We start from the raw sequence: 72,089 nt of genomic DNA, 5'->3' as shown, positions 1-72,089 counted from the left end.
CCCCCAGTATATCGATTAGTGATTGACCTTCGAGAACTCAATAAATGTATCATTCCCCAGTACCCAGTTGTCCCAGATATCTCTTCCCTACTGACAGCCATTGATTCTGAAGCCTCATTTTTTTCAGTCATAGACCTCAAGAACGCGTTTTTCAGTGTCCCCATTCATCCAGATAGCCAGTTTCTTTTCGGATTTTGTTTAAATGGAAGAAGCTATATGTTCACACGCGCTCCTCAAGGTTTCACAGAAAGTCCAAGTATTTACAGTCAAGCACTTAAGAGACAACTAGACAACATTCACATGCCAACTGACACTGCCCTGCTCCAGTATGTCGATGATCTACTGATCACAGCCCGTTCTGAACGTGCTTGCGAGCGAGCATCCCTTACAGTCTTGTATTTCCTTGCCGAGATGGGGCACAAGGTGTCCCCTTCTAAGCTTCAATTCTGTGTCCAGCAAGTGATCTATTTAGGCCACTTACTGTCCAAGAGGGGTAGGCAGTTGACACCTGACCGTATCCAGTTAATAGCGAGTCTTCCTCAGCCCAAGACCCAGAAGGAGGTACGTGCTTTTATTGGCCTCACTTCTTACTGCAGACAATGGATTCCTCAGTATGCATTTCTAGCCAAGCCACTGATACAGTTAACGACACAGGAGGCAGCCGTATCGACTGTCCTCCCTTGGACATCTGAACATACACTTAGTTTCAATGAGTTAAAGAAAACTCTATGCCAAGCTCCAGTTCTAGCTACACCGAACTACAGTAAGCCTTTTACACTTTTCGTCACTGAACGTGAAGGTACAGCATTATCTGTTCTCACACAAGATCAAGCAGGACAGTACAAGCCCTGTGCTTATTTTTCGAGCACATTAGATCCTGTAGCCCAGGCTCTGCCTGCGTGCCTCAAGTCAGTTGCAGCCACAGCACTAGCTATCAGACAAAGTGATTCCATAGTATTAGGACATTCCTTGACAGTACAAGTTCCACACTCCGTGGAAGTTCTTTTAAACCGAACACAGACTCAGCACTTGACAATTGCACGTTTAACAGGTTATGAACTGACACTGTTCCAGCCACACATAGAAATCAGACGCTGCAACGTTTTAAATCCTGCTACACTGTTACCGTCAGTTACTCCAAATCCTGCCACACATGACTGTGTGGAAGTAGTTAACACTATGACTAAGCCAAGACAAGATCTGACAGATATTCCATTACCAGATCCCGACCTGACACTTTATGTGGATGGTTCATGTATGAGAACAAGTACAGGAGAACTAGTAGCCGCGTATGCAGTGACTCCTGACACTGAAGTTATAGAGACACACCGTATTGACACCTTGTCCGCCCAAGCAGCAGAGCTAGTTGCTCTGACACAAGCCTGCATACATGCCAAGAACCTGAAAGTTAATGTTTACACAGATTCACGTTACGCATTTGGAGTCGTACACGACTTTGGAGTGCTCTGGCAGGAGAGAGGTTTCATGACTTCTCATGGAACCAAGATTCAGCATGGTCTCCTTATTCAAGCTCTGTTAGATGCCATACATTTACCGACATCTATTGCTATTATGAAATGCAAAGCACATACGAAGGTTACTGATACTATTTCTCAGGGTAATGATCTAGCAGATCGAACAGCCAAGCTTACAGCTCAGACACCAGACATTCCAGTTAATAAGACACCGACACACACTCCAGATCCGACTACATGTATGACAGTTAAGGACCCTACTCAAGATGTCATAGATATCCAGTTACATGCTACTCCCGATGAAATCAAGAAATGGTCCGAACAAGGAGGGGTCCAGACAGATCAGGGATGGGTGACGAAGGGAAAAGCCACATGGTTTCTCCCCGACTCTATGGTTCAAGTCATTATCAATACCACACATAGTCCAGCACATTTAGGAGAAAAAGCTATGTTAGATAGTATCCAGAACATCTGGTTCAACAAGCATTTACGAGCTGCAGCCAAGCAGAAAGTCCGTACCTGTATGATATGTTGCCAGTTTAATCCAGGTAAAAGTGTCCCGGTGGAACAAGGTGGATTCCAGCCCCCTGACCACCCTTTTGAAGTCCTCCAGATGGATTATATTCAGATGGAGCGATGTCGAGGTTTCAAGTATGTCCTTGTAGTTGTATGCGCTTTGTCCAGGTGGACAGAAGCATATCCAGTCCCAGATTACACAGCCGCGACCACTGCCAAGCAGTTGGTTCGTGAATTCTTCCCCCGCTACGGACTCCCTAGGGTCGTGTATTCAGATAACGGCCAGCCATTCTCATCTGAGCTCATGAAACACATTTCCCTTTTGTTAGGGTACCAGTGGAAGTTCCATTGTGTACGCCATCCTGAAGCAGCCGGTCTCGTAGAGAGACATAATCAGACCCTGAAAATTCGAATTGCAAAAGTATGTAAAGAGAAAGGTGTGGACTGGCTAGTAGCTCTGCCAGTCGCTTTGTTTTATATGCGCATGGTCGCACATTCCAGATCAGGTCTGTCCCCGTACGAGGTCGTTTTCGGCCGCCCCCCTAATATGTGGGGTACACCTAGACCCCGAAGTATTACCGATGTTTCAAGTAATATGCTGACAGATTACCTAGCTTCCTTGATGTCTGCCCTACACTCTTGTCGTTCACAGGTTGCCGCCGCATTTCCAGACAATACCGAGGTGGCACCGCATGAAATCGTTCCCGGATGCATGGTTCTTGTGAGGAACTTTGATCGTTCAAGTCCGCTGGAGCCTCGCTGGAAGGAACCCCGACTGGTCCTCCTAACCACCCGTACAGCCGTGAAGTTGGAGGGCAGAAAAGGCTGGGTGCATCTGTCGCATATAAAGAAGTTTTATGGACTGAAACCAGTTTCAGAGAACATTTCCGAGGATTCTAAAAATTGCCAAAGTACTATTCTTAAGGACTGTCCCGCAAAAGACATTGCTACGAACCCTTCCCTGTTAGAGAAAACTCCGCAACAGGAGTATAAGCTTAAACTAAGGTCTAGTAAAATGAGTCAGCCAGTTTGATTGTCTAAGTCCTCCCCTAGGTGAAACGGTTAGACCGGTTTCTGACATGTATATAATAGACCCCCACAGAGAGAGAGTTAGTGAGAACTCTAAAAGTTGCACTATTATTTTATGTTTTCTGCTATATTTTAGCATTATGATTTCCTGCACATGTTATGCATTTTATTTGTGTTTTTCAGTTTCTCATGTAAATAAGTCTGCTAATGTTACAGTAGAGCACATGTTTAGTGATCTGCCTCCTCATGAACTTTCTTATCGTCTTGCTATGCGTAATAACTCCTTTATCCGCATGTTACATTATTCACACCAGACCAGCAATGCCACTAATTGTTGGGTGTGTGGTCGACTCCCCCCTTTCCAGACACCGAAGGGAGTTCTGCCACTCTTTCCTTATCCATTTTCACATAATGGTTCGCGTGGAGCATGGTCCACGTTAACGTCATCCTCAACAGATATGTCTTTTCTGAACAGTACATGTTTCCCAGACAAGCAAGGTCTTCCCCACAGAACAGGGTTAGACCTAGAAAATGAAGTTTATAACTTGGGTAATTATTCTTCGAATTTCATGGTCCTGAATGTTCAGTCTGATTCTACTCCAGACTTACCTGCTATGTCAGTATTACCAGTCAAAGGTGAATTATGTGTCCGAAATAATGGTTCCGTACATGTAGGCCATAGTGATTGTACTACTATTGTCGAGTATAGTGACAGTGGGAAATCTATTTTCAAAGCTTCACGTCATTCTTATTTTGTTTGTGGTCAGACCGCATATGTTCGTCTGCCCCTCGATTGGGAGGGAACCTGTTACATTGCCTTCCTACTGCCACCAGTTTTCCTAGCCCCACCTGACTATCATAGGAATTCCCATCTAGTACATACTAGACACAAGAGAAACCTCCCGATTGTCGATTATACTGAAACTGCTCTAGAACAATACATAGATATCAATAAAGGTGTCTTCCCCTACTTAGGTACTGTTGTAAATAGTAAACTGATACGTAGATTAACCAGAACACTTGAAGCAGTAGTGATTGAGACTACTTCTGCTCTAGGTAACTTAACCGAAGAACAATCCTTTATGAGAATTGTCGTGCTCCAGAATCGTCTCGTCCTTGACGTCATACTGGCCGATAGGGGCGGGGCATGTAGAGTCATCGGATCTAGTTGCTGCATTTTCATTCCTAATAACGCGCCGTCTGTTTATTCAGCTATTACCAGACTCCATAAGATTGCCCATATGTTACACCAAGATCCAGGCACCTGGACATGGTCCGGGTGGTTCTGGAATACAATTTCCGCCTGGGGATGGAAAGTATTGTCATTTCTGGGTATTGCAGTAGCGATCATATTCAGTTGCTGCCTCTGTTTACAATGTGGCCCTGCGATTTGCGGCATTTGTGCTACATCTTGTATTCCTAGTCCCAAGTCCCGTCCTAAATCCCGTTCCAAGACAATTCGAGACGAGCAAATGATACTGTATGAAATGATAGATGGTATCATGAATATTGATGTTTCCTGATGGAAACGTAGTGACAAGGAGGGAATGTGGAAAAGTAAATTTTGCCATGTTCTGTGTCCCTACGTGTCCTCCATCTTATGTTATGTGTGCATGATTAAATATGCATATGTATCCCCCATGTTCGATTAAAGACGCAATTACAGTTGTGTCCATCTCTAGTATGCCAGTTTCCAGTTCTCGTGAATACTACGAATATCAGGCCTATGTAAAGTTGCGTTGCCACGTTTCTCAGTGTGCACGTTATTTCATTGTAAAGTCCCCGTTTCTAGGCCTCAAAAGGGCCCGGACACCAGATTCAGCTTCTGTCTCCTGAGCCCTCGCTGAGGAGCGATACAGCCCCCACCTGTATTCCTGACCCTTCTCTTACTTCCTGCCTCACAGTGCCAGGCTCAGCCTGGCTCTGCCTACGAGTCTGCCAAGAGTATGTTATGATTCTAGTTATCAGTCCAGCCCTCCTTCTCTGCATTCCTAAGCTACTGAATCGCATCAATAGTTTCCGTCATTGTCTAGCCTTTACGTCTCCATGTAAGAGAAATACTGCATTTAATGGTCATTTAATATGCTTCATCACGCACTACATGTAGAATAATGCATGCTCCAGTCTTAGAGTCTGTTAGCCTTTACCCCGATAACTTTTGGATTCTATCAACATGTTCTCTAAACATCAGATACTAGATACTGTTTAAGTACATGTCGCCCTGACTCTCCAGACTTCAGTCTCTACTCCTAGCACAGAGTTCATAGCCCCCAGCTTCTCCTAGTAACACGTCATTGTCAGTTTGCGCGCACCACTAGGTTAGAGGTCCCGGCTCCTTAGGTAGCCCCCTCCATGTTTCCGCCCCATTTATGACATATTCTGTTACGTTTGCATCACATGTCTATGTATACGCCCTGTTACACCCACTTTTATGCCTTATCTTTCGCGACTGCTATTGACCACACCCACTGCTCCGCCTACTGTAATTCGCTGTAATGTAACTGTTTTAGTATATATACTTGTGCACTGTTATTAAATGTTACGCCGATTCCTTTTGTGCTAGCTAGCCATCCCTGATCTTGTCCGTGCAGGTTGTCCTGTTCCTGTCCTTTATGCTGTATTAAACCTGCAAACTCCTACTACCTCGAATCTTGACTCTTATTTATTGAGCTATCTGTTATTGCTATGTCCAGTAAAACCTAGATCCGGTATTATTTATTTATATACCACAGTCCTCAGACCCCATCCACTGAGTGAGAGACCCCTGTGTGGAAGAAATACCCCCTCCGTCCTCAGACCCCCTCCACTGAGTGAGAGACCCCTGTGTGGGAGAAATACCCCCTCCGTCCTCAGACCCCATCCACTGAGTGAGAGACCCCTGTGTGGGTGAAATACCCCCTCCATCCTCAGACCCCATCCACTGAGTGAGAGACCCCTGTGTGGGTGAAATACCCTCTCCGTCCTCAGACCCATCCACTGAGTCAGAGACCCCTGTGTGGGTGAAATACCCCCTCTGTCCTCAGACCCCCTCCACTGAGTGAGAGACCCCTGTGTGGGTGAAATACCGCCTCCATCAGACCCCATCCACTGAGTGAGAGACCCCTGTGTGGGTGAAATACCCCCTCCATCAGACCCCATCCACTGAGTCAGAGACCCCTGTGTGGGTGAAATACCCCCTCCCTCAGACCCCATCCACTGAGTGAGAGACCCCTGTGTGGGTGAAATACCCTCTCCGTCCTCAGACCCCATCCACTGAGTGAGAGACCCCTGTGTGGGTGAAATACCCCCTCCGTCCTCAGACCCCATCCACTGAGTGAGAGACCCCTGTGTGGGTGAAATACCCTCTCCGTCCTCAGACCCCATCCACTGAGTGTGAGACCCCTGTGTGGGTGAAATACCCCCTCCATCCTCAGACCCCATCCACTGAGTGAGAGACCCCTGAGTGGGTGAAATACCCTCTCCATCCTCAGACCCCATCCACTGAGTGAGAGACCCCTGTGTGGGTGAAATACCCTCTCCGTCCTCAGACCCCATCCACTGAGTCAGAGACCCCTGTGTGGGTGAAATACCCCCTCCATCAGACCCTATCCACTGAGTCAGAGACCCCTGTGTGGGTGAAATACCCCCTCTGACCTCAGACCCCATCCTCTGAGTGGGAGACCCCAGTGTGGGCGAAATACCCCCTCCATCAGACCCCATCCAATGAGTGAAAGACCCCAGTGTGGGTGAAATACCCCCTGCATCAGACCCCATCCACTGAGTGAGAGACCCCAGTGTGGGTGAAATACTCCCTCCATCAGACCCCATCCACTGAGTGAGAGATCCCTGTGTGAGTGAAATACGCCCTCCGTCCTCAGACCCATCCACTGAGTCAGAGCCCCCTGTGTGAGTGAAATACCCCCTCCCTCAGACCCCATCCACTGAGTGAGAGACCCCTGTGTGGGTGAAATACCCCCTCCGTCCTCAGACCCCATCCACTGAGTGAGAGACCCCTGTGTGGGTGAAATACCCCCTCCCCATCAGACCCCATCCACTGAGAGAGAGACCCCTGTGTGGGTGAAATACCCCCTCCATCAGACCCCATCCACTGAGTGAGAGACCCCTGTGTGGGTGAAATACCCCCTCCGTCCTCAGACCCCATCCACTGAGTGAGAGACCCCTGTGTGGGTGAAATACCCTCTCCGTCCTCAGACCCCCTCCACTGAGTGAGAGACCCCTGTGTGGGTGAAATACCCTCTCCGTCCTCAGATCCCATCCACTGAGTGAGAGACCCCTGTGAGGGTGAAATACCCCCTCCGTCCTCAGACCCCATCCACTGAGTGAGAGACCCCTGTGTGGGTGAAATACCCCCTCCGTCCTCAGACCCCATCCACTGAGTGAGAGACCCCTGTGTGGGTGAAATACCCCCTCCGTCCTCAGACCCCCTCCACTGAGTGAGAGACCCCTGTGTGGGAGAAATACCCCCTCCGTCCTCAGACCCCATCCACTGAGTGAGAGACCCCTGTGTGGGTGAAATACCCCCTCCATCCTCAGAACCCATCCACTGAGTGAGAGACCCCTGTGTGGGTGAAATACCCTCTCCGTCCTCAGACCCCACCCACTGAGTCAGAGACCCCTGTGTGGGTGAAATACCCCCTCCATCAGACCCCATCCACTGAGTAAGAGACCCCTGTGTGGGTGAAATACCCCCTCCATCAGACCCCATCCACTGAGTCAGAGACCCCTGTGTGGGTGAAATACCCCCTCCCTCAGACCCCATCCACTGAGTGAGAGACCCCTGTGTGGGTGAAATACTCCCTCCATCAGACCCAATCCACTGAGTGAGAGACCCCTGTGTGAGTGAAATACCCCCTCCGTCCTCAGACCCATCCACTGAGTGAGAGACCCCTGTGTGGGTGAAATACCCCCTCACTCAGACCCCATCCACTGAGTGAGAGACCCCTGTGTGGTTGAAATACCCCCTCCGTCCTCAGACCCCATCCACTGAGTGAGAGACCCCTGTGTGGGTGAAATACCCCCTCCATCCTCAGACCCCATCCACTGAGTGAGAGACCCTTGTGTGGATGAAATACCCCCTCCATCAGACACATCCACTGAGTGAGAGACCCCTGTGTGGGTGAAATACCCCCTCCCTCAGACCCCATCCACTGAGTGAGAGACCCCTGTGTGGGTGAAATACCCCCTCCTTTCTTAGACCCCATCCACTGAGAGAGAGACCCCTGTGTGGGTGAAATACCCCCTCCCTCAGACCCCATCCACTGAGTGAGAGACCCCTATGTGGGTGAAAGACCCCCTCCATACTCAGACCCCACCCACAGAGTGATAGACCCCTGTGTGGGTGAAATACCCCCTCCATCCTCAGACCCCGTCCAATGAGTGAGAGACCCCTGTGTGGGTGAAATACCCCCTCCGTCCTCAGACCCATCCACTGAGTGAGAGACCCCTGTGTGGGTGAAATACCCCCTCCATCAGACCCCATCCACTGAGTGAGAGACCCCTGTGTGGGTGAAATACCCCCTCCATCAGACCCCATCCACTGAGTGAGAGACCCCTGTGTGGGTGAAATACCCCCTCCGTCCTCAGACCCCATCCACTGAGTGAGAGACCCCTGTGTGAGTGAAATATCCCCTCCGTCCACAGACCCCATCCACTGAGTGAGAGACCCCTGTGTGGGTGAAATACCCCCTCCCTCAGACCCCATCCACTGAGTGAGAGACCCCTTTGTGGGTGAAATACCCCCTCCGTCCTCAGACCCATCCACTGAGTGAGAGACCCCTGTGTGGGTGAAATACCCCCTCCATCAGACCCCATCCACTGAGTGAGAGACCCCTGTGTGGGTGAAATACCCCCTCCATCAGACCCCATCCACTGAGTGAGAGACCCCTGTGTGGGTGAAATACCCCCTCCGTCCTCAGACTCCCTCCACTGAGTGAGAGACCCTTGTGTGGATGAAATACCCCCTCCATCCTCAGACCCCATCCACTGAGTCAGAGACCCCTGTGTGGGTGAAATACCCCCTCCGTCCTCAGACCCCATCCACTGAGTGAGAGACCCCTGTGTGGGTGAAATACCCCCTCTGTCCTCAGACCCCATCCACTGAGTGAGAGACCCCTGTGTGGGTAAAATACCCCCTCCGTCAGACCCCATCCACTGAGTGAGAGACCCCTGTGTGGGTGAAATACCCCCTCCGTCCTCAGACCCCATCCACTGAGTCAGAGACCCCTGTGTGGGTGAAATACCCCCTCCGTCCTCAGACCCCATCCACTGAGTGAGAGACCCCTGTGTGGATGAAATACCCCCTCCGTCCTCAGACCCCATCCATATGTTGTTTGAGTGCGCAGGACTTTGTGTTAGTGTTGTTGGTAAGGATGCCAGCTCTGATGTTTAAGGCTGTTTCAATTGCTTGAGATAGGTGCCTGATGGCTCGGCTGTTTTGCCATCGGACCCCAGAGTGGTACGAGTCCTTTTGCTGCATCGAGTAATTGTGATGCGGCAGAGTCCGCTTGGTCTGTGTCTTTGGAACGCCTTTCTCGTGGTGTTCTGCAGGTGCTGTGTAGGTTGGAGGCAGAACAAAGGCGATGTAGCATGTGCCCCCCCAGCCTTTTGGGAACCAGGTGTAGGCTTTGGTACCACAGATGAAGTACATGTTGGGTAATGCAACAAATGTGGGGGGCTCGGCAGTGTTCAGAGTTCTTGTTATTTGACATGGTTTGTGACCCATGATCTTTGTCCCGTGGCCTTCAATGTAGACAAGGCCAGAGACGTTTACCACCGATAGGGCCACTGTCAGAGTTGCGGCAGTACTTTTCTTCAGACCCCATCCACTGAGTGAGAGACCCCTGTGTGGGTGATATACCCCCTCCGTCCTCAGGCCCCCTCCACTGAGTGAGAGACCCCTGTGTGGGCGAAATACCCTCTCCGTCAGACCCCATCCACTGAGTGAAAGACCCCTGTGTGGGTGAAATACCCCCTCTGTCACCAGACCCCATCCACTGAGTGAGAGAACCCTGTGTTGGTGAAATACCCCCCTGTCCATCATACCCCATCCACTGAGTGAGAGACCCCTGTGTGGGTGAAATACCCCCTCCATCCTCAGACCCCATCCACTGAGTGAGAGACCCCTGTGTGGGTGAAATACCCCCTCCATCCTCAGACCCCATCCACTGAGTGAGAGACCCCTGTGTGGGTGATATACCCCCTCCGTCCTCATGTGGAAAAGTAAATTTTGCCATGTTCTATGCCCCTACGTGTTCCCCATCCTATGTTATATGTGCATGATTAATATGCATATGTATTCCCCTGTGATTGATTAAAGACGCAATTATAGTTGTGTCCAACTCTAGTATGCCAGTTTCCAGTCCTCGTGAAAGCAACGAGTATTAGGCCTATGTTGCCACGTTTTACAGTGTGCACGTTAATTCATTGAATTGTCCCCGTTTCTAGGCCTCAAAAGGGCCCGGACACCAGATTCAAGCTCCAGTCTCCTGATCCCGCTCCGAGGAGCGATACAGCCCCCACCTGCATCCCTGACCCTTCACTTATTTCCTGCCTCACAGTGCCTGGCCCGGCCTGGCTCTGCCTGCCTGTCTGCCAACAGTATGTTATGCTTCTAGTTATCAGTCCAGCTCCTCGTCCTAAGCTACTGATCCGCATAAACAGTTCCAGCTATGGTCTAGTCTTTATGTCTCCATGTAAGAGAATTACTGTATTAATATTCATAGAATATTCCTAGCACACGCATTTCACGAAGAATATATGCATGCACCAGTCTTAGAGTCAAGTAGCCTTTCCCCTCCTGACTTTTAGTTTCTATCAACATGTACTTCTAAACACAAGATACCAGATATGCCATAGGCACATGTCGTCCTGACACTGCAGACTTTAGTCTCCTCTTCTAGTGCAGAAGTCATAGCCCCCAGTTCTCCCTAGTCCCACGTCATAGCCCGTTTGCGCGCACCACTAGGTTAAAGGTCCCAGCTGCTCAGGTAGCCCCCTCCATGTTTCCGCCTATTTCATGACACTTCTGTGACGTCTACATCACATGTCTATGTATACGCCCTGTACACGCCTTCTTGTTACACCCATTTTGTCCTTATCTTTCGCGACTGCTACGAGTCACGCCTACTGCTACGCCTACTGTATTGAATGTAATGTATTCCTATATATACTGTATACTGTTAATGTGAAGATACCCCACTCCCCATTTTGTTCCTGTCCCCCGGCAGCTGCCATCCATGCCATCCCGTGCTTTCTATTTCAGGCTGTCCCGTTCCTGTCCCCTCCCTTATGCCTGATTAAAGCCTTCAAGACTCAGAATACCTCGAATCCTGTCTCTTATTTATTGAGCTATCTGTGATTGCTAATTCAGTCAAAAATAGTACAGGTAATTAATTATTTATTTACCACATAATGGCGCCCGAACAGGGACTTGCCCTTTCCCCATGCGCCGGCGAAGCCACGCAGGCCCCCTGACCCTCTGCAGCCGTGACGGAACCATACAGTGCACGTTCAGATATTTCTGCTTCAAGTCTCCCTCAGGCCCACGGAGGAGACGGAGACTGCGGTCCAGCATCCAGACGAGGCGGTGAGGAATGCGGCGAGTCCCGACCAGAGCCCAAGCCGAGAGTACAAGGTCCGAGGTATCCGGAGGCCCACCTGTAACTGAAGTCCGAAGTTCGTAGTCCGATGTCGTAGCGGTCCAGTCCAGTCCAGTCCGAGGCCTTCCAGTTCTTGCTGCCCGGTGAGTACCATTGCTGGGGTAGTATCTAGACAGAGTCATTAATTTGTCTCTGGTCCGATGGGTTTGGGTACGCAGATCCAACACGAAGTGTCCACCTAGGTGGATGCGGGTCCTGACGTGTCTCTTTATGGGACCGGTATGTTCTGTACTGTTTTAGCAGTGCATCCAGTAATTCTAGTAAGTCCGTTCTCGAGAAATTCATGTGTCTATGTACCAGGTAGTATTCTGTTCGAACTGTTATTAATGTTATTTGATGTGTTTTCAATGTCGTGGTATGAGTGATTCGTTTTGCTGTTCATTACTGTGTTTATTGTGTATTGTATTGTGTTCAAATTCAAGTCTAGAATGCCTCTGTTTTCAAAATTACGTCAGATAGGAACCCGGAAAGGGTTACTTGAAGAGTCAGTTCCTGTCCCGCCTAGGGACAGTCCAGGACATTTTATGTACCATAAGCATGGCTTAAGTGCCATATTGTACTTAGACTTATGGGTCGACTACACTAAAGATCTAGAAGAGAAATATAGATGGCCTGTATCAGGTACATGGGATGCCGAGTGCATCATGCGAGTAGAAGAAGCATTATGGAAAAAGAAAGCCAGACAGTCCCAGAAAGATGCCATCGAGTTATGGCGCAAAGAATCTCATAGAAGAACCGAAAAAGAAATCAGAAAAAAAGAGTTAAGTAGGGAATCCTCAGAGAGAGCCCAAGAAAGGGAACCTCTAGAAGAAGGTGAACGAGCTAGAGCAGAACAGTCAGACAGACAGAGAAATGCCCTTATTAGGGGCATGTATCCTCTTCTTGCCGAGGGCTTGCCAAAGGCAACCCCGGAAGCATCCAGTAATTTTCCGCCATCATTAGTTCCGACTAAGCTACGTCATAAACCGACCGCAGCTGAAATTTTTCTTTCATCCTATTTGGACGACACTGTCCCCGAATATGCAAATCCTGTTCCGCCTGCTCCCGTTAATAATGTAATTCCTGTTTCTCCAGCTACTGGTCCCGTGGGTCCAGTTAATGTTACAGCACCTGTTACAGCACCCCCGGCCCAGTCCACAGTACATGTACCCGCTACATCAGTCACTCTCCCAGCACGTACAGTACACACCGACGATTCCAGTTTAGGAGCAGCGGGGGGAGATTCTCCTCGTACCCCGCCTCAACACAGACGTATGACGCTACATGAACTAGCGTTACAGCGTACGCCAAAAGTGTCTACATTCGTAGATATCAAGCGAGCACTTACCGAATGTCGTTATGATCCAGTTCCAGGCGATGGTAACCTGGTCATATATTCATTACGTTTAAGACGGGTGACTGACTATTTGGACACCCTGCCCGATATGAGAGAACATCTAGACAGAATATATCGTTTTATCCGTACAGGAATGAATCCAGAAAGTATTCACGAAGCCATGGTTCAAAGAAAAGTCGAGACTCAGCTCATGCTTTTAAAGTTTTTAATTAACTGTTTAATAAGAGAGCAAGATTGTCCGGAAAAAGATCAAGAAGAAATGAAAGTCCTGACTAGGTGGAGTGACAATATAGCTGAGGGAAAACACAAGACACAAAATTGTATAGAGAGTATGTACAAGAAAATCCGTAGAGAAATCATAAAGATACACGAGAAACGTGAAGCAACACAAGCAACCGAGAAAGAGAATGACTCTTCTACTGAAGAGGTAGACAGCGAGAATCCCGACAGAATAGCGTATGTAGGTAGAACTAGACTTTCCGACAGACATTCACGTCTAGACTACAAGAAAAGTTTTCCTTCTCCAGTACCAGAACAGTGTTCCCTCGAACAAATATTCCAAGTTACCGATAAAATTCTGAAATCCCGTATTGGTTATAGTGAACTTAATACTATGCACGAACAAGAACTAGCCCGATCAGCAGTCCGATGGACTACTGATTCTACCACGTTTCCAGATGAAATCGTGGCACAAACGTTTCTGAAACTACCCCCAGCCGAGCAGCGACTGGTGGGTATGTATATGATCCAGCACCTCATCACATTGTATGAGGATCAGCATTCAGATCCAGGTCCGTTACATGATGTATTGAACGAGTTACTCCAGTACAGATGGAAAGGTCTAGGTACCGATTTAATTAGTGTCATTCTAGAACAGCGCCACAAATACCGAACGTTTCTGAATCCGCACTTTGTTCACGTCTCACCCCCAGAAAGTAAATCATTCTACATAGATAGACAGAATCCGTTACGAGAAGTACATCCAGTCAAGAAAGAGGGTGGTGGTCTAGAACGAGTATTTGTTTACACCCCCATTACAAAGATGGAACTCTTAGAGATGAAGAAGTTAATTCCCTGTCATGACAAAGATCCAGCAGGGTTCCACCGTGAATTAAAGGACATGCTCCGTATGGGAGAATACACGTACCCTGATATCATTAAAATGTTAAAGGTCCTGTTGCCTGCGGGCATATATGAAAAACTTAAAGAAAAAGAATGGGAGGTGGGAGAGAAAAAGATAGATTGGTCCGCATTAGAAACCGAAGATAACACACGAGTACCAGGTACCGGTCTTGGGGATAAAGCTAAAGCTTTGCCCGAACTGTTAATACAAGTCTTGCCAAGACTACTAGCAACGAAAAAGGAAGACTGGGATGCCATCTCAGCCTGTAAACAGAAACCGGACGAAGATACTAGTGATTTTTATTCTAGATTTGAAAAATGTTTAATTATTAATAGCGGTCTGAAAACAAGAAGTGAATCGTATCCACATCTTTTTGTTACCAAACTAGTCGAGAATTCCAGTCCACAAGTTAAGAATCGTGTACTGAAAGTCGAGAGTTCTTGGCAAGCTAATACTCCGTCACAAATGCTCCAGATGCTCCAGTACCACCAGAACCGAATCAGGGAAGAGCAGGAACATGAAAGAAGACGTATGAAAGACACGAAAATGAAAGTATTCGTTGCACAATCTGTTCCACAAGACAGTCCGAAAAGGGGTCCGAATCAAGCCAGTCATCTTGCAGTTCCCGTTAAAGGGACATGCAATTATTGTAAACAACCAGGTCATTTTATAAACGAATGTGCAGTTCTGAAACACAACATAGCTACTGGTAAGACTAAAGAGAGACCGCGTCCGCCTAGACAAGAACAAGTCTCACAGATTTCCCAGCCACCGCAGAATGCACAACAGACAGTTACAGCACCGCAGCCTATAGCTGCAACACAGCACGTTACACAGCAAATGTACCAGTATGCACAGACAGAGTATCCAGATTATCAGCCATATTCATGAAACAGCCTAGAGAGGGAGGTAGGCTTGCCTCTCATCGAGATACCTGTAGATCAAGAGGGTCCCTATGTACATAGTCAAGTATTAGGGAAAGACAGAAAGTTTCTGATTGATACAGGGGCAAGTAGGACTACTATTAGTCATGACGAGGTTCCAGGGGCTCCGCTCTCAGGCTCTAGAAATGTTTCCCTTGGATTTTCAGGAAAGCCGATTGTTAATGAAATATCGAAACCAGTTACTCTAGAAGTTGGTCCACTGTCCCGAACTACAGACTTGTTACTCACGAAATCTTGTCCAGAAAATTTGTTAGGCATTAAGACATTGAAAGAATTAGGTGCAATAATTTGCTGTTCCCCGGAAGGGGTACGTCTGTTCCTTCGTGATTTTAAAGGTCATTATGTATTACGTGATTTTGATCCAAGATTATTGAATGTACCACAGCATTTATGGGCGCAAGGTCCAACTGATGTAGGTTGTATGCATATCACACCCCATCGTGTCACTCTGAAACAAGGTGTGGTATTACCACGAATCCGACAGTACAAATTGCCCCCTGAGGCCGTAGCAGCCTTATCCAAAATTATTGACGAGCTCATAGCTCAAGGAGTAGTTGTAGAAACTGACTCCAATGTATGTAATTCTCCTATCATTCCGATTCTGAAACGTACTGATCCAAATGCACCCCCAGTTTATCGATTAGTGATCGACCTTCGAGAACTTAATAAATGTATCATACCCCAGTACCCAGTGGTTCCAGATATTTCTTCCCTATTGACAGCCATTGATTCTGAAGCTACGTTCTTCACTGTTATTGACCTCAAGAACGCATTCTTCAGTGTCCCCATTCATCCAGACAGCCAGTTTCTTTTCGGTTTCTGTTTAAATGGAAGGAGCTATAAATTCACACGAGCTCCTCAAGGTTTCACAGAAAGTCCTAGTATTTACAGTCAAGCACTTAAGACACAACTAGACAATATTCACATGCCAACTGACACTGCCCTACTCCAGTATGTCGATGATCTATTAATCACAGCCCGTTCTGAACGTGACTGCGAACGTGCGTCACTTATAGTCTTGTATTTCCTGGCCGAGATGGGGCACAAGGTGTCCCCTTCGAAGCTTCAGTTCTGTGTCCAGCAAGTGGTCTACTTAGGACACTTACTGTCCAAGAGGGGTAGGCAGTTGACACCTGACCGTATCCAGTTAATAGCGCATCTTCCACAGCCCAAGACCCAGAAGGAGGTGCGAGCTTTTATCGGCCTCACTTCTTACTGTAGACAATGGATTCCTCAGTATGCATTTCTAGCCAAACCACTGATACAGTTAACGACACAAGAGGCAGCCGTATCGACTGTCCTCCCTTGGACCCAAGAACATACACTTGTTTTTAACGAGTTAAAGAAAGCTTTATGCCAAGCACCTGTTCTAGCAACACCGAACTACAGTAAGCCTTTTACACTTTTTGTTACAGAACGTGATGGTACTGCATTATCTGTTCTCACACAAGATCAAGCAGGACAGTACAAGCCCTGTGCTTATTTTTCTAGCACATTAGATCCAGTAGCCCAGGCGCTGCCTGCGTGCCTCAAGTCAGTTGCAGCCACAGCTCTAGCTATCAGACAAAGTGATTCCATAGTGTTAGGACACTCCCTGACAGTACAAGTTCCACACTCCGTGGAAGTTCTTTTAAACCGAACACAGACTCAACACTTGACAATTGCACGTTTAACAGGTTATGAACTGACACTGTTCCAGCCACACATAGAAATCAGACGCTGCAACGTTTTCAATCCCGCAACACTGTTACCCTCTGTTACTTCTAATCCTGCCACACATGACTGTGTGGAAGTCGTTAACACTATGACAAAGCCAAGACAAGACTTGACAGATATTGCATTACCTGATCCCGACCTGACACTTTATGTGGATGGTTCATGTATGAGAACAAGTACAGGAGAACTAGTAGCCGCGTATGCAGTGACTACTGACACTGAAGTTATAGAAACACACCGTATTGATACCCTGTCTGCTCAAGCAGCAGAGCTAGTCGCTCTGACCCAAGCCTGCATACGTGCCAAGAACCTGAAAGTTAACATATACACAGATTCACGTTATGCATTCGGAGTCGTACACGACTTCGGAGTACTCTGGCAGGAACGAGGTTTCATGACTTCTCATGGAACCAAGATTCAGCATGGTCTCCTCATTCAAGCTCTGTTAGATGCAATACATTTACCGACAGCAATTGCCATTATGAAGTGCAAAGCACATACGAAAGTTACTGACATCATTTCCCAGGGTAACGACCTGGCAGATCGTACAGCCAAGCTTACAGCTCAGACTCCAGACATTCCAGTTAACAAGACCCTGACACTCATTCCAGATCAGACAACTTGTATGACAGTTAAGGACCCTACACAAGATGTACTAGATATCCAGTCACATGCTACCTCTGATGAAATCAAGAAATGGTCCGAACAAGGAGGGGTCCAGACAGATCAAGGATGGTTGACGAAGGGAAAAGCCACATGGTTCCTCCCCGACTCAATGGTTCAAGTCATTATTAATACCGCACATAGTCCAGCACACTTAGGAGAAAAAGCCATGCTAGACAGCATCCAGAACATTTGGTTTAACAAGCATTTACGAGTAGCAGCCAAGCAGAAAGTGCGTACCTGCATGATCTGTTGTCAGTTCAATCCAGGTAAAAGTGTCCCGGTGGAACAAGGTGGATTCCAACCTCCTGACCACCCTTTTGAAGTCCTCCAGATGGATTATATTCAGATGGAGCGATGTCGAGGTTTCAAGTATGTCCTTGTAGTTGTATGTGCTTTGTCCAGATGGACAGAAGCATATCCAGTTCCAGATTACACTGCCGCGACCACTGCCAGGCAGTTGGTTCGTGAGTTTTTTCCCCGCTATGGTTTGCCAAGGGTCGTGTATTCAGATAACGGCCAGCCATTCTCCTCCGAACTCATGAAACAAGTTTCCCTTCTGTTAGGGTACCAGTGGAAGTTCCACTGTGTACGACACCCCGAAGCAGCTGGTCTAGTTGAGAGACACAATCAGACATTGAAAATGCGCATTGCTAAAGTATGTACAGAAAAAGGTGTAGATTGGTTAGTAGTTCTGCCAGTTGCCCTATTCTATATGAGAATGGTTGCACACTCCAGATCAGGTCTGTCCCCGTATGAGGTCGTATTCGGCCGCCCTCCTAATATGTGGGGTACACCTATGCCCCGAAAGATCACAGACGTTTCCAGTAATATGCTGACAGATTACCTAGCTTCCTTGATGTCTGCCCTACACTCTTGTCGTTCACAGGTTGCCGCTGCATTTCCGGACAACATCGAGGTGAAACCGCATGAAGTCGTTCCAGGAGAGTTTGTTCTGGTTCGAAATTTTGATCGTTCAAGTCCGTTGGAGCCCCGTTGGAAGGAGCCCCGCCTAGTGTTATTAACAACAAGGACTGCCGTAAAGCTCGAGGGCCGTAAAGGCTGGGTGCATACCAGCCATATCAAGTAATTCCATGGATTACGGCAAAAGACATTTATCAAAGACTGCCCTATTCTTAAGGACTGCCCAGATACAGACTCTAAACTTCCCCTGTTAGAGAAAACTCCGCAGCAGGAGTATAAAGCAAAGCTCCGGTCTAGTAAAATAAGTCAGACAGTTTAATTGTTTAAGTCCCTCTCGGGTGAAGCGGTTAGACAGGTTCCTGACATGTATGAGATAGACCCACATAGTGAGAGAGTTAGTCAAAACTCTAAGAGATGTACCGTTATTCTGTTCTTCCTAGTATTTCTGAGTCTTATGGTTACATGCATAAGTTATGCCTTACATTTATGTTTTCCTATTTCACATGTACATATGTTTTCTAATGTTACAGTAGAGCACACATTTAGTGATCTGCCTCCTCACGAGTTATCCTATCGTCTTGCTATGCGTAATAACACATTTATCAGAATGTTACACTATTCACACCAGACCAGCAATGCCACTAATTGTTGGGTGTGTGGTCGACTCCCCCCTTTCCAGACACCGAAGGGAGTTCTGCCACTTTTTCCCTATCCGTTTTCACATAATGGTTCGTGTGGAGCATGGTCCACATTAACGTCATCCTCGAATGATATGTCCCTTCTGAATAGAACATGTTTCCCAGACAAGCAAGGTTTTCCCCACAGAATAGGTTCTGATCTAGAAAATGAAGTATATGATTTAGGTAATTATTCCTCCAATTTCATGGTTTTGAATGTTCAGTCCGATACTACTCCAGATTTGCCTGCTATTTCAGTCCTACTCGTCAAAGGCCAATTATGTGTCAGAAAGAATGGTTCCGCACATGTAGGTCATAGTGATTGTACTACTATTGTCGAGTATAGTGACAGTGGGAAATCTATTTTCAAAGCCTCACGTCATTCTTATTTTGTGTGTGGTCAGACCACATATATACACCTGCCCCTCGATTGGGATGGAACATGTTACATTGCCTTCCTACTGCCACCTGTTTTTCTAGCCCCATCCGATTATCACAGAAACACACATCTAGTACACGTTAGACATAGAAGGGAGGTCGAGTCCCCAATTGTCGATCAAACTGAAACTGCTCTAGAACAATATCAAGACTTCAATAAAGGTTTCTTTTTCTTCATAGGTCCTGTCCAGAATAGTAAGTTAATACGTAGGTTAACCAGAACCCTTGAAGCAGTAGTGAATGAGACTACTTCCGCTCTAGGTAACTTAACTGAAGAGCAATCTGCTATGAGATTTGTCGTGCTCCAAAATCGTCTCGTTCTTGACGTCATACTGGCCGATAGAGGAGGAGCTTGTAGAGTCATCTGATCTAGTTGCTGCATTTTCATTCCTAATAACGCGTCGTCTGTTTATTCAGCTATAACCAGACTTCATAAAATTGCCCATCAGTTACACCAAGATCCAGGCACCTGGACATGGTCCGGTTGGCTCTGGAGTATCATATCTGCCTGGGGATGGAAAGTATTGTCATTTCTAGGTATAGCAGTAATGATCATATTCAGTTGCTGCCTCTGTTTACAATGTGGCCCTGCGATTTGCGGCATGTGCGCTACATCTTGTATTCCTAGTCCTAAGTCCCGTTCCAAGACAATTCGAGACAAGCAAATGATGCTATATGAACAGATAGATGGTATCATGAATATTGATGTTTCCTGATGGAAACGTAGGGTCAAGGAGGGAATGTGGAAAAGTAAATTTTGCCATGTTCTATGCCCCTACGTGTTCCCCATCCTATGTTATATGTGCATGATTAATATGCATATGTATTCCCCTGTGATTGATTAAAGACGCAATTATAGTTGTGTCCAACTCTAGTATGCCAGTTTCCAGTCCTCGTGAAAGCAACGAGTATTAGGCCTATGTTGCCACGTTTTACAGTGTGCACGTTAATTCATTGAATTGTCCCCGTTTCTAGGCCTCAAAAGGGCCCGGACACCAGATTCAAGCTCCAGTCTCCTGATCCCGCTCCGAGGAGCGATACAGCCCCCACCTGCATCCCTGACCCTTCACTTATTTCCTGCCTCACAGTGCCTGGCCCGGCCTGGCTCTGCCTGCCTGTCTGCCAACAGTATGTTATGCTTCTAGTTATCAGTCCAGCTCCTCGTCTTTGCATTCCTAAGCTACTGATCCGCATAAACAGTTCCAGCTATGGCCTAGTCTTTATGTCTCCATGTAAGAGAATTACTGTATTAATATTCATAGAATATTCCTAGCACACGCATTACACGAAGAATATATGCATGCACCAGTCTTAGAGTCAAGTAGCCTTTCCCCTCCTGACTTTTAGTTTCTATCAACATGTACATCAACACAAGATACCAGATATGCCATAGACACATGTCGTCCTGACACTGCAGACTTTAGTCTCCTCTTCTAGTGCAGAAGTCATAGCCCCCAGTTCTCCCTAGTCCCACGTCATAGCCCGTTTGCGCGCACCACTAGGTTAAAGGTCCCAGCTGCTCAGGTAGCCCCCTCCATGTTTCCGCCTATTTCATGACACTTCTGTGACGTCTACATCACATGTCTATGTATACGCCCTGTACACGCCTTCTTGTTACACCCATTTTGTCCTTATCTTTCGCGACTGCTACGAGTCACGCCTACTGCTACGCCTACTGTATTGAATGTAATGTATTCCTATATATACTGTATACTGTTAATGTGAAGATACCCCACTCCCCATTTTGTTCCTGTCCCCCGGCAGCTGCCATCCATGCCATCCCGTGCTTTCTATTTCAGGCTGTCCCGTTCCTGTCCCCTCCCTTATGCCTGATTAAAGCCTTCAAGACTCAGAATACCTCGAATCCTGTCTCTTATTTATTGAGCTATCTGTCATTGCTAATTCAGTCAAAAATAGTACCGGTAATTAATTATTTATTTACCACACTCACACCCCATCCACTGAGTGAGAGACCCCTGTGTGGGTGAAATACCCCCTCCATCCTCAGACCCCATCCACTGAGTCAGAGATCCTGTGTGGGTGAACAATGTGATAATACACAAAATCGGAAAGAAATCTGTCCAAAGTCGGTTCTTGGAGTTTCATGTGTATCCCCTTTTATTTGGTCAAAAGATCCTTGATAATTCACAGCCAGCCGACACGTGTTTCGTTGTAGGACTGTACACACACAGTTACTACAACTCTTCAGGGCTGGAAAAAATATAAAATGGATGACCTAAGTGACAAGCCTGCTTAAAAAGTTCAAGCGATAGATTTACAAAATGTATACCCAGAAGTGACATTTCTTATTCAGAAACACCTCATCGTGAGGAACCCATAAATTAATTAAGTTCAATGGTGTACTGAGAGTTTGTGAGTGACCAAATCATACTTATATTTCCAAAAAAGGTTGATTACATATATGCGTAGTGGTAGAGAGTGAAAATTGACACCCGTGTCAAATCTAAACACATTAGATGATTGTACATAAAAAACATTATTTTTTTCTCTTGATAATTGTTTCAATACACATTATAACTCAAGGTATTAAAAGTGTGACACAAAACCGCGGGCAGTTCCCATGAACGTGACAAAGCGTAAAGGATTATAAGCTATCTCAATGGCTGAATCCTCAGTAGTTAGGCTAATCATATATGTCAGGTAGAGAAAAAGGAAGAAAAATGGAAAGGTCATGGTATTAGTAATCCATTATTTGATTTTATTGCGGGCTATTAGGGGTTTTACCGCTCGGTCGTTTGTAATCCTCCAAATAGGACGGGTAGAACCAAATTCGGCAATTCGAGACCATACGCGGACTAGTTAGTTGTTGGTCACGCTTACGGACATTAACTCATTGATATTCTCACTTGGTGTTCGCCACATTAAGGGGTAGACTTATGGACTTACTTACGGACAGTTAGACTAATTGGGCATTACACCTTATCGGTTCAGCGGTCTAGACTCTGGACATGCGACCGGTCATCCATTTTATATTTTTTCCAGCCCTGAAGAGTTTTTGAAATCTCCTTACTCTTCCGAACATGGACATTGCGAGCGAGTGACCGTGATTAGAACTATTCTCTAGGCTATCATACAACGGGAACTGCATCTGTCATCGGTTCCAATTATAAGACTCGCTTGCAGTATATTCGAAATATTACCTAAGAAACGTATTGGCCCTCTATCAAGTGGCCTGCCAATTATTCTTTTCAGATTTCAAATAACGGACAAACTTACAGGGAATTCCCTTTTTATAACATAGCCCTGACAAAGTTCCTTGAGAACGAAACGCGTTGGCTGAGGAGTTTGTTTTAATTGGAAATTCACTGGCCTTCAATGCAGACAAGGTCAGAGACGTTTACCACCGATAGGGCCACTGTCAGAGTTGCGGAAGTACTTTTCTTCAGATAGGAAAAGGTAGGTCTCACAAACTCTCAGTAGACCATTGAACTTAAGTAATTTATGGGTTCCTCACGATGAGGTGTTTCTGAATAAGAAATGTCACTTCTGGGTATACATTTTGTAAATCTATCGCTTTAACTTTTTAAGCACGCTTGTCACTTAGGTCATCCATTTTATATTTTTTCCAGCCCTGAAGAGTTGTAGTAACTGTGTGTGTACAGTCCTACAACGAAACACGTGTCGGCTGGCTGTGAATTATCAATGATCTGATGACCAAATAAAAGGGAATACACATGAAACTCCAAGAACCGACTTTGGACAGATTTCTTTCCGATTTTGTGTATTATCACATTGTTGTATATTCATTGTTTGAGTGCGCAGGACTTTGTGTGCATGTTATAGGTGTGATCTGTTTCATACTTAAATTGAGGGGTTCTGTGGGTTTCCCCTCCCTGCTGGCACCATTACTTATGAAAAAAATCTATTACGTTAATATTGCTTGAGCGCCAATATATCCCGAATACTCAAAGCCCTTTTTTCTGGTGTACTTACCAACAACACTGCTGAGCATCAGGCGGTCCGCCTGGTGGCTTTACAGAACCGCATTGTTCTAGATGGGGTACTAGCGGACCGTGGAGGAGCATGCCGCATCATCGGTGCCAGTTGCTGTACTTATGTCCCTGACAACTCACCTTCTGTTTTCAAAGCAATTGAACATCTCCACAGGCTGGTGTCAGAAATCCATCAGGAATCAGAGACTTGGACACTTAGAAGCTGGTTTTGGGGCACTTTGAATGAATGGGGCTGGAAAATAATAATGATCCTCTTGGTTCCAATATTAGCAATATGCGGCTGTTGTTTGGGGATACATTGTATACCACTTTTGTGTTCTCTGTCTAAACTGTTTGCACCCTAAAACTATGGACACTAAACTCACGAAGATGAGAGTAATGAACGATAAAGAGATACAGGACATTATGGACATTGAAATATACTAGCAAGCTGGCTAAGTTATGTTCAAAGGGAGGACTGTAGAAAGTAAAACGACAAACATGACCATTGCCTGCGCCATCTTGTTTAGCGAGAGCCTTTACGTGCACGTAAGCTGGAACCATTTTAGACATCACGGCCATTTCGTACTCTCCTGGTGACCTATGTCTCACTACGACCTCGCTATCATCCCCAGTGCTCTGACCAAGCTTGAACAAATGTACTGGGGTTGGAAAACCTTGTCATCATGACAAAGCCCCGGAGTCACTTCCCGCACCAAACCCGTTTGTCCTTTCATCCTCCATGCTCGGGCAATCCCTTTTGATAACCTCCTTCACCGCACCTGGCTACTCAATCCAAACCCAGGCACTAACCGACCCCTGCGGACATGGTTTATTACCCACACATGGCAGGGCTTGTTTCAGTGACATAGGGGCCTGTTTTAATCAATGACATGAACCCTTAGATCTGAACGATCCCACGTGTTTTTAGATCCTATCGGAATGTCCAGCTGCAAGATAACGAACATTTGTTAGATCTGGGTGGGGGGACGATTGCTGCTGGATTTGTGTGAGAACCTGACTGAGGCGGGGATTCCAAGGATGTTTTACCATGCTAATAAACTGGTGCAATGTGTATAAAAGACCGAACCACGGAGATACAGTTAGAGCACCTCCCGACGACATCCCGGTGTCTGAGTTGATGTGTTCTCCTCTGGAGTAATAAACATGTTTCTTGCCTTCCAGTTGCCAGCGCCGCCTAGTTATTTTGATAAATATCTATAAGGTGAATAAAAGGTGTTTTGCGCCGGGCAGCATCGGTGGTCTCAGAAGATTTGCTGTTTTTCACAATTGGCGGAGGTCAAGTCCAAGGATGAAAAATGCCTTGCCCCCTCAAGAGAATCCAGCATTTTAGTTATGTTGGGTAAAGGGTAATGATCAACAAAAACTGCTTTGTTGAGCTCCCTCGAACCGACACAGAGCCTGGCATCCCCATTTGCTTGCGGGCCATAACAACAGGAGAGACCCACTCCGTTGCTTCAACTTCTTGAATGATGCACTTGGCTAAGAGATTGTCTAATTGAACTTTCATGCTCTCCCTTACTAACAGAGGTGCATTCCTAACCTTAGCTGTTTTTGGAACAGCATTAGATTTGACCTTTATCCGATGTACATAGTTTTTGAGACACACCCAGCTCACCAGCAAAGACCTCAGGGAATTCCTTGATCCAGTCTCGATTAGCATTACTAACAACCCTAACTGGTGGTAATTCTTTTATGCAGACAGATCTCATTGTGATCAAGGCAGTATGTAGATCATGCTGATGGAACCAACTTATGAGCGAATCCCCTTTCATCAGACATAGATTGTACCAGGGATGACTCCCCCTTTGAAGTCAATCGTGCCCCAGAAATAACCCAGCAACTCAATAGTCACCCCACCTTAACCTATCAGTCTAATGTCTTGCTTCAACAGGGTGACTTTGCCCAGCAAATTACACTCATAAAATGTTTTTGGGACTAGAGTTATCTTGGCCCCAGAGTCGAACAGCATGCTCATTGGAGCACCATTGATCAAACCTAGCTCCTGAGGGCCATCACTAGCGTTCCCTATGACTGGGAGAATATTGATTCCTTCCAATTCTTCTTCATAAAGTTCAACTTCCATGACTTTTTTATGCTTGTTGCCCGTTCTGCAGCTTTTTGAGACGTGACCTTTTCTCTCACAAGTTTTTCACATGGCCTTCCAGCCTGGGCGGTCTTTAAAGTTGGCCATATGGCCAGGGTTGCCACACCTGAAGTACTTCACCTTGACATCAATGTTCTCCTTTTTATCACCTAAACTGTCTTTGGGTATAATATCAACACACGCTTTTGAATGCTAGTGACTTTTGGCTATGGTCAGCACTTCTTGAACCGATGGCTTTTCTTTTTGCCACAGGGCGTCTCTCGTTTTGTCGAGGGCGCATCCCAACATGAACTGATATCTTAACTGCTCCTCTAAGCTGCACCAAAATTGCACGTGGAAGCCAATTTGCGCAAGGTAGTGATGTACTGTTTGACTGACTCATCCTGCCTTTGCATCCTTCTCCCAAAAAGATATGGATCAAGGACAGTACTCACTTTAGGGAGGTAGTGCAAGTCCAACTTTTTGATGCAGATCTCGTATTCATTAGTCAGAGTCACTATCAGAGAGTTCAGGAAGGTGTTCAAAGAATTCTTGTCCCTCAGAGCCCAAACAATGCATTAACAATGAGGCTTTCCTCTCTGCGCTTAAGGAAGTGCCACAGACACGAGCATAATGTGTGAAAACCTTCTTCCACTTCAGCCACGAGAGAGGAGGAACTCCTGGAGATGTCCACAAGAAGGGAGGGGCAGTGACATTGTGTATGATGTACGTACTATGTTTTTTTAAAAAAATTCTTTTTATTTTCAAAATAAAGAAAGATTATAATCATCACAGCACAAGCACGTATTAGCATATTATCATTAGCAATAGTATATTTCCAGGAAGACACATGGATAAAATAGTTTGACGTTTCATTAAGCATCATGAAAGTAGGTCCAGTTCATACATTCTTCTATACATTAATCGATTAACTCGTCAACAGTCCTGATCATGGGGGGTTCACAGATGTTGCCTCTGTACTCATTTCATTTAGCCCATACAGCAACCGATTTCCTCGGACAGCCTCTAGACACGTATACCGTCTTTTCCTTCACCATATTCCAGTCCATATCTTTCTGCCAGGCCCCCAGTGTTGGTGGTGTGGCCGCCCCCCATAGTCTTGCGATGTTTCTTTTTGCTATTGCCAGACCCAGCGTGGCCCATATTTTGCCCTTTGCAGGGAGGTCAGAGGGTTCCCAGATGTTAAGGAGGCACCTCTTTGCTTCAGTCTACAATTCCACCCCCACACATCTCTCATACAATCAAGCACCTGTGCCCAGTAAACTTGCACCTCCCGGCATTCCCACAATATGTGTAGAAAGGTTCCCACCTCCCCACACCGTCTTCGGCAGAGTCCGTCATCGCTGCGGCCCATCAGGACCAGCCGGGTACCAGAAATATACACTCTGTGTAGGACTTTTAATTGAATGAGTCGCAACTTGGCTGGTATTGCTATCTCTTTTGGGGACGCTAGCGCCTCGCGCCATTTTTCGTCGTCAATTTCCAGTCTGTCTGCCTCCCACTTCTCTTTAAGGGCCCACAGTGGGTCAGGGGTATTGTTAATGAGTTTTTTGTATTTGAGCGATATGGCCTTTTCTGGGAGGTGGCCATCTAGCAGTCTGTCCTCTAGTGGCGAGGACTCTAGGAGCTGCGTCCCAGGAGGAATATTGGCCTGTAGAGCATGTCGGACTTGCATGTATTGGAACTGTTCTGTCTGAGCCAGATCATATGTTCGTTGAAGGGTGTCAAATGTGAGCACACCCGCGGGGCCCCATAAGTCCTTGACCTGAGAAATGCCTATTAAGTTCCAGTTCCTAAAGCCCTTCGTGTGGCTAAGGGTGCCTAGCCTCTCAGAGGCCCACAGTGGGGTTGCCTGGGTAAGTTTGCCCACCCAGCCCAGTTTCTTCTGAACTATGTGCCACAGCTGGACAGAGTGTTTGGTCGGCCCCGTCAATCGGTACCTTCCCTGTCTGGAGTAAAGAGCCGCCTCGAAGTTCCCCCCTGGAAGGAGCCATTTGTCCATCTCATACCCAGGGTCATTACCTGCACAGTATGTCCCCTGATTGATGGCCGATAGATGCGCCGCCCAGTAATATTTCCTGATGTCAGGTAATGCTATCCCCCCATCAAACCAGCCCAGAGTTAGCTTCTGGAGGGAGATGCGGGGCGTACCCGCCCAGAGAAGGTCCCTTTGGGTTGCCTCAAAGCGGCAAAGTATTTATTCGGGACTAGGTCCGGGTGATTCTGGAGGACATAAAGGAATCTTGGCAGCGCCATCATTTTAAATAGGGCGGCCCGGCCTAGTAGCGATAGTGGGAGGTTCTTCCAGACCGCTACGTCTGTTTGGAGCTGCCGCAGGGGAGGCAAAAGGTTTCGCTCGTACAGTGCAGCACGGTCTTTGGATATGTAAATGCCTAGGTATGTGAACACGTCGCTGGCTATTTGGATCGGGCAATCGGCAGGTGTCTGCGGGGGGGGGGGGTCCACGCAAAACATAAATGAGAGATTTCCCCCAGTTAATAGTGTAACCAGAGTACTCCACAAACCTCTGGAAAATGTCTAGTGCTGCAGCTAGGGACTCTTGTGGCTTTATGAGGTACAGGAGGATGTTGTCCGCGTAAAGCGAGATCCTATCCTCCTAGCCGTCTGCCCATCGTATCCCCTGCAGTGAGGGGGTCTGCCTCACCCACGCTGCCAATGGTTCAAGGGCCAAAGCAAATAGCAGGGGTGAGAGGGGGCATCCCTGCCGTGCCCCCTCCCTAAACTGAAGGCCTCTGAAAGTTTGTTGTTGACCACGACCTGAGCTAACGGATCTGCATAAAGGAGCTGTACCCAGCTAATGAAGCTAGGGCCGAACCCCAACTTTCGAAGTACTGTCATCATGTACGGCCACTCTAGGGTATCGAAATCCATGGCCGCATCTAATGACACCACCACTGCCTCTCTGTGTAGCCGGTGGCAGCAGCCCAGCACCCCATGGAGGCGTCGTAGATTCAACGCTGTATTGCGGTGAGGCATAATGCCCGATTGGTCTGGGTGCACCAGGGTATGGAGGACCAGTCTGATCCTGTTGCCCAAAACCTTGGCCAGGAGTTTTGGTTCCACGTTGAGCAATGATATCGGCCTATAGGAGGCACAGAACTCTTTAGGCTTCCCCACCTTGGGGACTGCCAGGATTGTGGCTATCCGCTGGTCATGGGACAGACTACCTAGCTCCCTACTTTCCTCGAACATCCGCTTGAGGTGCTCACCTAGGCCGTTTTGTTTGAGCTTATAGAGCTCCACAGGTAGCCCATTGGACCCTAGGACCTTCCCAGGGCGAAGTTCATTGATGGCCTTCACTATTTCTTCCACCACCAGGGGTCCTTCTAGAGTCTCTTTTTCGTCCTCGGAGAGGGATGGGAGGCCAATGTCCTCCAAGAAGGCCGCCGAATCGCTTTCGGTCTTTGCGGATCTCCGAGCGTAAACTTGTTGACAGTATGACGCTAACTCCCTGACTATATCTTGTGGGTCCGTTAGAACCGTTCCCGTAGCCATCTGCAACTCAGCGACCAGCTTCTGAGCCTGTTGCTTCCTATCCAACCACGCTATAAGTTTGCCCGCCTTATCACCTTGATCATAGAGCCTCACTTCTATGTCCCTCGCCAATGTCCTGGCTGCGTCTGTAGCAAGGTCCCTGTACTCTGTGGCCTTCAATTGGAGCCGGTGTATCGTGTCTAGGCTCCCAGTGCGTTGCGCAGTGTCCTCAAGGGTATGCAACTCAGACTCCAGAGTCTGCAGTTGTGTCTCACGTTCCTTGCAGCGTCCCGCTATTGCTGAGAGTGCTTCTCCCCTTACCCCCGTATTGAAGGCCTACAAAGACCCCAAGTTTTCATCAAAGTATCGATCGATCACATGGGTAACGTTCTTCTGTATAGCTTCACCCTTCAAATGCCACGCGGCAATGGGAGCGACACAGCTAACCTGCCGGTCGCCTCGCGTAAGATGCGCCAGAGAGGGGAGTGATCCGAGATGCCCCTTGCCAGGTGGGTGACTTCACGTATCGTCATGTCCTTGTGCATTGGTGCCAGGAGGTAATCTAGGCGCGAAAAAGTGTGGTGTGGACCTGACAGGAAAGTGTACTGTTTTTGTGTCGGGTGCAGGAGGCGCCATAGATCGACCAGTCCGAATGCCTCCAGGAGATTGGGGTGCCACCGCTGCCCCACCCGATATCTCTCGCCGGTTGCCTGTCTATCTGCCCGAGACCACCGCGTTGAAGTCACCACCCAGCAGCAGGAGGCCTTCCGGGAGGGACAGTACGGGCTCTCCCAGGTCACTATAGGATTGTGTCTGGAGGCCTGGAGGGATATAGACCGACACTAGGGTGAGTCTACGGTCCTCCCATTTCCCAGAAATAGCCACAAAGCGCCTCATGGGATCCACCTCCACCACCATGGGAAAGGTGCGTCGCACCAAAATACCTACCCCTCGAGACCCCGAAGTGAAACCGGCATGTGCCGCTAGTGTGTATCCCCATCTGTTTAGTGCCTGGCATGTGTTCCCCCTCAGGTGCATCTCCTGCATTAAGACTACGTCTGGCAAGTGTTTCTTCACAAACGGCAGCACGATACACCGTTTGAGTTTGTCCCCCATACCATTGACGTTCTAGCTAATTAGTTTAAGACTCCTGTCCCACTTCATAGCCATGGACCCTGTAGCTAACGAGTGCTCTCCTGTGTGTCCTATGTTGCTGTTTCAGAATATGTGCCCTGCCGTGGTGTGCTGCAAACAACCTCGCCCCTCCCCCTCGAATGTGCAACTGTCTCTCCCCCTCACTCTCGTCCCTCCCCCCCAACAAATACAACCCCCCAATCCTGCTTCCCTGCTCAATAGGTCTCGAACTACCCACATCCCCAATTAGCAGCGCGCCTTTCGCCCGTTACCCAACCTGGAATCGGGAGAATAATAAAACAGAAAAACAACCCCCTTTTCCCAACAGATGAACCTTGTGCAAGTGGGGTGTGCGCCGGCTCCAGCACCAGCCGCCACCCAGGATCACCCCGTAAACTGTAACAGTGTACCATGAAAAACCTACACTCCATGTATCTAAAGAGTCATTCATTTTCAGTCTGCATTACACTCCTCGCGGGCTCACTTGGGTCACGGAGTTGGAAAACAGAGGGGGAGATCTTCAGCACAGCCGCCAACAATAGCACGGCCCTCCTCCCCGTATCATACAACATCGTCTCTCCCTCCCCCCCAACCAGAAGTCCTTCGAAAAATCATGACCCACACCCAAACCACAAACCCTCGGTACATTACAGTAAGCAGAGGTCCACAGTTGCGGGTCCGTCGCCCTCAATGTTCAGTCGCCTCTCAAAGCGTCCCCCAACGAGGACTTGCAGACCTCGACCTCCACGAGCGCTGACTCTGCCCATCAACGTCTGACCTGCCGGCCACAGACTCTGGCAACGCAGCCTGTGCGTCTCTCCAACTCCCACCTCTGGCCTGATCCCAAGCTGTTGACATCTTCTGGTCAATCCAGTCCTGCACGTCCGCAGGCGAGGTAAAGAATAAAGATTTGCCTCCAGCAAGAACCTTGAGCTTGGCAGGAAAAAACATCATGTATTTGATGCCTCTCTCCCTCAGCGCTGCCTTCACGCCTACAAAGGAGCGCCTCTCTCGTTGTACCTGAAGGGTAAAGTCCGGAAAAAAATGAATCGTGGCGTTGTCGTAGCGGAGGTCCCCGGCCTGTCTAGCTGCTTGCAAGATGGCGTCTCTATCCCTATAGTTCAGAATTTTTGCAATAATGGTCCTGGGCGGCGCCCCTGGTTTGGGTTTAGGGATAGGTGCATAGAGCGCCCTTTCCACGGTGAATATGTTGGAGAGGCGTTTAGGCTTCAAGTGATTGAGGATCAGGTCTTTCAGGAAAAGTTCCACACTGGGCCCCTCCAAATCCCCCGGTACGCCTACGACGCGTATATTGCTTCTGCGGGCCCTCCCTTCTTGGTCTTCCAGCCGCAACGCCACTTGGCAGTGTTGGTGCACTAGGTCATTGACATGTTGTTTCAGTGCCTTGGTTGACTTCTGTAGCACCTTGATGTCGGCCTCGTTGGCTTTCGTCTTCTCCGATGTTTTTCCGAGGTCGACCCGGAGGAGATTTACTTCGATGGAGACCTTGTCAATTTTCGCCTCTAAGTTGGCGCCAAGTGACTGTATGGCTGCCATGATGGAGGCCAGCGATGGTTCTTTCGCGCCTGATTGGTCACCTGCAGCATTCTCCGCTTGTGGCGTCCCCATCTGGACTGTGTATTTGTCCAGTTTGTTTGATTGCGTCGCTGTATTGTATTTGGGCCTCATGTTGGCTATAATCCCACGCGGTCAGTCTGTGGCACGCAACACGCCCCGGTCCATCCAAGAATGGCATCTGCAGCCACTGTTGATATTCGGCACACCCCTAGGGTTCCCGCAGCACAGGCCTTCAAATCACCAGGCAGGCCTCCACTCCACCGGTCCAGGCCCAAGGCTGTGTAGTGCTCCCTCCGCTATGCTCTTCGCCGCACCCCAGCAGGTGGCACGTTTCGCTGCTGCACACAGCCCTGTCCCGCTGGCCGCAGCTCTGTCTTGTGTATGCAGGCTGCAGGCGTCCCTTCTCCGCAGCCCGCCTCCTGTCCTGCCCGCGGGGGTGTCGCACGTTATCTGCCCCCACGCATGTGATGGTCACCCCTGCCTTCCGGGAGAGGGTTCACTCATGGGAGCCAAATCACCGCCGCGTCCTCTCCGTCGCGCCTTCTCGATTCTCCTGCTGTCCGTCTCCTCTTCTGCCGGGGGCCCCTACGCTGATGTGCACCCCTGCTGTGCTGGGCCCGTCCAGCCGCCCACTGCCTCACCGACAGTTGGATTCCGCGTCTAGCTTACTGTCTTTGAACCGGGACCCACGCAGCCCCGGTTGCTTTCCTGGGGTGTCCTCCGGTCCGCCTCCAAACCTTCACAACCACTGGTGCCTGCAGCCAGCCTCGATGTAGGACAGTGTGTGGTAGTCCCAAACTGGCGGCGCTACACTTTTGGGCCACACGATGCAGGCCAGATGGCTCCCCTCAGGCCGAGTCGAGCTCCGTACCGGCCCGACTAGGCTGCCGAGCCGGGCCCTTGCCTGAGACCTCAGGCCGCTCGCGCTGCTTCAGCGCTTCCCGCCGGCAGCCGGCCACAGACCACAGGGAAGTAACTCAGCTTCCGCTACAGGCAGCGCGGCCGGAGACGGATCAGTTGGTGCCCCTTCCTAGCGCCGATTCAGCGTGTGTAGGATTCTCCGGGGCGTGGCTAAACGCGCAGCGAGGCTGGAAGTGTTTTAGGAGAGCTCCGGCGTGAACCTCCACACCGGGGGTAATTTATCCAACAAATACCCTGTCCAGCCGGCCACAAACCGAGGAATGGTGCTGCGGGACCATCGACCAGCATCGACACAAGTTACGGGCTTTTGCGAGCTCCAGGTCTGCACCGACACCACAGCGGAAGACTGAGCCGGGCGAGGAGCGGCCACGCCGGCGAGCCTCGCCACACAAATCCGAGGACCAAACCGGAAGTGCAGGCCGCGAGAGCTGGCGGCGAGTGCGGATCACACAGAAGCAACCGAGCTGGGGTACTGTGCATCACCGCTGATCCGCTACAGCCCTTAGGCGAAGCAGCAATCTACCGGGACCCCTAACTGCAGCGAGACGGAGAGGCGTCCGTGGCGGACTGGAGCCGGCGACTGTGGGGGTACAGGGTGCGAACACGGCTGCCGGCAAGAAGAGGTCCCCCGCCCCACTTCACCCCACTGGTTGCGGAACCGACCGGCGGCTGCCTCCAGAGGAGAGTGAGCACATATCTGCGGCGGTGAGTGGCGGGCGGGGGTCCGCCATCAGAAGACCTGCATGTCCGCCCGCGGTCGCTGAAGCCGGAGACCAGACCAGACCAGACTAGGACACTGGGACTACCGAGCCGGGGCCTGGGAACCCCTCACCGCACTGACCAAGTTGGTGGGCGCGGGTGGAGTGGAGCAGCGGACGCTGACGGGCCTGTCCGTATTGCCAGGGAGAGAGGCACCCACACCAACATGGCGGCGACCGCCCGGCGACCGGCGCTATGAGCCCTTGACCACAGCACAGCTCTGGAGCGGGAGAGGCACACCCGGGCCCTGCGCACTTGGGGGACGCGTGCAAGACCAACGCCCCACTACCATTGAGGTGAGCATAAACCAGCAGCCGCCGGCCACCTGAACACTACGCACGGCAGCGGTGCACCAGTGAAACCAGAGGTCACCACAGGGGTGCGTGGCGAAGCAGCCTCCCGAAGACCCACACGGGACGCACCCACCCTTGAGGAATTAACTGGGGCTAAAGACACGGGACTGGTGAGGGGGTAGCTGCCGCCCAGGAGCCCTGCAGTTACCGAGGGAGCTGAGGACACGTAGCGGAGACGCAGTGCAGGAAACAGAGTGCACGACCTCTGGGGCCGAATACCACTACTGACTACGCCTGGCTGGAGGACGCTGTGGACTGCCCGGTCCGAGCAAGGTTAGCACACTAGGCGCCTGTCCACGCCATCACCTCACTAGCGAGGAGACGCCGCACCTGCCCGGAATTACTGTCTAGCGGGGCGAGGACACACACGACCATCCCAGGCCATCCTGGCCGGAGAACTTTTCCTGACTGGTGGCCACAAGTCCCGGAACATTGCCGAGCTGCGCCGCCGAGAGTCACTCCTGCAACGACACAGGCGACCAGGACCCTGCCCATCTCTGGAGGTGCAGGGAAGCGCACGGGAGCTGGGGGCACGCACCCGAAAGGTAACATGGACAAGACACCGAAGTCCAAAGATGCAGACCCAGTGACGGCCAGATTGGACTCAGTCCTGGCAGCCATGGAACGGCTAGAGAATTCCATACAATCCACCCGAAAATCGTAGGAGGCGAAAATCGACGGAGTCGCCATAGATCTGACGCACCTGAGGGCGGATCACAAAAAGCTTGCTGAACGCACCGCGACTCTGGAACACAACGTATTGGACCTGGAACCACGAGTCACGCAATCAGACAAGCAACTGAAGGACCTCCTAAACAGAGTCGAGTACTTGGAAGACAGGGCAGAGGATGCAGAAGGACGGGCGAGACGCAACAACATCCGAATAGTGGGATTGCCAGAAAAATGGGAAGGGAGAGACCCCGCGACACATGTGGAGGACTGGCTCCGCAACCTACTACCGGAGGGCGCCCTATCGCCTCATTTCGTGGTCTGGCGAGCACACAGGGTCCCATCCAGACCGCTCCCAACAGGCTCCAATCCGCGCCCACTGCTCATCCGTATCCTGAATTATAGAGACCGTGACTCAGTCCTACGGGAAACTCGCAAACTCAGCAATATCCAGGTAGACAATGCTAATATAATGTTTTTCCCGGACTACACGGTCCGAGTGCAGCGCCAGAGACACTCATTCCTGGCAGTGAAACGGCGCATGCGCCAGCTTGGACTCACCTACTCCCTTCTATCAGACCAGCCCCGCACGAGAAGGCGCAGGGGCTCTAAACGGAGACGCGGACACAGGTCGCCTTCGCCAGCAGCGAGCGGAATGCAACATAACGCAAGTCCACCCCAGGAAGAAATGCGCCGGGAACAACAGGATGCCCTACGAATGGCCACGGAACTCACCAACTCACAACTCCAGCGCTCTTTACCGGACACCAGCCCCAGGGCCCTACTGAGCGACGATGAGGCAATTTACGGAATACCGGACTCGCAAGTCTCTGAGGATCTACCTGACATCACACCGCAGACGGCGGATCTGTTCGGATAGAGAAATGGCGCGCCTCGGCACCCCCTCCCCCCTCACTCCCCTATTCCTTCCATTCTCCCTGCACGCACTGTTTGATCGCAGAGAGAGGAGTGCTGTGAGAAGAAAAAGAGTGACATGTGACACGGAGGGGCTACACGAGGGGTGGCCGATGGAACAGACTGTTCCTGCTACCACATGCACCCGAGACACAGTGAGTAGATGCTGAGATCTGTAAAGCGCTGGCAGTCACCAGGTGGACAGCCACAGGTGACTTCTCTTAACTGGCCTCGCTACAACGAGGGCCCCCTAGACTGGCATCACACAAAGGGCTTGTGCCGCCGCGGCACCCCGCAAACCGGTGCGTACGATGCCATGCAACCTAATGGACGCACTGCAGTGTCTATTGCGAGGCCCACTAAGTGACCGGCTGGGACAAAGGATCCCCCCCATGTGCGGCTTTACACGCACTCACGCTTTGTTTAATGATAATGACTCTCTCGCCTTGCGTGATAGTCAACTTTCAAGTCTGGGGGTCGCTGGCTATCTCAGTAGAGTGTTTGGACGACTGCACGTTCAGCAGCCGACCTTATGGTATTATTCCCTGTTCATGTTCCCCTTCCCCCCCCCCTTTTTTTCGAAATGTGCTGCATTCACAGGCTGGTGCCGTTCTCCTTATGCTCACCTTTGCGCCCCACAGGTATGTGTGGAAATGTTGTTGTGGTGGGTGGTGGGGGGCCCTCCAATGGGACCCGCGGGGCTGGAGGGGTGGAGGGAGGAGACCTACTGATGACTTGTGATGACTGCGGTTAAGATCTGCACCTGGAATGTGCGTGGCATACATACACCCTCGCGTAGGTACATGATCTACTCATACCTGAAGAGACACAAGGTCCAAATAGCACTCCTGCAGGAGACGCATTTGACAACACCCGAGGTACACACACTACGCAGACGATGGCGCGGACACCTATATGCGACAGGGTTCTCCTCCTACGCACGGGGTGTGTTGATATGGATGAGACCGGGGACCCCGTTTGACATTGAGGACTCTTAAATAGATGGAGAGTGGAGGCTGGTAGCTGTGAAGGGACGCCTAGATGGACACCCGATAGTTTTGGCGTCTGTTTACGCCCCCAACATGGATCAGCAGGGATTTCTCACGAGAGTATCGGCAGCACTATCACACTGGCATGGGACCCCCTGGATACTAGGGGGAGACTACAACTGCGTGCTAGACACTACACTGGACCGCTCCTTCCCACCGTTACCCACTGCACTAGTAGTAGGCGCCACGAAAGCTCTTATAGCCTGGGCCACTCACTGGAACCTCCAAGATGTGTGGCGACACCGAAACCCTGGCACCCGGACATACTCATACTACTCGGGTGCGCATGACCTACACACACGACTAGACAGGTACATGCTCACTGACGACCTACTCCCATTAGTGACTGACGCATATTATATGGGCCGGACACATTCGGACCACAATCCCCACATGCTGGAGGTCACATGGGCGAGCACACACCCTCCCATCCCCACCTGGAGACTGCAGCCAGATCTCCTGTTGGACGCACCTTTCCGGGATTCGCTGTTCACACATATAGTACACTACTTCGAGGAAAACACGGGCACAGCATCCACCCCCCAGATAGAGTGGGACGCGTTCAAAGTGGTGATAAGAGGGCAATGCCTGGGCACGCAAGTAAACTTTAAGCGGCTAGTCGAGAAAGACCTAAAAAAAGTAGAGGCAGAGCTGCTACGACATGAACAGAACACGGTGGGAGATGAGGGAGCAGAGTTGCGGGCTGCGCAAGCGGAGCACGAGAAGCTGATAGAGAGGCTGCAATGAATGCTTGAATTATGCCGCCCACGCGGCGCGCACCCATGACAGGGGAGATAAACTAGGCAAGCTACTGACATGGTTAATTAGCAGGGAGGAAAAGGCGAAACCGGTCACGAAAATATTGGGAGCCACTGGAGCACTCTTACACACACAACAGGAGATACATCGTGCGTTTACTAGCCACTACAATACACTATACCACTCTTGCTTGCCTACTCCCGCTCCGGACACTGAGGAGTACCTCAGATTGATACCACTACAGACTCTTAGAGATGCTCACCGAGACGAACTAGCGGCGCCTATCACTTCAGAAGAGCTCCGAGTGGTCATTGCGACGCTCTCCAATGGGAAATCCCCGGGCCCCGATGGACTCCCAGTGGAGTTCTACAAGGCATACCCGGACCTCCTGATCCCTGAACTGATTAAAATGTACGAGGCAGCATTGGAGGACTCCTCATTACCACCCACCTTGAATGCAGCCACCCTGGTCTCCATCTATAATACCGACTATAAAATTTTAGTGTCCACACTGGCCCGAAGGTTAGCCCTCTATACGCCCACATTGGTCCACGCAGACCAAAACGGCTTTGTACCCACACGTAGTACATCACAAAATATCCGCCGACTATTCAGGGTACAAGAATATGCAAGGACGCCTTGGCCACGATCGGGGTGTCTTGTACTAGATCTGGAAAAGGCATTCGATTCAGTGGAATGGCCGTATCTCGCAGCCGTAATGCAGAAGTAAGACCTGGGAGAGGCATACACGGATATGGTCGGCCTCCTCTACCGGACGCCCAGCGTGCGGGTCCGGCTCGGGGGCCTCTTGTCAGACACCATACAAGTAAGGCGGGGCACGAGACAGGGTTGCCCCCTGTCGCCACTGCTCTTCTCCTTAGCGATTGAACCGCTGGCGGAAACGCTGAGGAGGCAGGGTCCAGATTGGGGTGTTTCATTGATAGATGGCACACACACGGTCTCGCTATATGCGGATGACCTGCTCCTCTACGTTAGAGACCTCACACAGATACCGCAAGGACTCACGGACACCCTGCAAGAGCTCACGACCCACTCGGGACTGAAAGTTAACTGGGGGAAGTCCGGGGTTTACGCCTTTCACCCCGACATGCAGGAATGTGAGGTACGACTGGGGGGAACGACGCTGACCTGGCACGCAGGCGCCTTCAAATACCTGGGCATCCACATCTACCGGTCCCCGGTGGACGTGCTGGAAGGCAACTTAGTCAGAGCCATCTCCTCCCTGCGAGCCCAAATGGCTTTCTGGAACACGCTTCCACTGAATGTCCCAGCCAGAGTCACCCTGACGAAGATGATAGCACTCCCGAGGCTCCTATACTATTACTCGAACATCCCGGTGTACGTTCCCACCCGGATTTTCAGAGAGCTGGAGACTATGATCCGGGCGCTCATCTGGAACACAGGTGTGAAGGGGAAAGTTTTGACCCCTTTGGTCAGTGGTCACCACTTTTGGGTGTGACTAAGATTCTCACATCACCAGCACAGCACTTCACTGAGTAAGAGAAAGAATACACATGTAAGATACCAAGCGTTCAAGATGGAGTGGCACTTTATTTTTCACTTAACACGCAGAGAGCTAAATGCATATCAATTCAAGCTACAATGTATTTTACTAAATATGATCCAGACTTCACTCTGTCTGGTAACAATGCAGGATGACTAATGCTCAAAATATCTCAGAGTAATGCTGGAATGGAATACGTTTAAAGGAGCACTAACACAGATGATCAATGATTCTACACTACTGCGTACAAGAGTATGGAACCCAACAGTCTATTGGCCAACCCTGTAGAACAGGTCCATTGCTATAGATTGCACATTTCTATCAGAGTCCTGGATTATGAGGGCAGGGCCAAGAAGGCGTAAGTAGAATTAGCTAAAATAGAACATTCTGCTAGTAATTCAGTGCCTGGTAATAGCTGAGAGTGAGACCAGTCACCTATTTTAAAGGAGCCTACCATACAGGAATATTTTCATGAAGAGAGATAGTTTGAAGGGTTAGAGATCTAAAGAGTGAGAGATGGGCTATCTGCCCTGGGAGATCCACAACCTGAGTGAGGCGCCGATGTCCCAAGTCAGACAGTCTTCGGCTAGCCGAGAGAACCTTCCACGCTCATGCAGCTGGGCATCCGCAGGAAAGCTCTGACCTCAGATTTGACAGTTGGGCTTGATATACCCAAAATTGAGGAACTAGGGTTCTATGATGACGCTGGCCCCTGGCCTTTCGGTGCAGATGGCTTAACCACAGGTGTTTTGGACACCGGAAGGAAATGCTCTCAGTACATTATGTTCGGTACATTTTTAGGACAGAACGTCTTGTACCTTTGAGAGAGAGAACATTTCCGGAACATCTTGTACTTTTGAGAAGAGAACATTTCCGGAACATCTTGTACTTTTGAGAAGAGAACATTTCCGGAACATCTTGTACTTTTCTAAGCTCAATGATTACATGTTGTACATTACTAAAAAAGGACATTTTTCTGTCACGCACATTTCTACATATCTGACGGTGTGAATCCTCATGATAGATGCTGTTTATTGCTAGAAATTGCTGCTTATACTTGTGCAAGCTATGTTTCAAAATATAACGTTAGCAGGGGTTTCAGGAAGCTGTACCACGTGTACCAGGGCAAGTGTGTGTGTGTGTGTGTTGGTCTGGGAGCTGACAGTGAAGCTAAACACTCTTTTGAAGGCCTATTTTCACCTTGTTTACTTTGGTGCTCAGAAGCATGTATTTGTAGGCCTGCATGCATAGTGGGCCCTGGGGCCTCTTTACTACTGGAGACGGCTGGGTATTTTAGCATGTTTTCAGAATTTTTATCACGCAGGGCCTACCTCAGACCTTCATGTTACCAAGGCTGTCAGAACTCTCCTTTCTGGTGATGTTAGATGGTAGAACGGGACCCTCCATCATCTGCCCCCTCTTGTTCATTTATGAACATACTCTTAAGTGAGTATTTTGTTGAATTTTCTGCCAGGGGTGGAATCCATGGCATGTCATTGACATAGCACTGAAAACTGGTTGGTCGTGCAACGTCTTCGTCTGACCTTAGTAGCTGGGTATACTGTTGACCTACTTTGTTGAGCAGGCATTCATACCGGGCAGCTGCAGTGTTGTTACTTATTGTGTTTCTACCTTGAGGGAGAGGTGGGGCTGGTGGTGCTCCAAAGTGTGTGTCATGTGGTGCTGGATGTGTGCTATTTTGTACTAGCTTGATCATTTGTACCTGTTCTCCATTCCCATCCCCAGGAGCCCGATCCATGCCCTCATATCTTGGTATCTCGTAAATCCCTGTCCTAGCGTAATTCATCCCTACAGCTTTTGTACTCAATTTCTTGATACAGTGACTCCCTAACTGAAAGGCGCAACACAGAAAGACCATAATTCCGACTATCGGTATCATTAGTTTTAGAATAGCAGTTAGCCAGGAGGGCATCCAGTCAAGGTCGAACCAGTTCGTTGGAATAATGTCTGCAGGGGCACCTCCTTCCTCAATCATGTCTTTTCCCAAGTTAGTCAATTCCTCAATGGCCCTTGATATTGATCCGTTGTCCTCGTCGTTCCCAGGTATGAAAGTGCAGCAGGATTTCCCAATTTGATGACACAGACCACCATCTTTGGCCGTTAGCATGTCGAGGAAGTAGCGATGTTCCAGAACCATAAGTCGTAGTGGGCGCAGTTCTTCCCTAATTGCATTTAGGCCATCCCTGGTGCTGTTTATTGCTTTCATGACTTCATAGCGAGTTACTTCCAGCCAGCGGGCATTAGCCTGAGTTTGAAAAATGGGGAATGCCCCTCCGAAGAACAGCTGGGCCTCATTGAAGAGGCGGAATTCTTCTGGGACCTTGCCACGGGCTTCAGTTGCGAAATACTCTGCTGCTCGCCGGTGTCGATGGAGGAATGTCAGGTCACCTGTCATTGGATGTGACAGGATGTGGGAAGTATTTGATGCTGGTACGACCAGGTGAATTTCATGCAAAGTCACCAAAGTGCACAGTCCGAGCCATTGAGGAGGTAGTTGGATATAGAGGTGCTCTCCGCACGCCCAGTAATAATCCATTAAAGTCGTGGTGCCGAACTGCATATCGAAGCTGAACATCGTGGAATTACAGTCTGTGTTGCGCCCAACAGCCACCGAGCCGTTTCCTATGAAACAAAGAGAAGGGTTTTTTAGTTTGAATCCTTTTTTATGTTCTGGCATTCCTTCCCCACTCCATGTATACCTCCCACTCTCCTCAGCCCATATTTGATCACACTTATCCCCTTCATTCCAGTCCGCCCACGGGGGTCCCAAGGCTGCCGCCTTACAATAAAATCCTCCGGGGCTTTGCCATTTGTAGTTAAGGTAGACCTGTGCTAGGAGGCGTAGCATTGTTCTATTATTACATGGGCAGTTGTGTGGGCCTGGGGGGTGTTTAAATGCAACCTCACACCCTGCCCGGGGTTTGAGGTTCGTTATGTACCCTCGTGACTTAATACGACTTTCATGCCACGCTATGTCCTGTACCCCTAACCTTCGCATTTCCTTGAACTCCTCCCTAAGTTCCGCTGCGTCGGTGACAACCTGGTGTACCGTATAGACGTAGTCCCATTTGGTGACGTTTACCATCAGCACTACCTTTTGGGCTGAAAGGACCCTAATCTGTCCTAGTATTCGGCAGAGGTACAAGTGCAGAAGGCACATGGCTATGTGCGGTGGGACTTCCTTGGGAAAAATCAGTCTGTCAGCACCTACTGCATGGGGAATGTAGGAGCATACGTAGCAAGACTCATTTGTTACTCTTTTCCCTACTGCTGTCATGTCCCTGTACCAGGAGTTGTCCACTAGAGAGGAGTGGACTGAATGGTCCCTTACTATTTGGGGCAGGCTGAGCATGGGCCTTAGACCTTCCTGTATTTGCACAAGATGTTGGAATGTTTTATGCCCTACCTTCTGGTTATTAGCATTCTTGCGGGGGACAAGAGGTTTTGTTCTGTATGGGGCGATAGCAAATCGGCGTGTTCTATGGTGACGGGGAAGGCGTTGGCGGGGCGCTAGTTCTGTGGCGATGGTAGCTATCTTCCAGGGGCTAGTCCTTTCCTCTGGGGTACTGGGTGAGAGTTCAAGGTGTACACTAACGGACATATTGTTAGTAGTGCTATCTTCTGGGAGTTCAGGACCTAGTGTGTGTCCTAGTGTGTGTTGTGTTGTTGTCTGCTGTTTGAGTGTGACCGCTGGTACTGTTGCTGAAACAGTGGGTGGTAAGGTATTTCTATTGCCTATCTCATTAAAGCTCTTTACAGCAAAAAAATAGACGCACCAATTAAAAGTTATTAGTGCCACTCCAACAATGATACAAAGCATAAATGTGACAAGAGTACATAACTTCGCATTGTAGCTGCTGTATTCCTGGGTCAGCACGGGCGTGTCTTCTTCTTCTTCCTCTTCTTCGGCAGTGGACGGGAAACCGCTGTCCTCATTCAGGGGGACCATGGGCATGTCTCTTTCCTCTCTTAGTTCATTGTTTATTGTTGCGGAGGCACAGGAGCGAGCCGAACGTCTCGCCGATGTATCCATGCTCTTCGTTCAGCTATCCGGACAGCAGTTGGAGATGAATCAGTCACTGCAAAGGGGCCGTCAAATTTGGGGTCTTTCCACTTCCGGACGTGTCTCCGGATAAAGATCAGACTTCCAGGACGGATAGGTGGGAGCTCAGGATCGATGGGGCCCTTCTCCTTCCTTCTGGATACCTGGACAGAGAGGAACTGCGCAGCGCGTGTTAGTGTGCACAAGAAGTCGTAAAGCTCAGCTTTAACAATCTCAGAGGATGACTCGCTATCAGTTTTGGGCCTGCTGGGAGGGACTGCTACATTTATGGATCGTCCGGTGACAAGTTGGTGGGGTGTGAGGTGGTGATCCGAGCTTGGGGAATTTCTTAATGAGAAGAGGGCCAGTGGGAGACAGTAGAGCCACTTTTTGCCGATGGTGGCGCTAATTTTGCTTATTTTGTTTTTGAGCAGGCCATTGAGGCGTTCACAGATGCCATTACTTTGGGGATGGTAAGCGGATGTCAGCTTGTGTCTTATGCCTAGCATTGTGGTGAGAGAGGAGAAGATGGCGTTTGAAAAATGGCTCCCGTTGTCAGTCCTGATGGCGGAAGGAATTCCAAAGCGGGAAATGACGTCACGGAGCAGGAATGTGGCTGCTGCTTTGGCATCGCAGTGGACGCATGGTCCAGCTTCGATCCACCGTGAGAAGGGGCATACTACCACAATGAGATATCGGTAATTTTGGCACCGATCAATCATGTCGACATAGTCAAGGTGGAGTTCTTTGAATGGCCCAGAAGGTTTAGGAATAGTGGAGGCAACAGTTTTGAGAGTTGGGTTTGGGGAATACTGTTGGCAAATGATGCATTTATTAACAAAGAGCTGTATCAGTTCATAAGCATTGGGAATGAACCAATCTGCTTGTAATGTGGTGGACATGTTATCTCGGGAGACATGTGCGGGAAGGTGAAGTTGATCTAATGCTATCTGCAGTAAGGCTTGTGGCATGACAGGTTTTCCGGACATGGTCTGCCTGTAAATAAAATCAGCAGGGTCCTGCTGTACTCCCCTCTTTTTCCATAACTCTTTCTCTTGTGGTGGTGCACTTTCTTGTATCTCTCTGAGATGTAGTTGGGCAATGAAATCGTATTGTTGTGTGTCATCGAGTGGGCAGGAATCATTTGGATCAATAGGGGTGGCGTTTGTGTCTTTGTTGTTCTCTGTGTGTGGTGTTAAGGGTCCTCTGTCTTCATTTGTCTTTGTCAGTTCTGTTGGTGTTGTAGCTTGGGCAAGTAAAATTGGGGTGTTGTGCGGGTCATGCTCAGTGAAAGGTAGGGGGGGTCTGGCTGCAGCTTTGGCTGCCCAGTCTGCCAGAGCGTTGCCTCTGGACACAAAGTCTTGTCCATTCGTGTGGGCCGCACATTTGACAACGGCTACCTCTGTTGGGAGTGTCAGGGCTTCTATTAGTTCTTCCAACAATAGTTTGTGACATACCGGTGTTCCATCTGATTTGAGGAATCCGCGCCTTTTCCAGCGCAAGATGCTCGAGTGTGTTGTTGTTGTGACATATGCAGAGTCTGAATATACAGTGATGCGGTCACCAACCCCACTGTTTAAAGCGGCAATTAGTGCCACTAGTTCAGCGGCTTGGGCAGAGTAGTGCGATGGCAATGTAATTTGTTGTACAATGTCTAGGGAGTCAGAGGACTCATGCTGCTGAGCCCTAACCACTGCGGCTCCTGTGTATCTGATTCCTGTTTCTTGGTCTATTGTGGAGGACCCATCTACAAAATATACAGTGCTGTTTGGCAGGGGGTCCTCTTTTGCTGCTCCTGACTCATCAGGACAGTACGTGGCGCAGTCATGGGTGTCATCATCGGATGCGGTAATGGGATGGGCAAAGAATGTGGCTGGGTTGACTGTGTGACATTTGACAACCTTCAGGGTGGGCAATGACAATATGACTTCATAACCTGACACTCTTTGTGTTGTCAATGTTGTTTTAGCTTTCTGAATTATGGCAAAGACAGCGTGCTCAGTATACAGTGTCAAAGGGGACCCCATGACAATGGGTGTGCTTTTATCCACTGCAAAGGCTGCCGCAGCAAGAGCTTGCTCGCAGGGGTAATGACCTTTCATGACTGAGTCTAGCATTCCGCTGAAGTAAGCAAGGGGCTTGTGGCCCATTGGGTATTTCTGAGTGAGGACGGCAGTCATGACCTGGCCATTGCAGTGGGTGAATAGGTAGAATTCTTTTGTGTAGTCAGGTGTGCCTAACACTGGTGCGTTTGTTATGTCATCTTTGAGTTGTTTAAAGGAAGCTGCCATGTCAGGTGTCCAGTCTATTTTGTTGCGTGTGTCTTTGGCTGCTTTAACTGCTTTCAACAGAGGGGCAGTTATTGTGGAAAAATCAAAGACCCACTGGCGGACATAGTTCACTAATCCTAGGAACTTTTGCATGTCCTTGACAGTTTGGGGCTCTGATGTCCCTTTGATGGCTTCAACTCTGTCTGGCGTGACCCGTCTTCCTGATGCTGATATTAACTGCCCGAGGTATTGTACTTCTGTTTGGCAGTACTGAAGTTTGTTTTTGTCCACCTTGTAGCCTCTGTGAGCTAGTGTGGTGAGCAGAGAGACTGTATCAGTTCTGCACTGGGATTCTGTAGTGCTGCAGAGCAAAATATCATCGACATACTGCAGTAAGGTACTGTGACATTGGAAGTTCGATAAGTCCTCTTTGACCACGCGGTTGAACACGCTCGGGGACTCACAGTATCCCTGAGGCAAACGCCGGTACGTCATTTGCACCCCGCCGAAGACGAAGGCCAATAGGTACTGACTGTCTGGGTGGAGGGGGACGCTGAAAAATGCGTTTTTCAGGTCGATCACCGAAAAGTATTGTGCATTCGGGGGAACATTGGTGAGGATGACGGAAGGGTCTGGGACAATGGGAAACTCTGGTACCACTATGTTGTTAATTGGGCGTAAATCATGAATTAAACGCCACTGATTCGTTTTGCCCTTGCGCACAGGAAACAGGCAGGTGTTAACTGGAGATACGCATGGGTATATGACTCCTTGATCTAGCAGGGCTTGTATTGTTGGGGCAATGCCTTCCTCTGCTTCCTTGGAAAGTGGGTACTGTTTTATTCTGGGTAGGATCGCGCCGTGTTTCAGAGTTATCTTAAATGGAGTGGCAGAACGGATGAGGCCCACGTCATTAGGACCGGTGGTCCACAGGTGTGGCGGGACTTGGGCTAGGTCAGCTTCACGCACTGAGTCATATTTCTGCGGGGCAGTGGGTGTTCTTTTTTCCACTGTCGCTGACAGGGGTACCTCATACTTGTAGACAATCTCTGTTATTGGATAGTTATCAGGATCACCAAAGAGCTGTTCATCTGAAATGTCCCTCACTTGGTGTCCGGGCTCAATGAAAATCACACAGGCCCATGAGCGCATATTGTCGTCTCTTGCTATGAATGCCCCATATGTAGGTGTAATGTGAAGAGCACGTATGCCTAGGATCATGCTGTTGTCACATATCTGAAAGTGCTGGGACTCCGGACGAAAGAGAAACTCCTTGGGGAGCTGGACAGTGCGCTGGTGTAGTTCGGGTGTGTTGGCTACAATGATGTGTACCGCAGTGGAGAATGCTTGTTCGTCCACAGGGCGAGCCCTCATTTGATCTGTCAGGGAAGATTGAGCAGTGAGTGCCATCATTCTTGCTAAGGGTGTGCCAGGTATAGAGCAAACCATTGTTCCGTTCTCATGGAAGTGAATAGTCATATTTAGTTTAGCCATTAGGTCTCTTCCTAGAAGGTTGACTGGAGAGTGTGGTGAATAAAGCAGTTGTTGCTCTAGCACCCGGTCTCCTATTTGTAGGGGTACTGGCTTTGTAAAGGGGACCCTTGCTATTGCCCCAGAGAATCCCTGTGTGTCCGCTACTTGATCAGAAATAGGCAGGTGTCCGGCTGTAATGCAGGAGTACGTGGCGCCTGTGTCAATGAGGAAGCTATATGTTTTGTTATTTATCGTGACCAGGACGGTGGGGTCATCTTCACCGCTCATGATGCATGATAAAACTGGGCACACAAGAGTTGTCTGTGGGCTGTCCTAGCGTGAGTATTGCTGGATGGTGCCTTGTGCAAATGGGTTATTGGATGTGACTACCACACCACCTGGTGGTGGGGCAGCTTGGGCTTGGGGCATCATTTGGTATGAGGGTGACTGTTGCTGCAGTTGCACGGGACCTTGCATCAATGTGGATTGCTGTTGGGCTTGGGTCATTACAGGTGTCTGGAGCTGTGCTAGCTGCATATTCTGCTGTGGTGCTTGTTGGGCATAAGCGTACACCATCTGGGGTGCCTGAGCATACATTTGTTGTTGTGGTTGGAACTGCTGGGGTGCTGGCTGGCCGGGACCCATACCTTGTTGGCCTTGGTCTCGAATCCTAGAGCGACACTCTCTTAGCAGGTGCCCCACTTTGTGACAATAGAAGCATGTACGTTGGCCTGACTGTAGTTGGGCCCTTTGCTGTCCGTTGCCCCTTCCCTGCATCCCTGTATTTCTATTGTTGTTGTAATACTGACGTTGGTCATTACTGTAGGCAGGTTGAGGTGCCAGATACTGCACCGGGGGCTGCTGTTGGATGTACTGCACTGTGGGCTGCTGCTGGGCTTGCACATACTGTACTGTCTGTTGTGGCGGAGTCTGCACATACTGTATGGCTGGCTGTGGTGAAGTCTGTACGTACTGTATGGCTGGTTGTGTTTGTGGCGGCTGTGCCTGTGTATATTGTACGGCAGGCTGCTGCACTTGCTGGGGAGTGGACTGGGTATTATTGGCGAGCACATTTCGAGCGTCCTGTGGAAAGGTGGCGACAGCTGTCATTTGGCTGACTGGTGCCGCCAGCATGAGATTGTCCACTGTATCTTTTTTCCTATTAAGCTTCTGCTGTACTAGCTTTGCAGCTGCATTTTCAATGGCTAGTTGTCTACTTTTTTCCTGTTCTAGTTTCTTTTTGCAGAAATGTATGATGTGGTCCTGTATCTCAGGCCATGGTTTTGCTTCCATGGCTACTACCCCATCTAATTTCTCCTGTACGTCGTCTGGCAGTCCCCTCTTCACCATGTGGTAAAAGAGCCTGCTGTTCCCTCCGGTTGTATTCCAGGAGTCACCTAGCTCTTGATGCCATTTTTCTTTCATTCTAGAAATGAAATTGATAGGGTCCTCATTTGTTTGCATGGTCAGAGACATGAGAGACCCGATATCGGGAACATCGGGGTATTTTAATTTCAACTTAGTCCAGACTGCCGCCCTTATTTTATCAAATGGTTCCCCATCATATTTTGTCTCGTTCATTGTTATCAGTCCGTTACTGATACTTGTGAAAATGTCTTCCGCTTCCCCTCCCATGATGGATATAAGCAAACTTTTCATGTCTCCAATCCCTGGTTTGGTGCCTGTGGTATTCTTCTCTAAGGCCACTATCCATTTGCTGGCACCCTCTGTGAGGGGTGGAAGGTTCTTTTTAATGGCTTCCTTCTCTGTATAGGACCAGCAGTTATATATGGCGGGGGCCCCTGGAGTTTTGTATAGTAGCGGCATCTGGCGGCTAATCCCTACACCTGGATACTTCGGTCTTGTGGTGTCATATCTTATGGCATATTTCTGCCAAATTTCGAGACTGGCTCGCATATAGTCGTAGTCCCAGTCTTCATCCCCTACACCATCCAGGATACATTCTACAGCTGTGGCCATATGCTGTGGTTCGAAAGACCCTTCCCTTGGCCAGGGGATCATCTGCGGGGCCAAGGACTCTGTCCATCCGGCCAGATCGTCTGTGAAGGGGATGACCGCGAAATCTGAATTCTCACCTATCTCCACTATTTGGTTGGGGGTAAGGTCCTTGTCCCGCAGGGCACAAGGCCTGCTAAAGAACATGCCATTGCCTGTTCTAGCTCGAGTGTTTCGCATGGAGGCAATGCCAGTGACTTGGTATTTGATGGCAGCGTCATTGCCAGAGGCATCGTATGCGATGTCCTCTGGTCGTCCGTGTGTTCCTAATACTGCAAGTCTTTGTACCTCTGTTTTTCTCTTTTTCTTGGCCCCACCCGCCACTCCCGATCTTTGGGAGTCCTGATGTTGGTAGAATGGGTTTGTTGATGTGTTTGCTCCACTTATGGCGCGTGGCTGGCTGGAGGAAATAGTTATGGCTGTGGCAGGTAGTGGGGCGAACGGGTCGACTATAGGTGCGGGACGCCGTGGGGGTATGTCTGGGGGTGTGGGCTGGAGCTGAGCTGTTCCAGCCGTTGTATGTGAATTGTCGGGTGTAGCTGTCTGGAGACACGGGGAGGGGGACCCATGGTAGTTCACTTCCGGCCGCCCCTCATATTCTCTTATGTCCCGGGAGGGATCCACACTTGGCAAAGGTATGGATGGGAGAAGGGCCGTCTGCTGTGACCTGTTGCCTAGTTCCCCATCCCCGCCCATGCTGTCAAAGCTGCCTGCGTGTTCGGAGGGTGGTCGCGAAGTGTTCATTGCTGCCTGGGTATTTGGTGTGTGAAAGTGGGCAATCTTGAGGGTGTCGGACAAACATTCACTTATCTGGTCTAATTTCATTGAGGCGCGTCGAACTACCGATGTTATATCGTCGTGTTCAAGGCTGTGTGGCCCTTCTCGGTTGAACATATCAGGTCGTGCATTTCCATTGGGACTGTACTCTAAACTTTTATTGAATTCTGTGGCTGCTCTCCAATTGTCATAATGGACTAGATATGGTGCTGGTGGGCCCTGTACTTCTCTTTCATTATTCTGTTGTTGAACAGTGGAGAATGTTATTAGTGGCCCCCCTGTGCGTGGACCGCAGAAGGGCATATGGTCTCGTGAGGTGGCCTCCTGCTCCGGGAGTGGTGGAGTAGTCATGTTACGGAGGCTGTTCAGATCGGGGTAGTGAGGGAGTGTTTGGCGAGGCGAGTCGGATGAGTGGTGAGATGATGTGCGTGAGTTGTTTGATGAGGTGACGGACACATTGTTGGTTGCCTCCTCTCCTTCCTCGACAGGCAGGGCTGAGACAGAAGTGGGATTCAGTTGTAGTGAAAACTGCGCATTTATTTGCCCTGGTAACCCTGGCACTGTGGCGTGCAAAATTGGACTGCCACCGGAGACCGGTGTACCTGGTGGGGGACTCACTAGAGCCGGAGCTGACGCTGTCTCGAATGTTGTTGGGCCACTGTTGGTGCCGGGCGGTGTCAATGACGCAGTGCTGCCGTCACCACCTGGTGAAGAGTTTTCGGGTGTGGAAAAAAGGTCACTTGGGAGTTGGTCGTATCCGACAGTGGGTAAGGAGTTAGTTGTGCTTTGTACATCTAGTTCTTTGTCCTTTGCTGACCCTCGGGCAGGGTACATGCCACTGGCCTGATAAGGTGGGGGCGCAGAAGGTGCAGTGGGCAGGGTGGCAGGGTGCTCTTGCGTGTTTTCTTTAAAAATACGCCAGAGAGCCAATGTTTCTTTCCTTTTTTGTAATTTAGTTCCAGAATACTTGGTGTTTAGGAACGTGGTGGCGTGCTCGAGCGTATTTACGTTAAACGAGCCTTCAGAGGGCCACGGATAATCCATGTTCTGTGTTAATTTGTGAAGCTCCCTACAGTGTTTGAGTATGCGTTTTTCTTGGGCACCGAAAGTTTTCAGGACATGTTGGAGTGGTGTTGCCATGACGAGATATTTGTGGGCCGGCAAGGCAGGGGTCTGGTGCGGGGTATTGGCCACGCTTCTCTAGAGATCAGGCACGAGTTCTTCTGCTACTCCTGCTAGGGCGTGGTCATAAACCTCTTTTTGCAACTCTTTATTTAGTGTGGGGGTGCAACCAGGGAACTGGAGTTGGCCGCCAAAGCAGGCTTCGGCTATCTGAGACTGGCGTGGGTGTCTGGGGAAGAATCCGGACAGAACTGCTGGTCCTCCCACATTTGGAAGATGCACAATAAAATATATATGATAGCCGTGCGGTGTTTTATACACGGTGGGATTCTGTATTCTACTCATGAGTGTACTTAGTGCCTGATGTATGTATGAGAGACTACGCAATCCTGCCTGGTTGTTTTTGTCGGCTAGTTGTTGTGAGGGCTGGGGTGTGTGGGCTGTGATGTTTGTGCAGGGCTGCAGTCGTTTGTGCACAGGCTGCAGTCGTGCGGAGGCAGGTCTCTGATGAGTTCTTCTCCTACTTCAGTACAGGCGATGTGGTAGAGTATGAATCTTAACTGTATTTCGTCGGGTCCCCTGTATTTTCCCTCTGGGGAGAAATCAGGGAATTCCAGATTGTGACGGGCAAAGGTGTCGCGAACTGTGCTTTGCAGTGGGTTCCGTGGCCAGGAGGACTCGACTACAGTGGGAAGTTCTAGGCCTGGGGCTAGTAGGCGGATCCTGATATAGATCCACTCCGGAGTTCTATGCACTGACGTACCCAATATTCGTTTCTCGTAAACTGCCTGAAGAGCCTGCATGGGTTTTTTGTTTCTTGTTATTTGATAGGCAGGTGATGCAGAGGTGTAGTGAGTGCTGCTGTGATCCTTTACTATGGGGGCGGTGGTGCGTGGAACTGTTTGTGTGGGAGAGCCTTTACTACCGGCTCGGCGGGGCGTGAAAATGCTGGTGCGAGAGATAGAGTGACGTGACGAGGGTAGGCGCAATCGATATTGAGTGCCCGAAATATTGCGAGAAGAACAGAGCTACTGAGGGGTGTGACGTGGATGAAACAAGAGGGGTGGCCGTCAGAAATGCCTACAACGTTATTGTTTATCAGGAATATGGTGATATGATCAGTGGGATGATCGCACATTCCCTTATGTGTAAGTTGGTGCAATGTGATCATCCCCTTATGTGACAGTTGAAGCAGTGTGATGTATTCTGCATGTGTGGCAGAATGCTGGGGCCAGTATTTTATAATGGATCAGACAGAAGTGCTCTCAAAAGGGGTAATGTATCTTCGTTGGGGCCGGATGGTTGAGGAGAGTTTGGTCCCCTTCCTTCTGGCGGTGGGATGTGTACTATTTCAAATGTGGTATATGACAATATTGATTCTAGTGTGAAATCGTCGTTAATGGTGAGAATTGACTCTCGTGAAGACTCGTCGTCAGTGATGAGAATGGGTGGGTACTGTGGGCATTCAGGGGGAAGTGAGTGGGGAACAGATAGGGTGGACGCGTCAGAACTAGAGGTGTCCTCTGTATATAAGTGCTGAGGGGCAGCGGTATCTGGGGATGGTGGGGTAAGAGATATGTCTGGAATGTTATCAAGAGTTTGTGTGGAGATGTTAAGTTGGGTGCCTGGTTTAAGGTTAGCTCCTAAAAGTGTCCAGGCGTCTGTGAGTATTGTGCGGTGTGCTTCTGTAAGGGATGTGAATTCGTTGGTTGAGGAATTGTGAAGTAGGTCAGGTCTGCCGTGAAGGAACTGAATGGTACAGTGGTGGATGTGTGGGGGGCTAGTGGTCATTACTGAAATATGTTGGTGTACGGCATAACACGTATAGGCAAGGGATGTAGGGAGGCAGGGGAGGATAACAGGAATCTTCCCTCCTCTTGGCAATCAATTGTGAAGCAAATGATTGGCACAACTCGGGCGTTGTATGTGTGGAGAAAGGAAGGGCAATGCGGGAAAGGCAATGCGACCAATGCGGCGTGCGAGGAATCGGGTATTGATAAGGCGTGTGGTACACTATACGTAGGTGAGGGACAAGGCAGAGGTATGAGTACGGGAACAGTGGGTCACAGGGAAGGGAATTGGTGTCGTAGTCACAAAGCGCAGCTGCTACTTACACAAAGCACATGAATGCACGACCACATGTGGCATAAAGCAGGGCAAATGAACAAAACATGAAATGGAGAAGGTCAATAATCAACATAGTACATAATGAACAACATGATGACAGAACAATAAATACTGATAACATACATAGGATGCATCCTGAAGGAAACCAATATAGAAGACCAGATGAACCATCAAGATAGAAAAGAACGATCTAGATATTAAATCTCACTACTTGAAGATCAGAGCAATGACCAATAGGAAATAAAAGAACGACGTTGAAAATAAATTACCAAGGCAGGAAATGTCACTATTTGACAGTGTGATCAATAACGTGAAGATATCCCCGGGATGAGTATGACATGTGAGTAATGGAAGAACAGGGAACAGAGAAGTCAGAAGTACCAATGATGTTAAAGGAAGAAGTGTAGTATTTCGTGAGCAGGAGCATGAGGGCGAGAGAGACAGTGTAGCAATGATAAATGTGAGGAGGAGGGAGGGAAAGAACAGGGTGCCGTGACTGAGAGAGGTAGGTATGGATAGAGAAAGAGAGGAGTGTTGAAGTGGCAGTGAGAAAAAGAATGAACGAGGAGCACGGAAGAGGAGAAAGGAGGAGCGAGGGACCCTGTGCAGTGTTAAATGTTAAGCAAGGGCGGGAGGGGCTCGGGGGAGCTGTGAGGCAGAGTGGCGCTGCTGCGCCAGGGGAGGAAGTGAGTCGGCGAGGTGCTGTATGAACCACAGAGGGCACAGAGCAGTTCCTCTTGTCGCTGGTGTGAAGTGCAGGAAGTCCGTGGGCGTTGGCTGGGGCGTTGGCTGGGTGGCCGTAGGAGCAGCGGGGAAATGTACAATAATACAGCGAGACCGTGTAAAAATATGTCTGGAGGACAGTAAAGCGAAGGCAGAGTCCTCATTGAGGAGGGGTGGGTGGTGTTAGTAGTAATTTAGCAACGGGCTGAAGGGACGTAGGCAGTGGGAAAGGTAGGTGCGTAGGCAGTGGGAAAGGTAGGTGGCAAGAATGCCAGAGTGTGAAAATCAGGTGGCAAAAATGCCAGAGTGTGAAAGTCAGAGTCAAACGACCCCCAGTGGAGAACCTTAAATCTCCGACCCTGGATAATTCCAGGGGACACCCAGCTCCCAAGACTCGACTTGGAAGAGGGATCAGGAACCTGCCCACAGAAAAGGGGCAGGGTGGGTCTGAAACCCGAGTCAGGACCTGTAGTGTCCGGACCACACCCAGCTCGCAGACTGAAACTGCCGAGAGGGATCAAAGCTGGGGGTAGTTGACAGCAAAGAAGTAGCCACAGAGGCGCTCTCCTCGGCCTGGAACCGACAGAGAGAGAGACTTGTCTGATACCGACAAACCACAACCCACAACAGCAATTATTATGAAGCGAACTGTGCACAAATGAGGCGCAGAAGTATTGACAAAAAAAAATCGTAATGACAAGTAGGACAATGTGACCACTGAGGGACACAGAGGGTTCTTGGATCGTGACCATGTGCAATTCTGAGGGGGGGGGGTCAGGAGTCTAGGCCAGAACCAAGCACAGGGGGCCCGCACACAGCCAAGTAGCCATCACCGGGACTCAAGGGGGAAAAAATAAAACGTTCCTTGACTCACCAATGGTAGGCAAGAGGCTGCGGCGGGGACACCCAAATGCGGCTCCTGGAAGACCACCGAATTCCTCCTCAGAATGGATCAGGCAGGTACGATGAAACAGTTGGGCGCCACGTGTGAAGGGGAAAGTTTTGACCCCTTTGGTCAGTGGTCACCACTTTTGGGTGTGACTAAGATTCTCACATCACCAGCACAGCACTTCACTGAGTAAGAGAAAGAATACACATGTAAGATACCAAGCGTTCAAGATGGAGTGGCACTTTATTTTTCACTTAACACGCAGAGAGCTAAATGCATATCAATTCAAGCTACAATGTATTTTACTAAATATGATCCAGACTTCACTCTGTCTGGTAACAATGCAGGATGACTAATGCTCAAAATATCTCAGAGTAATGCTGGAATGGAATACGTTTAAAGGAGCACTAACACAGATGATCAATGATTCTACACTACTGCGTACAAGAGTATGGAACCCAACAGTCTATTGGCCAACCCTGTAGAACAGGTCCATTGCTATAGATTGCACATTTCTATCAGAGTCCTGGATTATGAGGGCAGGGCCAAGAAGGCGTAAGTAGAATTAGCTAAAATAGAACATTCTGCTAGTAATTCAGTGCCTGGTAATAGCTGAGAGTGAGACCAGTCACCTATTTTAAAGGAGCCTACCATACAGGAATATTTTCATGAAGAGAGATAGTTTGAAGGGTTAGAGATCTAAAGAGTGAGAGATGGGCTATCTGCCCTGGGAGATCCACAACCTGAGTGAGGCGCCGATGTCCCAAGTCAGACAGTCTTCGGCTAGCCGAGAGAACCTTCCACGCTCATGCAGCTGGGCATCCGCAGGAAAGCTCTGACCTCAGATTTGACAGTTGGGCTTGATATACCCAAAATTGAGGAACTAGGGTTCTATGATGACGCTGGCCCCTGGCCTTTCGGTGCAGATGGCTTAACCACAGGTGTTTTGGACACCGGAAGGAAATGCTCTCAGTACATTATGTTCGGTACATTTTTAGGACAGAACGTCTTGTACCTTTGAGAGAGAGAACATTTCCGGAACATCTTGTACTTTTGAGAAGAGAACATTTCCGGAACATCTTGTACTTTTGAGAAGAGAACATTTCCGGAACATCTTGTACTTTTCTAAGCTCAATGATTACATGTTGTACATTACTAAAAAAGGACATTTTTCTGTCACGCACATTTCTACATATCTGACGGTGTGAATCCTCATGATAGATGCTGTTTATTGCTAGAAATTGCTGCTTATACTTGTGCAAGCTATGTTTCAAAATATAACGTTAGCAGGGGTTTCAGGAAGCTGTACCACGTGTACCAGGGCAAGTGTGTGTGTGTGTGTGTGTGTTGGTCTGGGAGCTGACAGTGAAGCTAAACACTCTTTTGAAGGCCTATTTTCACCTTGTTTACTTTGGTGCTCAGAAGCATGTATTTGTAGGCCTGCATGCATAGTGGGCCCTGGGGCCTCTTTACTACTGGAGACGGCTGGGTATTTTAGCATGTTTTCAGAATTTTTATCACGCAGGGCCTACCTCAGACCTTCATGTTACCAAGGCTGTCAGAACTCTCCTTTCTGGTGATGTTAGATGGTAGAACGGGACCCTCCATCATCTGCCCCCTCTTGTTCATTTATGAACATACTCTTAAGTGAGTATTTTGTTGAATTTTCTGCCAGGGGTGGAATCCATGGCATGTCATTGACATAGCACTGAAAACTGGTTGGTCGTGCAACGTCTTCGTCTGACCTTAGTAGCTGGGTATACTGTTGACCTACTTTGTTGAGCAGGCATTCATACCGGGCAGCTGCAGTGTTGTTACTTATTGTGTTTCTACCTTGAGGGAGAGGTGGGGCTGGTGGTGCTCCAAAGTGTGTGTCATGTGGTGCTGGATGTGTGCTATTTTGTACTAGCTTGATCATTTGTACCTGTTCTCCATTCCCATCCCCAGGAGCCCGATCCATGCCCTCATATCTTGGTATCTCGTAAATCCCTGTCCTAGCGTAATTCATCCCTACAGCTTTTGTACTCAATTTCTTGATACAGTGACTCCCTAACTGAAAGGCGCAACACAGAAAGACCATAATTCCGACTATCGGTATCATTAGTTTTAGAATAGCAGTTAGCCAGGAGGGCATCCAGTCAAGGTCGAACCAGTTCGTTGGAATAATGTCTGCAGGGGCACCTCCTTCCTCAATCATGTCTTTTCCCAAGTTAGTCAATTCCTCAATGGCCCTTGATATTGATCCGTTGTCCTCGTCGTTCCCAGGTATGAAAGTGCAGCAGGATTTCCCAATTTGATGACACAGACCACCATCTTTGGCCGTTAGCATGTCGAGGAAGTAGCGATGTTCCAGAACCATAAGTCGTAGTGGGCGCAGTTCTTCCCTAATTGCATTTAGGCCATCCCTGGTGCTGTTTATTGCTTTCATGACTTCATAGCGAGTTACTTCCAGCCAGCGGGCATTAGCCTGAGTTTGAAAAATGGGGAATGCCCCTCCGAAGAACAGCTGGGCCTCATTGAAGAGGCGGAATTCTTCTGGGACCTTGCCACGGGCTTCAGTTGCGAAATACTCTGCTGCTCGCCGGTGTCGATGGAGGAATGTCAGGTCACCTGTCATTGGATGTGACAGGATGTGGGAAGTATTTGATGCTGGTACGACCAGGTGAATTTCATGCAAAGTCACCAAAGTGCACAGTCCGAGCCATTGAGGAGGTAGTTGGATATAGAGGTGCTCTCCGCACGCCCAGTAATAATCCATTAAAGTCGTGGTGCCGAACTGCATATCGAAGCTGAACATCGTGGAATTACAGTCTGTGTTGCGCCCAACAGCCACCGAGCCGTTTCCTATGAAACAAAGAGAAGGGTTTTTTAGTTTGAATCCTTTTTTATGTTCTGGCATTCCTTCCCCACTCCATGTATACCTCCCACTCTCCTCAGCCCATATTTGATCACACTTATCCCCTTCATTCCAGTCCGCCCACGGGGGTCCCAAGGCTGCCGCCTTACAATAAAATCCTCCGGGGCTTTGCCATTTGTAGTTAAGGTAGACCTGTGCTAGGAGGCGTAGCATTGTTCTATTATTACATGGGCAGTTGTGTGGGCCTGGGGGGTGTTTAAATGCAACCTCACACCCTGCCCGGGGTTTGAGGTTCGTTATGTACCCTCGTGACTTAATACGACTTTCATGCCACGCTATGTCCTGTACCCCTAACCTTCGCATTTCCTTGAACTCCTCCCTAAGTTCCGCTGCGTCGGTGACAACCTGGTGTACCGTATAGACGTAGTCCCATTTGGTGACGTTTACCATCAGCACTACCTTTTGGGCTGAAAGGACCCTAATCTGTCCTAGTATTCGGCAGAGGTACAAGTGCAGAAGGCACATGGCTATGTGCGGTGGGACTTCCTTGGGAAAAATCAGTCTGTCAGCACCTACTGCATGGGGAATGTAGGAGCATACGTAGCAAGACTCATTTGTTACTCTTTTCCCTACTGCTGTCATGTCCCTGTACCAGGAGTTGTCCACTAGAGAGGAGTGGACTGAATGGTCCCTTACTATTTGGGGCAGGCTGAGCATGGGCCTTAGACCTTCCTGTATTTGCACAAGATGTTGGAATGTTTTATGCCCTACCTTCTGGTTATTAGCATTCTTGCGGGGGACAAGAGGTTTTGTTCTGTATGGGGCGATAGCAAATCGGCGTGTTCTATGGTGACGGGGAAGGCGTTGGCGGGGCGCTAGTTCTGTGGCGATGGTAGCTATCTTCCAGGGGCTAGTCCTTTCCTCTGGGGTACTGGGTGAGAGTTCAAGGTGTACACGTGTGAAGGGGAAAGTTTTGACCCCTTTGGTCAGTGGTCACCACTTTTGGGTGTGACTAAGATTCTCACATCACCAGCACAGCACTTCACTGAGTAAGAGAAAGAATACACATGTAAGATACCAAGCGTTCAAGATGGAGTGGCACTTTATTTTTCACTTAACACGCAGAGAGCTAAATGCATATCAATTCAAGCTACAATGTATTTTACTAAATATGATCCAGACTTCACTCTGTCTGGTAACAATGCAGGATGACTAATGCTCAAAATATCTCAGAGTAATGCTGGAATGGAATACGTTTAAAGGAGCACTAACACAGATGATCAATGATTCTACACTACTGCGTACAAGAGTATGGAACCCAACAGTCTATTGGCCAACCCTGTAGAACAGGTCCATTGCTATAGATTGCACATTTCTATCAGAGTCCTGGATTATGAGGGCAGGGCCAAGAAGGCGTAAGTAGAATTAGCTAAAATAGAACATTCTGCTAGTAATTCAGTGCCTGGTAATAGCTGAGAGTGAGACCAGTCACCTATTTTAAAGGAGCCTACCATACAGGAATATTTTCATGAAGAGAGATAGTTTGAAGGGTTAGAGATCTAAAGAGTGAGAGATGGGCTATCTGCCCTGGGAGATCCACAACCTGAGTGAGGCGCCGATGTCCCAAGTCAGACAGTCTTCGGCTAGCCGAGAGAACCTTCCACGCTCATGCAGCTGGGCATCCGCAGGAAAGCTCTGACCTCAGATTTGACAGTTGGGCTTGATATACCCAAAATTGAGGAACTAGGGTTCTATGATGACGCTGGCCCCTGGCCTTTCGGTGCAGATGGCTTAACCACAGGTGTTTTGGACACCGGAAGGAAATGCTCTCAGTACATTATGTTCGGTACATTTTTAGGACAGAACGTCTTGTACCTTTGAGAGAGAGAACATTTCCGGAACATCTTGTACTTTTGAGAAGAGAACATTTCCGGAACATCTTGTACTTTTGAGAAGAGAACATTTCCGGAACATCTTGTACTTTTCTAAGCTCAATGATTACATGTTGTACATTACTAAAAAAGGACATTTTTCTGTCACGCACATTTCTACATATCTGACGGTGTGAATCCTCATGATAGATGCTGTTTATTGCTAGAAATTGCTGCTTATACTTGTGCAAGCTATGTTTCAAAATATAACGTTAGCAGGGGTTTCAGGAAGCTGTACCACGTGTACCAGGGCAAGTGTGTGTGTGTGTGTGTTGGTCTGGGAGCTGACAGTGAAGCTAAACACTCTTTTGAAGGCCTATTTTCACCTTGTTTACTTTGGTGCTCAGAAGCATGTATTTGTAGGCCTGCATGCATAGTGGGCCCTGGGGCCTCTTTACTACTGGAGACGGCTGGGTATTTTAGCATGTTTTCAGAATTTTTATCACGCAGGGCCTACCTCAGACCTTCATGTTACCAAGGCTGTCAGAACTCTCCTTTCTGGTGATGTTAGATGGTAGAACGGGACCCTCCATCACAGGGAGACCCAGAGTGGCGCTGAACAAATTATACACCCCGACATCCCTGGGGGGACTTGCGGTCCCCAATCAGGAGCTTTACTATCTTGCGGCACAGTTACAATGGGTGGTGGGCTGGCTCGCAGGGGAGAACCTGACTGATACGGCTTCAGAGACACCGGCCCTGACCCACGCCCGGGCGCTCGCGCTATTCCACCCCTTAACTAAAGCAACCCACGGGACACAGCTGCACCTGACGGTGGCACTCAAATGCTACAAACGTGCACTACGACTCACGCAGGCGGTCAAGCCCTACGCCCCCGCGCACCCGCTGCAGGGCACGCCCAGAGCCGGAGGAGTCATTACAGCGACCTTGTTAGAGAACTGGGAGCGAGCGGGGATAGAAACAATGGCGGATCTGTACAAAGATGGCGCCCTGATCCCGTTTGAGAGCCTAGTGGAGGACGCCGATCTGCCGGCGGGACAGTTCCTACTACATGCCTCCATGATTCGCGAATACACGAGACGCTGGGGAGACATGACGGCGGAGCCGCAGACGCACCTGCTGATGCAGTACGTACACATCATGGGGAATGGGTCCCATGTAATACACTGGCTGGCACAGGCATACCAGTCACACACAGCATGCACGCTCCAGCCGCTGAGAGACAAATGGGCAGCTGACAGAGGGAGGGACTGGACAGACAAGGAATGGGATAGAATTCTGGAGGGACCACGCCATATACCACGCAACTCGAGATTTAAAATCATACAATTCTACATCATGCACAGAGCATACCTGTCCCCTGACAAAATCAACCGATACTTTGCACTAGATACTTCCGGCTGCCCGCGCTGCTCGTTGCTAAACGCTGACCTTCTGCATATGCTGTGGGCGTGTCCCAGGCTGAGGACGTATTGGCGGGATGTGACTACACTGTTAACGAAAGGTGCAGGGACGGAACTACAATATACATGGGAAAACTTGCGTGCTGGGGTTGTTCAAGAGGACGAAACACAACAAAGCCCGTGCCAGGTTCTGGGACCTGGGACTGGTGACCGCCAAACGACTCATAACACGGCACTGGAAAGATGCAAACCCACCGCAAACAAAACATTGGGGTGCCTCTTTCACTTACTGGGCGACAGCAGAAGGCACGATCCTCCGTAGAGAAGAGACCGCGGGACGAAGAGCCATACCAATTGCGCAGACCTGGGACGACCTCCTGCAGGCCTTTGGTAAGGCATGTCAGGAGCAGGGCATAACATAGACAGGGTGCTCCCCTTGTACCATGAAGGTATGTAGATGGGGAGGGACACACAGTGCCACCAGAGCGAACAATGCACACGCACACGTAGGACATGGAACCGTACCATAGCCTTGCCTCCCCCCCGGCCCCCCCTCCCCCCCCCCCCCGGGGACGACTGACCTTGCACCCGACTAACACAGAGCCACCATTCCCCAGTGTCGGACGCACCCCGCCTCTCACCCACTCACACCGACCCACGATTGCAGAATACTCACAACTCACATAGACACGGTACCTGATCACGGGACTTTGACGATCAGAGCCGCAATACAGCACCCCCTTCCCTTGAGTTAACGTTTGCCCCTTCCCTGATGTTTCTTTTTCTCAGTCCCTCCGTTCGGAGGTTGGTTTTACAGACTGTTGGCCCCCAGTTGACAGCGCTGTACTTTTAAGATTTGCAGACACATCCACAACCACATAACATGCGGCAGATCCAGCCACATCGCTCCACTGACGTATGATAATGGACATGGAGAGCTTACAGACAGCAGAGTCACCGCACCGGACTATGAGACCGCTCCGCTCGGAGAGGCTCCTCACTTGGGAAACATTACACCGTAACACAAAACATGAAGTTGAGGGTGGCATGGAGGGCAACGAACCAAGGGTGCGCCCTGGACGCCATGGCGCACCGGGTACTCTGGTGGGATAGATGACGCTACATGCAATGATATGCAACGAGGAGATATCACCTAATCACATTGCCGGTTTTCGCATTGATGCTGACGAACTAGTTACGTGGCAATTGTACTTCTCCAACTAGTGACTGCTGTTATTGTTTTCGAATGCCATGCACATGCTAACCTGATTTATGCTTCCTCATTGAGATGTGCTCACAGTAATGTAACTGTATGTTAAGTGATCAATAAAACATATTTAAAAAAAAAAAAAAAAATGGTGTGTAGGATTCTCCAGATATTGAGTAACCCTGGGCGTAGTACTTCGCTACGCCCACGGAGTGGGCGTAGTTTTGCCTACTTCGCCATTTGCGAAGTAGGCGTAGCAGGCAACACTACATTCCGTGGGCGTAGCTAAGTTGCCCACCACCCGCCTCCCTCCCGCCCTCCCTAAATACTTAAATAATGTTTTTGAAAAGACTAAACACCACTTACCTTGTCGGCTGGGTCTCCGGGGCTCCCTCTGGTAACCGCCCCGCTATGTTGGATACTAATGCGCATGCGCGGCCGCCCGCGCATTTCTCGTGAGAAATGCGCATGCGCGGGCGGCCGCGCATGCGCATTAGTATCCAACATGGCGGCGCGGTTACCAGAGGGAGCCCCGGAGACTCAGCTGACAAGGTAAGTGGTGTTTATTCTTTTTAAAAACATTATTTAAGTATTTAGGGAGGGCGGGAGGGAGGCAGTAGTATTTAGCGAGGGCGGGAGGGAGGCGGGTGGCGCGTAGTGGGGCTACACGAAGTGCGTAGGTGGACGTAGTTTCTGGTCCACTTCACGTAGCTTCGCGTAGCCCCACTACGCCTACTACGCCCAGGGTTAATATTGAGCGGATTTATGATGGAGCTCCCGAGTCAGACGGCCATCTTCGCTGGCACCCGGCCACGCCCCACGTACTATGTTTTGACCTAGTTACTACTTAAGGGTGAATTTCAGTGATCTGCTTACAGTGCCACAAGCCTTATTAACTGTGCGCATCAGCGAAACTGCGTGCAACTTCAGCAATTAAAATTTAGGCCAATGCACACAATCCCAAAAACTGTATTTGCTGTGCCATCAGCGGAACCATCAGCCCGATTACTGATGGCACATACTTATACAGGGAGGAGTCACTTTAGTCTGGTGCTCAATTACAAGTGTAGATGTGAGTCCGGTGGTGCCTGATAACTGAAAGGCACACATTTGTTTACATACAATTTCATATATGTCTGATTTATTATTCCTATTACAGCGCCTTCTACCTTGAGAAGGCCTGTCCTAGACTAGTGTGAGGACAAAACCCATGCCGACAAATGAGCGACCTGAGGTGTAATACTGAGAAAAAGTAACCTGGAGGAATGCTGCAAATTAAAGTAAATGAAAAGAAATTAATAAAGAACCACATAACCACAGCTGTGTGACCTGGAAGCCGATTGTGTCTCAATAAAGCCCTAGTTTGTGATTACCTTACAGTGTTCACATTATCATCCGCGCTAGAAGAGATGGGAGCCTGGGGTGTCTGGTCACAGAAGCTCATTTACATACAAAGGGGGTGACAGCCTGCTCACAACGCACAGCACAACTTGTTTACGTAAAGTGCTAGTACACAGAACAGGTTAAAGTCTTGTGTCTCTTTTTTTCATTTTCTTTATTATATCCTGCACCTTGCTCTGTTCTTCTCTTTCTCTCATTTCAATTCATCATAAATTATTCAAATTCACTATTGCTTTATCAGCAGGGCACAAGTCGGAGGGTAGCCACAGTTTGAAGGGGTCCCCCACTATCATCTAGAAACGGGACTCAGTTCCACCTAGCTCCTTAGCCTGCAACTGGTAATTGTTACTTTGTGCCCCAGCACTGCAGACACAGGCCTCTGAGTGTTTGTTTGTGTGAGTGGCGCAAGAGAGGAACAGAGAACTTGACAAAATTAGTCCTTCTATTGCTTAATACATTGTAAATGTGAAACACTTTGGGGTTTAGGGGCTGGATAAAGAATACCGTCAGGAAACAAGCGCAAATTAAAAGCACATTTTATTTACACTTTCAGTCATTTCCGAGTTTAGTTACAAACTAATAGTGGGCAAAACACATGATGTAAAAAACTGAAACCAAAAACTTATTTTTACATTATTTTATGTTTCTTGTTTCTTGTTTTTAAAACAGGCAGTCAAGCTTTCACGTGAAAATTATTATAAGGGCCTGACATCACTTCTTGTGATGTCACTACATGTGGCGTCACTGTGATTTGCATATGATAATGGGCTCCTTCACTATTTTCCTTCCTTGTGCCCTGTTTATTTGCAAGACATGGGTCTATGGGTATTAAAACTAAATATATAAATTCACAGGTGTTCAGCCCGTTTCTCTGGTGATGTCACACATTCACATGTATTTGGCTGCTTCTTCTATTTTTAGATGAGTACAAATAACGTGCCGTTCCCCCTCCTTCCATTTCTCTTTCTTTTTCTCCCCCTTTCTTTATCACTCTCGCTCTCTTTATCTCTCCCCCGCTCTATCTCCCACACACTCCTGTTAGCGTTAGCTTCATGATTGTCACTGCCACTTCAGGTATTCATACGACAAATCCTTCAGAACATTTGAGGACAAGGGACAATCAAGTGTGGAAGATGAGTTGCTGGGAGTGCAACGGATTGTCCTGGCACATATATGCTTTTGATGTGGGATTTCGCTATTTCACCTCATTCTTCAAACAGAGTCTACTGCTTACAACGGCTCAATTCTGGTACAAAGTAGAGTTTGGCAAGTCTCAAAATGAATAGGGAGAGCCAAGTCGGAGAGGAGCCACGGGTCACACTTAGTAAGCAGGCGCAAGGCACGAGCTGATCCATCAACCGATAACAGTGTGTAAAAGATGCAGCAAACGTTACTTAAAAAAGGTATATGCTCTTTAATATCTGAAAATAGGTTATTTCTTGAACACCTGTGCTTCACTACTTCATTACAGATACTACAGTGGCATTTGTTAATAGTAGTACATGCATTTTAGCAATGAAGCTTCCATCTCCAGAGCCCTGACAACATGTCCACTCTGGGTGTGTTGGGTTTATAGGTTTTATCACTAATCCGACAAGTTAGCTGGAAAGACCGCTGTTAAACCCAGTATTGTTCAGTGTTGCTTTTACAGGTAGTGTGGTCAGGTACGATTGAATGTTTTCCTTTGTATCTCTTCTTCACCAAATAAAAATCAACAATGTTTCTTTTCTTTTAATCCACATTGTGCTTGTCTCCCACTGTGTATCCTGGTACATCATGTCACTTTGCTATGTGTACGGAAGTGAACAATCACTGGAAACAAACACTTTTATAATTCTGCAAATACTGTTATCTGATTTTCTTCTTTACTGCTATCAGGGTCTTTTATCATTTTAGTATTTCAATGTCCTACATAATTTGAATTTTATCTTTTTCCATAATTCATTCCTCTCACAATAACTGCACTGTTGAGCTCTTGTCTATGTCCTCAGATGGGTCAATATTATTTTTGATGTTCTTAAGTTCTTTCAGGAATCTCTGCATCTCTAGGATTATTTCCATGTGAGTTAAATGAAGGAGTGTATTCACTGAGGGCTGTGTGGGATCGAAAATTGACAAAAGACCTTCTCACTTTCGGTGCCCTTCTATGTTTTCCCCCTGTGTGTTCACTGATGACTTTGTAGCTCTAATCGTCGACAAAAGCTCTTCCCACATTCATTGCACTTGAGTGGCTTTCCCCCTGAGTGTGTTTGTTGATGTTTTCGTAGCATTGATAATTGACTAAAGCTCTTCCCACATTCACTGCACTTGAATGGTTTTTCCCCTGTGTGTGTTTGTTGATGTCTTTGTAGGTCTGATAAGTGACTACAGCTCTTCACACATTCACTGCACTTGAATGGTTTTTCCCCTGTGTGTGTTCGTTGATGTCTTTGTAGGTCTGATAAGTGACTAAAGCTCTTCACACATTCACTGCACTTGAATGGTTTTTCCCCCGTGTGTGTTCGCTGATGTCTTTGAAGGTGTGATAACTGACAGCACTTTGCACATTTACTGCACTTGAATGGTTTTTTCCCTGTGTGTATTCGCTGATGTCTTTGAAGTTGTGATAACGGACTAAAGCACTTTGCACACTTACTGCACTTGAATGGTTTTTCCCCTGTGTGTATTCGCTGATGTGTTTGAAGGTGTGATAAGTGATTAAAGCACTTTGCACATTCAAGAAAGAAGGAACTGTACATGGCGAAACCCTAACTAATAACCTGGTGATCAATCTGTCTACTACAAACCTTACTGATACACACAACCAAATTCTCAATAAAGGATTATCCTTCTGCCCAACTGTGTGTTCGCTGATGTCTTTGAAGGTGTGATAACTGACTAATGCACTTTGCACATTCACTGCACTTGAATGGTTTTTTCCCTGTGTGTATTCGCTGATGTCTTTGAAGTTGTGATAACGGACTAAAGCACTTTGCACATTCACTGCACTTGAATGGTTTTTTCCATGTGTGTGTTCCTGATGATACCTTAATGCTGAAGGGTCGTGAAAACTACTGTCACATTCACTTCAATGATAAGGTTTTTCCCCCGTGTGTGTTCGCTGATGACGTTTTCGGTCTGATATCCGACTAAAGCTCTTCCCGCATTCATTACACTTGAATGGTTTTTCCCCTGTGTGTATTCGCTGATGATTTTGAAGGTGTGATAAGTGACTTATGAACTTTGCACATTCACTGCACTTGAATGGTTTTTCCCCTGTGTGAGTTCGCTGATGTTTCCTTAATGCTGAAGAGTCGCAAAAACTACTGTCACATTCACTACAATGATAAGGTTTTTCCCCCGTGTGTGTTCGCTGATGACTTTTTCGGGCTGATATCTGACTAAAGCTCTTCCCACATTCACTGCACTTGAATGGTTTTTCCCCCGTGTGTGTTCGATTATGATGTTTTCGTTCTGATATATAACTAAAGGTCTTCCCACATTCATTGCACTTGAATGGTTTTACCCCTGTGTGTATTCGCTGATGTTTATGAAGGTTTGATAATTGACTAAAGCACTTTGCACATTCACTGCACTTGTACGGTTTTTCCCCTGTGTGTGTTCGCTGATGAACCCTTAATGTTGAAGAGTCGCGAAAACTACTGTCACATTCACTACAATGATAAGGTTTTTCCCCCGTGTGTGTTCGCTGATGACGTTTTCGGTCTGACATCTGACTAAAGCTCTTCCCACATTCACTGCACTTGAATGGTTTTTCCCCCGTGTGTGTTCGATTATGATGTTTTCGTTCTGATATATAACTAAAGGTCTTCCCACATTCATTGCACTTGAATGGCTTTTCTCCTGGGTGTATTCGCTGATGTTTTTGAAGGTTTGATAATTGACTAAAGCACTTTGCACATTCACTGCACTTGAACGGTTTTTCCCCTGTGTGTGTTCGCTGATGAACCCTTAATGCTGAAGAGTTTCGAAAACTACTGTCACATTCACTACAATGATAAGGTTTTTCCCCCGTGTGTGTTCGCTGATGACGTTTTCGGTCTGACATCTGACTAAAGCTCTTCCCACATTCATTGCATTTGAATGGTTTTTCTCCTGTGTGTGTTCGCTGATGTCTTTGAAGGTTTGATAACTCACTAAAGCACTTTGCACATTCACTGCACTTGAACGGGTTTTCCCCAGTGTGTGTTCGTTGATGTGTTTGAAGGTGTGATAACAGACTAAAGCACTTTGCACATTCACTGCACTTGAACGGTTTTTCCCCCGTGTGTGTTCGCTGATGTCTTTGAAGGTGTGATAAGTGATTAAAGCATTTTGCACATTCACTGCACTTGAACGGTTTTACCCCTGTGTGTATTCGCTGATGTGTTTGAAGGTGTGATAAGTGATTAAAGCATTTTGCACATTCACTGCACTTGAACGGTTTTTCCCCCATGTGTGTTCGTAGATGTGTTTGAAGGTGTGACAACAGACTAAAGCACTTTGCACATTCACTGCACTTGAACGGTTTTTCCCCCGTGTGTGTTCGCTGATGTCTTTGAAGGTATGATAACTGACTAAAGCACTTTGCACATTCACTGCACTTGAATGGTTTTACCCCCGTGTGTATTCGCTGATGTTGTTGGAGGTTTGATAAGTGACTAAAGCACTTTACACATTCACTGCACTTGAATGTTTTTTCTCCTGTGTAGGTTTGCTGATGTAGCTTGCGTAGTGATGACAAACTAAAGCTCTTGCTGTATGTGTATGATTCTTCTTTCTTCGTTAGTGTCTGTGGGTCGGGTATATATTTGTCTATATCCCATGACTGCATTTCCTGATGGGCCGACATGTCTGATAAAGCACTTGGCTTTTTCTCACACACTTTATATGTGTGCAGTATTTTACACGTTTGATTTCTGTTTTAACAATAAAATGCGATAGCCACCAAATATTTGCCACACTCCTAATATGAAAAGGTGTCTTTGTAGGCGATTGTGCCTTTAGATTGGATTATGGCAATGCACGCTTGCGGGTAAAGATGTATCTTCCTTCTGACCGGTGCAAATAGGGACAGCCTGTTGTATTGTAGATAGAAGAACTCCTCTTTCCTTTACCCGTCAGTTGTCTGGCTCCGCTCTGTTTTGCTCTTCTCTGGTTACTGTGGTTTGGCCAGAAAGAGTTTAGAATTCACCTAGAGCACGGAATGATGGCTTGTCATCATTTTATAAAACAGAGCACTGTGGTAATCACATCATACCGACCCCATGATCAAAGCTGGTGTTGGACACTTGTTTATACAGGAGGCGGTTGGTTATTGTTGTTGCCTTCATTTTCCTAAGGTCATTTCTTCGTCTTGTGGCGTGGAGGTGCACAGCTCAGACTCTTACAATCACTGAACTGCCCTTGATGCTTCAGCCGGGATCTGTCAGTTTGTGTGCAGGTTCCTCTGTCGCCGGCTGCTCTGATGTTTTCCTGAATACTGTAGCTCGTTATTTCTGCTATTATTGAAGATTTACAGCATTCGCTTCATTATTGATGGACATTTCATTCATTCAAGGCTTGTTTTCTGTTGGATGTAAAGATATTTAAAATTACTAAATGGAAACATAATGGAATGAGAATTCACAATGTTTAACTGATTGTAACAGACATTTCAGAGGAGATTTACCAAATCTCCACACAATGCAGCGCAACCCTCCCCCGCGAGGCTACGCTGCGTGGCGCGACAGGAAGGGAACAGGAGAGCACCATATTTTCAAAGATATGGCTCTCTCCTTCCCTTTCCCTTGCGTCGGCACAGATTACAGCGGCACTGAATCAAGCACACACCTTAGCACCAGAGCGCTAGCGTGTGTGTGTCTGTGAGTCCAGCATGGGTTTTGTACAGGGAGGACACCCTTCCTGTACAAATTACTATGCCTCGACACGAGGGAAAGCTTTTACCATTTTGCATACGTGTTGCACAATGCAGCACACATGCAAAGTCAGAAAAGGAAGAAGAAATGAAAGCATTTCTACTTCCTTGCACCTAGTTTTGTGGTTGCACAAGAACACTCATGCACCACCCTTGGCAGGCCCCCATGGCACAAAGTAATGCCAAACAATGCTATGCGCAGTCTTACATTACTTTAACATTATTTCCAGTGCTAAACAAGTTTAGCGCTGGAAAGTAAATTAGGAAAAAAGATTTTCTGCCATTTTGTGCCTCTTTTGTGACGCAAACACAGTGCAAAATCTTAGTATCGCTTTTGAAACTTAGCAATGAATATTTCATCATACACAGATATTTAACTAAATGTTCTGTTGATCAGGTGACATTTTATTAATGTCTGAAAAGGAGGTGATTTACCAGGATTTACAGAGTAACTGAGCAAAGTAAGGGCACTCACGTAGCACCCAAGTGATAGAGGTATAGCTTAAGATAGACGCATATGGTCAAGATTTCATTTAAACAACAGTAGAGTATAGAAAAAGAGATGGATCAGGCAGGGCTGTAAAATTTCCAGTAACTCTTTACGAAGTATACAACAAAAGTAACTCCATTTACACACTTTTTCTCATTCTTTCCGATTTACTTAAAATCATCTCAAATACCAACTCCTGTCTTTACTCGCTGTTCATAAGTCACCTTTGACACTTTCAACAGCTCCCTTGGATCAAGCATTTCTGGTTTTTTCTAACCTGGAAGACTGGAACATTATTGTGAGTTGAGGGGGGTTTCCTATCGCCATAACATCTGTCAATCTGCCTGAAACTAGTGCAGCTTACAACACCCGGTTCTGGCCCTGAAAGACAATTTTAAAAAGCAAGTCTTTAGTTCTTCCTAAAGTAGATAAAGTTCTGTAAGATGCCGCTCCTTCCGGGGCTTTTGTGTAAAACAGAGCGAGGGGTGCACTGTAAGGCCCGTCCTTTACATTATACACGCAGATAAGGCAAACAAACGTTGATTCATATAATTTAATATTCAACAATATCAGTCATTTAGTACTTATAGAGAATCCATCACAACCAATACTTTGCCTGACATATCCCTGCAGCAGATGTGCGCATATTAACCTTTTTTCCCCCCTTTTCCACTTTGTGACTGGATGGGCATTTGGCTGAGCGGGGGGAGGTGTCAGTTATCCACAGGTGATGCGGCATTTCCATCTTTCCATATTTCTCATATTTAAGTTTACCTAATTTCCTGTCCTTCGCCGCACTAACTCTGTGGGGTTCATCAGAAGTTAGATAACAGCCTGATAGTCACAAGGCCATGGATATCACTTCTTCTACAACACTTATTGCAGACATAGGGCCTAGTTAGGAGTTTGTCCAACAGATTATTGCCTCAAAACTAGGGGTGGGTGAAGAATTCCGCTCTGCCGGCGGAGCTCGCGAAGTTTTGCCCACTTTGCACTCTGTGCGGAGTTGTTCCAAAAAACTCCATGCAGAACGGAGTTCTGTTCTCAAGCGGTTCGCCAACGGTAAGGTGTAAGCTGGCGAGCGCTTGTGAGAAAATATAACGCGCTAGACCTCCTCCTGGCGAGATTTCTCATTGCGGGAGGTCATGGAAGGTCGCGACCTCTCAAGTGTTAAAATCTGCCATTCTCGTTGATGAAGCTGCCATTCGATTAGAATGTCAATTAGAGCGGCAGTAAGCAGCATCGCCCTCTGGCATGACGCGTAGTGCTGTTCATGCTGATTTTACAGTGGGGGTTGAACTCCTGGCTCTAAAAATCAGTGAGCACAGTGCAACTTAACAACCTCTGCCACTAGGGGAAGTCTGCAGAGTGCGCCGGAGTTTCCCTGGCACTTTGTGGAGTTCCGCAGAGTAAAAATCTGCAAACTACACCAAGGCATTTTCAAACCATGACAGATATCCTGTCTGCCTTATTATAATTGCCACAGGATGTAATGCATTTTTAATGGGGCGGGCAGGACACCTGTCACATTTGTGATGGAATAAACCATCCGCTGAGATCTAAATAAGGCTTTTGGTGTACATCGTGTCCAGTGTGGCTAGCTGGGCTTGAAAGATCTTGTTGTTTGTGGGTCTCTCACTGCTTTGAGGTCACCGCCAGGCAGAACTACTGTCAGCTGCGCCTTGTGCAGATCTGTTTTCCAGACAAGGGTTTCTTTCCTCAATGATCAGTTCAAAGGTCGGGAGAGGTAGAACTGGTCTAGGTCATCTTCTTTATTGCAGTTCTACTGGTCAAGCCACAGACCTCGTGCTCTGAGATGAAGGAGAGTCTGGATTTTCTGAGCTCCATGGAACATTAAGACAGTTCTACCACATCCAGCACACACTACAAGACTCCAAGAGTCAACGCTACAAGTGCTGCTCCATGGTTTAATTCAAACACTGCATCTGAACATCCCTTGGCAAATGCCAACTAGAGAATAAACATCCTGCCTGCACCAGCAGAGTGCAGAAAGCTTTTCAAGCACCTCGAGGTACATGGACTTTCTCTATCTGCCGTAACTGGAGAAGTTAAACCTTGGTAGCATCAATCCCCTTCGGACAAGGTCCTCCATTTTGCTATCAGAATGTAACTCATCCTGCGCAGACACAAACCCTCAAGTCTGTACTGCATGAAGCTGGGTGGTTCTCACCCAAAAGAGGGCCCTCCACAAATTGCTGATATTTGTTTACACCCCCTGGACAGCCATGGTAACACACAGACCAACTACACACCCTCAGGGATCACCCGTCCATCTGCCAGGATCAAGACTCAGATCTTTCAACCTTCTCTGTTACCGTCTTTGGATCGGCCTGTCTCTGGGATTCGTGGAAGCTCCACACTCAGTGAGCTCAGAGAGTGGAAGAAAAGAACATTAAGTGACACGCACTGCACAGACATGTAAATAAATCTACTATTATCGTTCCATGTACCATTGTCCTACTGCTGATGTTTCGACATGGATGTTTTGCCGTCTATCACAGCAGCTTCTTCGTTTAAAATCTTACTCAAAGGCTTTGCATCATACCTACTGACCTATGTACTGTTTCTGACCATACAACATCTCTGGCAGACATGCTGGGCTGACTGTTGCTACATAATTAGGAAATAGATTGCTCCTGCAGCGAGAGTGCAGTGTCCTTGCAGTCAGATGCACTTGATTGGGATAAAAGGTACCATGTTTGTTAGAAAAGCTGCAACTATTTGAA

The 72,089-nt window shown here is 48.4% G+C and overlaps 1 protein-coding gene across 1 annotated transcript; it reads right to left on the bottom strand.

The window, feature by feature from the left end:
• Nucleotides 1–38,763: 38,763 nt before the first annotated feature.
• LOC144807329 (syncytin-2-like) lies at nucleotides 38,764–54,266 on the bottom strand. Its single transcript, XM_078673113.1, has 2 exons — nucleotides 54,182–54,266; nucleotides 38,764–41,379 (listed from the first exon to the last, which is right to left on the bottom strand). Exon 2 carries the CDS (start codon nucleotides 41,330–41,332, stop codon nucleotides 40,118–40,120), a length of 1,215 nt encoding a protein of 404 aa, XP_078529239.1. The 5' UTR covers nucleotides 41,333–41,379; nucleotides 54,182–54,266; the 3' UTR covers nucleotides 38,764–40,117.
• Nucleotides 54,267–72,089: the final 17,823 nt, after the last annotated feature.

Source organism: Lissotriton helveticus, chromosome 1_2 (genome assembly GCF_964261635.1).
Source record: "Lissotriton helveticus chromosome 1_2, aLisHel1.1, whole genome shotgun sequence".
In the NCBI taxonomy this organism is placed as follows: Eukaryota; Metazoa; Chordata; class Amphibia; order Caudata; family Salamandridae; genus Lissotriton; species Lissotriton helveticus.
The sequence above is the reverse complement of the archived record's forward strand: the minus strand, read 5'-3'. Positions and strand labels throughout refer to the sequence as shown.

Excerpts from the sequence above, each read along its gene's own strand:
- LOC144807329 (XM_078673113.1), bottom strand. The coding sequence starts at position 41,332 with ATGTTCAGCTTCGATATGCAGTTCGGCACCACGACTTTAATGGATTAT.